General features: G+C 41.4%; 2 protein-coding genes across 4 annotated transcripts; both read left to right on the top strand.

Moving 5' to 3' along the window:
* The first annotated feature begins 18,656 nt into the window (after positions 1-18,656).
* Positions 18,657-23,353, top strand: lig4 (ligase IV, DNA, ATP-dependent). Of its 2 annotated transcripts, none has more exons than XM_061691166.1 (3): positions 18,657-18,709; positions 19,719-21,792; positions 21,861-23,353. In XM_061691166.1, exons 2-3 carry the CDS (start codon positions 19,724-19,726, stop codon positions 22,528-22,530), a joined length of 2,739 nt encoding a protein of 912 aa, XP_061547150.1. In that variant the 5' UTR covers positions 18,657-18,709; positions 19,719-19,723; the 3' UTR covers positions 22,531-23,353. The 2 variants fall into 2 exon arrangements, with proteins under 2 accessions (XP_061547150.1, XP_061547243.1); XM_061691259.1 differs by having other exon boundaries at positions 18,687-18,753.
* A 13,323-nt stretch (positions 23,354-36,676) lies between these two features.
* LOC133406038 (NALCN channel auxiliary factor 1-like) lies at positions 36,677-69,757 on the top strand. Of its 2 annotated transcripts, XR_009769015.1 has the most exons (4): positions 36,677-37,830; positions 60,958-61,129; positions 65,343-67,665; positions 68,696-69,757. XR_009769015.1 is itself a non-coding variant. In XM_061683256.1 (3 exons), exons 1-3 carry the CDS (start codon positions 37,141-37,143, stop codon positions 65,639-65,641), a joined length of 1,161 nt encoding a protein of 386 aa, XP_061539240.1. In that variant the 5' UTR covers positions 36,677-37,140; the 3' UTR covers positions 65,642-69,757. The 2 variants fall into 2 exon arrangements, 1 of the variants encoding a protein (XP_061539240.1); XM_061683256.1 differs by having other exon boundaries at positions 65,343-69,757.
* The last annotated feature ends 2,332 nt before the right edge of the window (positions 69,758-72,089 follow it).

Here is a 72,089-nt window from a genome sequence, read left to right as displayed (position 1 = left end):
AGTGTTGATATTTGAAAGGCTGTTGGCAATGATCGCTCTATTCATTGACTGTACTTCACTTTTTAGTCACAGGTAAAAGTGAAACTAAAAGTATAGTTGGGTATTATTGTAAGGGGTAATCAAAACAATCATGATAGATGAAGCCTTGTCTTGAGTTTTTGGGCATGTTAATATAAAGGACCTGTAAAGCAAAACAATTTATTTTTTTTATTGTGTGTTGTTCACAACCCTACCAAATTTGAATAATTCAAACAAAATCACCAAGTATATAAAATGGGGCTTCAAAATGGTAAAAAAAAACAAAAACAAGCCATTGTTTCTGCTCTCAAACGCTTTGGCCGTATCTGGTGAGGGTGTTGAAACCACGTCCCCCTCAACTATTAACTGTCAATCGAATACCAATACTGTAGATAGCAGTGAATGCACTATGAAAACAAACGTAGCTTACGTGATGTCAAATCAAGTTAGGAGGCTCACCTTCAAAATTGAATAGTTACTGTGGACTATAATAAAATAAGCACACAAGCCGAACTACACTCATTGGTTGGGACATAATGTGACTTCCAAAATTCAGTACTACATAGTTCTCAGACTGCAAATGTTTTCAGCAATTATCTTCAAACATGTATAATGCATTTAGAAGCAAATCTATTTCCCTTTACAGGGATGACTAAAACAATAATAATTGCTTTAAATTAAAGGAATTTTCATTCATCTATTTTTTGAGACATTTGGGGGACCCTGGAACTCTCGGGGCCTGCGTTTGCCTGATGGTAAGTCGGTCCCTGGATAGCTCAAGAGGGAGGCTATGCAACGTGTCTCATCTCTCCAGTTCTGTGGCAGTGCACAATTCCACGTGCTCAGCCAACATGCAGAACCACCCACTGCTCCCTTGTTGATGTTTTGCACACAGGGAGACGCAGAGTGAATGAGTGCAGGCTGCTTATCAGATAGCTCTCGCAGCTCGTAAACATGTTTTGCAAAAATGACAATGCACTTGTAAAGTCATGATGTGACATCACAAAAACTTTGTAACACACACACACACACACACAAACGTACAAATATACATGCAACTTCAAAACCATCACGTTTTAGGACCCCCCCCCCCCCCCCCCCAAAAAAAAAAAAAGAATTTTCAAGGAAAGCAAGCCTTTTTAAACACTGGGGATGCATTGGCCAGTTATCACGTAGTTAGATCAGTGCAAGCATCTGGGCGTGAGTTGTGGCCTACAGCAGTTCCTTGTGAGTGTTCTCAGTTTTTCAAAGTGTTTGACTAATTTTACTATTCAATAAACGTCCATTGTTAACTGTAGATCTCCTTGCCAAAGTCATCACATTGCAGTACATTAAAGGACCATTAGCATTTTTCACAAAAAAATCAATAAATCACCTTTTGTTATATTTGTTAACACTGTCAATTTGATTTGCAATAAAGCTCTGGCGCCAATGAAAAGCAACCAATCAGGCAGAATTCATGACTGATGAGGAGTAGGTGTCAATTATTTGCCGTGCACTCACGAGCACACTCATAGTGAAATTGAATCATGATTTAAATTTTAGCTTCTCACATTCATAAAAACATTATAATCGAAGAAAACCGATATTAATGTGCTGCGGCGCGGGTTGTGTATGCAAGTTCCTGCGTTGTAAACACACCCTGAACGCACCTTGTGTTGGTTGGTGCGAGCGTGTGTCGCATGTTCTTCTGCCCTCCCTTGGAGTTTACTGTAAAAGTAAACGCCCAGCGAAAAGAATTACACACATTGTATATTTAAACACAAAACATCGTCCAAAATCGTTTCAGACATCGCCAGCTTAATGCTAACATTCAATGGAAAACCCTATTGACGGCAAAGCCAACATTAGCATTAGATCATAGGAGGGTTTCACCTTTAAATAACGAATAACACCGTTGTAACACATGCAAACAGGTGATATAACAATACTAACAGGCATATATTCTTGCTAATCTGTGAAAATCGAGTTTAGTAAAGTTTTATTGCCACTTTAATCTTCTACTCTTTTTTTTTAAACTTACTGTAAATATGCAGCTCCATACATGCATCGCACCACACTGCCCCTAAGAGGCCAAGGTGCGCACAGCAGGAACAGCAGATACAGTCATGGTTTTGTATAGAAAGACAAACGCGTTTTTCCCCGACTGTCTGACATGAGACAGTTCACATTAAAATGTTCCTGTTTTAGGTCAATTAGGATTGAAAACATTATTTCTATTTGCTAAATGCCAGAATATTGAGAGAAGGATTTTTTTTTAGATGAATACATATAATAGACAATACCGTTACCCCAGGCGTGCCAATGTTTTTAGCCATTTACTTTTATTTCTCAATTTTAGTTTTTTAATATATTAATATTTTACTTGTTACCAGAGGTGGGAGCAAGTCAGATATGTGCAAGTCACAAGCATGTCTCCAGTCATAACCATTTCCATCCATCCATTTTCTGAGCCGCTTATCCTCACTCGGGTCGCGGGCATGCTGGAGCCTATCCCAGCTAACTCAGGGTGAGAGGCAGGGTACACCGTGAACTGGTTGCCGGCCAATCGCAGGGCACATACAAACAAACAACCATTTTCACTCACATTAACCTACCATGCATGTTTTTGGGATGTGGGAGGAAACCAGAGTGCCCAGAGAAAACCAGCTTCCAGCTCTTGTGTCACGCACGCAAACGTTTCTGCAACTTTTAATTTTTTTTAATTTTTATTGTATCTCCACAACAATAGCAACGCCACTTCTGCATTCAGCAGTAAGTATTATATTTTGGGGCCTACTTTCTGCTCTCCGTTGCATGAGAGAGAAAAAAATTACACTTTTGCCTGCCTATGAACCAACCGACACCAAAGGTTCCGACAATTATCATAAAGCGTTCCACCCCTAGTTACGTTACTCAGCTGTAACAAAATGTTCAAAAATTAAATAACTGTCTCAATTAAAATGCAGATTTTCAACTCTAAATGAGATGACTTGTCAAGTCATGCAGTTCAAGTCAAAGTCAAGTCTTTCTGAAGTATTTGGCAAGCAAGTCGCAAGTTATAAAACTGGCAGCCCGAGTCGCCTCGAGTTGTCACGTACGTGGTTAAGGCGAGGGCGAGTAACGCAAGGCAAGAACATGGTGGACCCAATTGCAGGGAAGCAGGGAGGCAAGGCAGGAGTGTGGGAGTCTCAAACTAATATTTAATCTTCAAAAAGGGAAAACTAAAAGTCCCACAACAGATACCAATCAAATCAAAGTAACAAAGAAACACTCGAATATCTAAAACTGGAAACAAACTATGACCTGTGAGTAAGACGTGGAATAGAAACGGAAAATGACACCTGACAATGACATACCACAATGATAAAGACAACTGACGACTATGACATGGCAGAGACATGTGACAACGACAATGAACCGACAAGAACTGAACGAAACCAGGGAACTAAACACAAACAGATAGACGAGACAACGAGGAACACCTGGACAAGACATGAGTGGCTGGAGAGAGCTGATTGGTCGACACAAAGCAGACGAGAACAGGTGGACACAACAACAAACATGGAACACAGGAAAACATGGAACAAAACTAAACAACCCAAACCAAAACACAGACCATGACACGAGTCAAGTTATTTGATTTGAGTGCCCCCATCTATGCTTGTTACTAATGCATCTTCTGGTTGTTCTTTTAAGTTATATTTAAACTTGACTTTTGGTAGTTAAATAAATACTCAGTTTTTAAATCAAAACCCCTGCAGCCTCACTCAAATCTGCTACCTGGGCTTCAGGAACTTTGCTCAAGCTATGGCAGAACATCCACCTCTGGAAATACAAAACACATCATGCAGCCGAGAGGATTCAGAAGCAGCGGGGAATTGGCAACAATTCTGCTCGACAAGTACGTTTATCACCTCTTTTTGATTTTGAATACATTGTACATTCCAAAAAAAATGAATTCTTAAACCAATAACATTTAATCCAGCCATCCATTTTCCGTACCGCTTGTCCGAAGTTCCCAGAGCAAACCCATGCAGGCACGGGGGAAACATCCGGATTTGAACCTCCTCAGAACTGTTGAGGTAGATGCATGAACCATTTGTCCACCGTGCTGCCATAACGTTTAATAATAATTTATAAAAATGTGGCAGCATAGAGAACTGCGCTTCTCCATGCTCAGGGCCAAGTCTAATTGACATCACCAGTCACCAATTATGAGGTGCGTAGGGATAAAAGGAGTGACTCCCTCCCTGCCTGCTCTCTTTGGGTCCCCGACCAATGATTCCCTTCTGTCAGGTAACATATTTGGTCTGCGCACCTGCTGCTTGGTTTAGCTTGCGACGGGGGGTTAAGAATTTAATATTGCACTGCAGAGTGGTTGAACCGGGTGTGAGCAGGTTTCACGGCTTGTGCCACCTTTTGGTGGGAAGCGTTTCCTCCTCTGTTTGTGTGGAAATATATGCAAATTGTTCTTAACATTACCACGCCCAATAGACGCGGTAGTGTGTGTGGTTCTTTCTCCCTTCCCTCCTGCATGAACCGTTGCTGTTTTATTCTTTGGGACGTATACAACCAGTTTGAGTGCCCATGAGAGTTTTTTTTAATTATTATTTTTTTAATTTTTATTTTTTTTTATTTTTTTAAGACTCAATCTTCTTGAGCCTGTTGGTAACTGCTGAGCACTTGTTTAGATGGTTTAATAGCAACTAACTTACATTTTGTGTTTGTCCAAGTAACGAGTGGAGTTAAATATTTTGCATTCATTGTGTGTCCTTTATTTGAAGTGCCTGTGTTCTTAATTTAGTTCCTTCGTTTTGTTTCTTTGGTTTATAGATTTGTTTGCTTCCAGTGTAAACCCACTAAGTCCCTTTTTGTTTTGTTTTTCAGTTGTTGGTGCCGGTGATTTGGTGGTGGGATTTTCCCCTCCCTCTTTGTGTTTTGTGCAGTTTGCTTGGGATTTGGGTACTTTCACTGTGAAAGTGTGATTGGCGCGTGAACCTGGGTGTTTTCCAGTTCTTTATGATTGACGATGCTCAAATCACCACTCGCCCTGCAACCCGGTAAGCCTCAGCCGTTGTTAGTTGTCACTCCCATTTTACCTGAATAAATGGTATTCTTGGCAGTCGTCGTGTACATATTGGTGTAATAAAGTCTGTCTCTTTGAACTGGAACTTTGTCGCTTGTCAAGGAGTAAACGCATCTGTGTGCCTTAAAGTAATTTTACATCCAACTAGTTCCCTGGGTTGAATTCCCAAGGTGGCGTTGTCAGGCAATTTCTTTGTCGATCCAAACTTAGTCCAGCGCACTGGTATGCCACAATATAACATTTAGTTAGTGACACACTCCATAAAAGTCATGTTACCAATTTAGCAGCCATGGCTAATCTCCGCTTGTTCATCCATCCATCCAGTTTCTACCGCTTATCCGGGTCGGGTCGCGGGGGCAGTAGCTTTAGCAGGGATGCCCAGATTTCCCTCTCCCCAGCCACTTCATCCAGCTCTTCCGGGGGGATCCCGAGGCGTTCCCAGGCCAGCCGAAGGACGTAGTCTCTCCAGCGTGTCCTGGGTCGTCCCCGGGGTCTCCTACCGGTGGGACGTGCCCGGAACACCACACCAGGGAGGCGTCCGGGATGCATCCGAATCAGATGCCCTAGCCACCTCATCTGGCTCCTCTCAATGCGGAGGAGCAGCGGCTCTACTCTGAGATCCTCCCGGATGACCGAGCTTCTCACCCTATCTCTAAGGGAGAGCCCCTGCAGAGGAAACTCATTTCGGCCGCTTGTATCCGGGATCTCGTTCTTTCGGTCACGACCCACAGCTCGTGACCATAGGTGAGGGTAGGAACGAAGATCGACCGGTAAATTGAGAGCTTCGCCTTTCGGCTTAGCTCCTTCTTTACCACAACGGACCGATAGAAAGTCCGCATCACTGCAGACGCTGCACCGATCCGCCTGTCGATCTCCCGTTCCATTCTTCCCTCACTCGTGAACAAGACCCCAAGATACTTGAACTCCTCCACTTGGGACAGGATCTCATCCCCGATCTGGAGAGGGCATGCCACCCTTTTCCGACTGAGGACCATGGTCTCAGATTTGGAGGTGCTGATTCTCATCCCAGCCGCTTCACACTCGGCTGCAAACTGCTCTAGTGAGAGTTGGAGCTCACGGCTTGATGAAGCCAACAGAACCACATCATCTGCAAAAAGCTGAGATGCAATACTGAGGTCACCAAACCGGACCCCCTCTACGCCTTGGCTGCGCCTTGAAATTCTGTCCATAAAAGTTATGAACAGAATCGGCGACAAAGGGCAGCCTTGGCGGAGTCCAACCCTCACCGGGAACGAGTCCGACTTACTGCCGGATATGCGGACCAAACTCTGACTCCGGTCGTACAGGGACCGAACAGCCCGTATCAGGGGGTTCGGTACCCCATAGTCCCGAAGCACCCTCCACAGGACTCCCAGAGGGACACGGTCCAACGCCTTCTCCAAGTCCACAAAACACATGTAGACTGGTTGGGCGAACTCCCATGCACCCTCGAGGACCCTGCCGAGGGTGTAGAGCTGGTCCACTGTTCCACGGCCAGGACGAAAACCACACTGCTCCTCCTGAATCTGAGATTCGACTTCCCGACGGACCCTCCTCTCCAGCACCCCTGAATAGACCTTACCAGGGAGGCTGAGCAGTGTGATCCCCCTGTAGTTGGAACACACCCTCCGGTCCCCCTTCTTAAAAAGGGGGACCAACACCCCAGTCTGCCAATCCAGAGGCACTGTCCCCGATGTCCATGCGATGTTGCAGAGGCGTGTCAAGCAGGACAGCCCCACAACATCCAGAGCCTTTAGGAACTCCGGGCGAATCTCATCCACGCCCGGGGCCCTGCCACCGAGGAGCTTTTTAACTACCTCGGTGACCTCAAACCCAGAGATAGGAGAGCCCGCCTCAGAGAAACCACACTCTGCTTCCTCATGGGAAGGCGTGTCGGTGGGATTGAGGAGGTCTTCGAAGTATTCTTCCCACCGACTCACAACGTCCCGAGTCGAGGTCAGCAGCGCCCCATCCCCACTATACACAGTGTTGGCGGTGCACTGCTTTCCTCTCCTGAGACGTCGGATGGTGGACCAGAATTTCCTCGAAGCCGTCCGGAAGTCTTTCATTTAAAAAAAAAAAAAAAAAGTGAGTTCATTTTCTTTCCATGGGCAATTTATAGTCTAGAGAATCTAACATGCAAGTTTTTGGAATGTGGGCGGAAATGCCTGGAGAAAACCACGTAAGCACGGGAAAACTGGTATTAGTTTCCTTCTCATTCATTTTTCTGGTTCTTGAAACGAAGTGAAACCCACATTTCTTATTTCACAATGTTTTTGATGACTGTTAGTCAGGTAGGTCACTCCAATTTGAAATCTATAATCGTCAGCAAAGTTTTGACCTGAGTTCTTGTTTACCTGCCGAGCGGAATGTGGAATTATGTAGGGCTTAATCTACCTTGGCAACGAAGCAATGCAGTCATACCCACAACCAGGTCAACACAAAAACTATACAGTTTGAATAATTGTGAGGGCGATCAGAAATCCTGCCTTTACAAAGATGATCATGCTTGTTTTTGTTGGATGCCTCAAAGAGTTTGTTCAATTACAGTTTGAGTATATTATTGTGGCTGTAGTTGTACGAAATTTGAGAGACTCTATGTCCTAGTGACTTCCTATGTAGCTGACTATCAGCAACCCACTTTTACCTCAACCCACACATCTCAGTGCTTTGAATACACTGTAAAGTGAATTCAGAGATTAGTTTTGAAATACATTTTACTTGAGGATACTTCATGTGCAAAGACTGCGAACTATCATACTCAATCGAGCAGATATCGCAAGAACTGTTTTTCACCATTTCAGTTTTCCTGCACCATCTGCGGCGCGTACCACTTCGACCATCTTTGAACGGCAACTACGGGAACCAAACCAGGTCAAAATGCACGATTTACTGTGTGCTGAATAGATCGACGGACGGACTCAAAGACTCATTTATCCCTGAACCATCAAATTGTACAATTCTGCACTCAAGTGAGAGGGGGAGAGGTGGCAGGGACGAGGCTACGGGGGAAGACCATCACCTAAAAGTTTTAATTTGTATTTTTTTTTCTTATAGTATCTTACTATTTTTATGACACTTCATTACCTTAATACAGTATATGTTACTATGCCACATTAGTCATCTGTTTCGGTTGACTTTGTTTTGATCAGATTTAGTTGGTCTCAAGATTTCCTGTTCCATCTTCAGGTCTTCTCAACTCATTTGGTTTGTCTCCACCCGCTCTTGTCAGCTCCCTACAGCTACTCGTCTTGTCCAGGTGTTCCTCGTTATCCCGTCCGTTTGTTTGTGTTTAGTTCCCTGGTTTTGTTCAGTCCTCATCAGATCGGCGTTTCATTCTGTGGCGAGTGTGTTTTTAAGTGTTACTTTGTACTTTTTATTTTTTTATTTTGAGACCTTTTTTAATTTAGTGTTTTGTTTTCTGTGGGCCTTGTTTGCCTCTTTTTTTCCCCTTGAAAATAAACAGAGCTATGTCTTGGCTGCTTTGCGGTCAAACGTCAGAAACCCTGACAATGTTACTATTTCAATATGTTACTACTTGAACTTTCTTTTTTTTTTTTTCATATATATAATCAACTTTTTAAAATAACCTCTTACTTGCCTACTTTGTACTCTTGGTGCTGTGATTCTGCTGCTGGAACCTGAGATTAATAAAGTTCTATATCAATTGTGTGCTGGCGCCTAACTCGGTTGACTCCGGGCGAGAGTCTGGGTGCACCCTGAATTGGTCGCCAGCCAATTGCAGCATTTATCTATCTATCTACTCTAGTGCACCACAGATTGTACATTTTGACCTTGTGAGTTTGCCATAGTGGGCAATCAAAGATGGCCGACGTGGTGCGCATGTGCACCACAGATCGTGCATGTGCACCACAGATCGTGCCTTGACACCCCCTTTCCCACTATGAAACAACTTGAGTCCCTTTGTTTGCATCAATGGCTATCCAGCGCAATTGCAAGTTACTTTATGCATGGTACATATGGTTTTAAAATGCATTAAATTACCTCAACCACATTTCAAAACTCATCCAAAACTACTTTTTTTCCAGTTGCAATGAGAGCATGAAGTGTTCTGGTTGGTCAGGTCTTCAGCCATAGTGGAATTACTGAAGCCAAATTGTGCTTGGTTTGCAGATAAGACTCTTTCATATATATATATATATTATCATATTTTGCAAATGCAAAGGAAATTACTTCCCGAGATATTCTGGTGACAGACAGATGATGTAGTCTTTCTGTCAGTTTTGTTTAACACTCAGATATCAAACGTAATGATTATTGAAGTTGAGCTATGAGGTGGTGTTGTATTGGAATACATTATCTTGAGGTATTATACTAGTGTACATGGCTCGGTAAATATGCCAATAATGTCATTATTTGACCTTATTGATCTTTCTTTATGAAGACCAGATACTGCAGGTAGGAAAGACTGCATTAAAAAGGTGACTTGGGACTAGACTGTAATTATTTTCATTTTCATTTTACCCTTATGTGGAAAGGCCAAATATTGCTTTCCCATAAGATGTCAGCAGAAGAAATTGGACCTAATCCATTTAGCAAGAGAGAATTACTGCCTACAGGAATCCTCAGTAGTACGTGTACACCAACAGAACCGAGGTCACACGGGGGCCATATTTGCGTGTGTGTGTGTGTGTGTCCGTCAAACATGCCAGCTCTAAGGCTAAGGCAAAAACAGACCACACGCTCATAAGGGCTTAACGGAGAGTGCGGGCACACTAAGATGTTGGCCTAAAAACATCAGGAAACTGGGCTGTATGTAAACAAAATAATAAAGAAAAAAGGATTGTAAACCAAGATAGTGTACTGACTTTTCATGTCTCATGCTTACACAACCAGCTGACACGCCTGCATGTTTTGCAGTCTGGGTCCAAAGTTCCATATATACTCCCAAAAAAAAAATGCCACTTGATTTTAATTCTATTTGTGTTTCATGAAAATTTTTTGATGGGATTAAAAACTAAAATAGTACAAACTGTAAATTGCACGACTTATTCCAAAACTTGAATGCTCCTTGAAGAGAGTTGGGCAAAATAGCCAAACATTTTACTCGGGTAAGAGTACTGTTACACTGTTACTTTAGAATAATATGATTTAAGTAAATGTAAAAAGTAGTCTTCCAAATAATTACTTGAGTAAGAGTGAGTATTTAGCGACAAAACTAGTACTAGAATAACTGGTGATTAACTGGTGGCTTATCCTTTTTTTTTTTTTTTTTTTTTTTTTTAATCAGAGCATGAATGTCAAATGCAAATTCAGATACAGCCCAACAACAATATCACTTTAATAAAAATGATCAAATTATCATTGTAATAATATACAACAAAGTAAATTCAGTCACAAGTAATGTTTATTTTATTTACAAGAGCACACGTTCGAAGTGGAGTTCTTGAAGGCTGAAATGGGGACATTGTTTGGAAGACACAAATGACAACGTGTCACATGGATGTTCTTTTTTGTAGTCTGTAAGGTAAACTGATTTCTGCCATGCTTCACATATTAGTTACTTTGCTTCTGTGTGGGCGGGGCTGTGACTGTGCGGTCATGTGACGGCCTGACTCCGTTTGATGGGCGAAATGGTGTCAGACATTACTAGTGGTAATGTTGGATTTTGAAGTGTCTCTGGCAAACCCAAACAAATTGATCGCACAAGCAATAAGACATGGAAAATAAAAGTAGTGAAAATGTAACTCAATGTAATGGAGTAAAAGTAGCGTTCCTTCTCAAACTAAATACTTGACCAAAAGTCAAAAGATATGTTGCATTAAAACTACCCCGAAAACTGCATTTTTTTTTTTGCAAAATGTTACCTAAGTAAATGTAAGGAAGTAAATATACAGTAGTGCGTTAGTACTACCCACCTCTGTCCCTTAAGGAAGGCATTGTTTCGTTGATGCGGATGTACTCTTCCTCAGGTCACTATCTTCGTGAATAGTGAGATTCACTTCCTATCTTCAGCTTTCAAGTGAACGTATGCAGATTTTCATTGTTGTTTGGAAATGCTCAGAAGCAAGCGAAGAATAAAAAGAAAAGCATCATGTTTACTGCGATTATGCCCAAATTGGCACTTATGCCCTATACATAACATTTGGAACTACAGCATTGCCAAAATGTTGACATTGGTCTCGTCAAAAGTGCCACCCCCCCACAGAGTGCCAGTTTAGGCATATCTGTGCCCATATCAGAAACCACCACTGACCGAACCTACCAAAAGTAAAACTACCACCTGACCTCCGAAACACAGAATCAATAATCAAGACACACCTATTCCGGACTGCCGATTCACTTTAACATTTCCTATATCATTAGCAGAGGTGAGTAGTAATGCGCTACATTTACTCCATTACATTTATGCAAGTAACCATCCATCCATCCATCCATCCATCCATCCGTTTTCTATATCGTTTAGTTAGTTTTTGGACACTTGAAAAGTGAAATGGTGGCAGGTGTGTATGGAATCAAATGTATTTTTTGTTTTTATTTAATTTGACGTTCATGCTCTGTTTTTTTTTTTTCCTTTTCTTTTATCAGGAGTTACTCACCAGTTCCTCTTTACTTGAGTAGTTTTTTCACTGAGTAATTTCTTAATATTACTCAAGTTAATATTTGGTTAACATCTGTTTACTTTTACTTGAGTCATATTCAAAGTAACAGTACACTTACTTGAGTACAATATTTGGCTACTCTACACACCTCTGATCATTTGCCATTTTAATTTTATGTTTTATGAATGTGAGTGCAAATGGTTGTTTGTCTATATCTTTTGCACAATTGTTTTTTGTCAATGTCTTTATGTCTCCAAAGTGTTCTGTAAATTGACTGTCTGTTGTACTAGAGCGGCTCCAACTACCGGAGACAAATTCCTTGTGTGTTTTGGACATACTTGGCAAATAAAGATGATTCTCATTCTGATATGTGCCCTGCGATTGGCTGGTGACCAGTTCAGGGTGTACCCCGCCTCTCACCTGAAGATAGCTGGGATAGGCTCCAGCACGCCCGCGACCCTAGTGCGGATAAGCGGTACAGAAAATAGATGGATGGATGGATGTTTAGTTATTTTTATTGTATTTGTATAGTAACCTTGAGTGAATGCAGCCCTATGTGGGGCACATGCCATTGCAAACTGTAGGCTGGTCCCAAGGCCGGGTAAATGCAGATGGTTGTGTTAGAAGGGCATCCAGCCAAACAAATATGAGTGTTCATCCAAAGAATCCCATACCAGATCGATCGTGGCCCGGGTTAACGTCAATTTCCACCGTTAACTTACAGGGCGCCGGTGGAAATTCAGCTATTTTGGGTCAAAGAAAAAACGTGGAAAGTGGGCTCTTATGAAGAAAGAGAAGAGGAAAGCACAGAGCCTATCACTGAATGTGGGGACTTTGAATGTGGAGACTAAGACTGGAAAATCTTGGGAGTTAGTTGACACTGTGATTAGGAGAAAGGTTGATATATTGTGTGTCCAGGAGACCAGGTGGAAAGGCAGTAAAGCTAGAAGTTTAGGGGCAAGGTTTAAAATATTTTACCATGGTGTAGGTGGGAATGGAGTAGGGATTATTTTAAAGGAAGAGTTAGCTAAAAAGGTCTTGGAGGTGAAAAGAGTATGAGCTCGAGTGATGAGGCTGAACCTTGAAATTGAGGGTGTTATGTATCATCATGATATGCCCCGCAGGTAGGATGTGACCTAGAGGTGAAAGAGAAATTCTGGAAGGAGCTAGATGATGTAGTTCTGAGCATCCCAGACAGAGAGAGAGAGTTGTAATTGGTGCAGATTGTAATGGACACGTTGGTGAAAGAAACGGGTGATGAAGAAGTGACGGGTAAGTTTGGCATCCAGGAAAGGAACTTGGTGGGACAGATGGTGGTAGACTTTGCAAATGAGGTTAGACTGGAACGCAGGTGAAATTGTGATCTGCACTGAAAGGAGGGAGCAGGTGGAAAAACCGAAAGCTACAGGCTTGCACTTGAAAGGAGCGGAATGAAGATTAGCTGAAGTAAAACAGAATATATGCGCATGAATGAGAGGGGTGGAGGGGGAAGAGTGAGGCTTCAGGGAGAAGAAAGAGCAAGGGTGGAGGACTTTAAATACTTGGGGTCAACAGTTCAGAGCGATGGTGAGTGTGGTAAGGAAGTGAAGAAACGTGTCCAAGCAGGTTGGGACGGGTGGAGGAAGGTGTCAGGTGTGTTATGTGACAGAAGAGTCTCTGCTAGGAAGAAGGGCAAAGTTTATAAAACAGTGGTGACCAGCCACGATGTACGGATTAGAGACAGTGACACTGAAGAGACAACAGGAAGCAGTTGGAGGTGACGGAAATGAAGATGTTGAGGTTCGCTCTAGGCGTGACCAGGTTGGTTAGGATTACAAATTAGCTCACTGTGGTGAAAAGATTCCTAAAGGGACAAGCCGAAAGGAAAAGAAGAAGACGGTGACCTTGAGTGGCTTGAAAGCTTTTTTGAAATGTATTATTATTATTATTATTATTAAAGAAATGGTAGACTCCTATTTCACAAGAAAGAAAGTTTGTTTTTACCGTTTTCTGTTCTTTAGTACTCAGCAGTAGAATATAAGTTGGTCTCACCAACAACACTGCTTTCTGATCCAAGAGTGGAGAAAACAAGCTTTTTGTGAAAGGTAAGACATCAAGCAGAACAGTTACTTTGACTCTAATGTGTTTTGCTTTTGTGACACCTCAAACTACTAAAGACCTTAAACAGGACTGAGAAAGGGCTTTTGATGGCAAATTAATATGAATTTATTCATGGTTTTTACAACTAAGAAAATGCACCATGACCACCGTCTACTGTGCATGACTTGAGTTGAACGTAAGTGGATTTTTAACATGGCGTTCCTCACCCACTCCATGAACTGCTTCATCTTTTCTCACGATTGCGACACACAGTTTCTACTACCTACTACAAGACATACTGTGTTTCCATCATACATATACATACTCTGTTCGAGTGTGAGGTGCCTAATCTTGTCCGACTTCCAACGTGTTGGCATTTCTCTCCCTCATAATCAATGTGACAAGTCGAGATCCACCCCCTAATCTTTGTCTTCTACTCAAAAGCTGCGTTGACCTCAAAACCAAAACGATGCAACACCAGTCTACAGGGATTTGCATGACAGTGAAACCTGAATTTCACAGACACTTTTCTTATCTTTCACAATACAATTTTACTGGGCGATTGGCGTATTTTTTGAAGTCGAAAAATAATAAGACATTAGACAATCATTAAATCATCAAACAGAAGTTGCTAACATATTCAATACACATTAATGATCATAACTGATTGTTGCGATGTAAGCAGTGGAGTGTATTTTGTCCAAATAATAGCAATAATAACTAGATAAAGAAAGTTCAACTGTATTGCTAGAGCACTGTTCAAAGTCCTATTAAGCACAGCACTCCTGCTTTGTCTCAATCACATTGTCCTCAGTTGGCATCAACTAACTGTGGAATGTAATTCATTTGAATGTTATGTAATGGCTTGAGTTTTTCTCAGAGAGGAGGAGCACACCTTAAAGGGGAGAGTGATAAGGTTGCATAAGAAGCAGTGTTGTTGTTTTCCAGGCAGAAGCTGATATGTGCTGAGCTCTGATGGGACGCTGATAGCTGCATTACTTGACTGAAGGTCACTTATTGCGCCCCAAAAAAACAAAAAAATAATAATACTGGTTTCTCAGTGCTTTGGTCTAAGTCAATGGGTTCAAGTCCAAGGGAAGTCACGAGTCACTGCTGTTCAAGTCCAAGTCCAGTTGCAAGTCTTGTAACATGTTGTCAAGTTGAGTCTAAAGTCATCAAATTCATGACTCGAGTAACTCGAGTCCAAGTCATGTGACTCGAGTCCACACCTCTGCTACGTACCGGTAAACGTGAGAAAAAACAAAAATTCCATATACCACTGTATAATACGCACTACCAACTTTGGCTGAATATTTTTTGGGGGAAAATGTATATTATACTCAAGAAATTACGGGACTGTGAGTCAATAAACTGCAATAATATTAGTATCTTTCACAGGGAATAAAGAAAATATGCCTGTTGGTATTGTTATATTGCCTGTCTACGTGTGTTAACGCGTCGTTGTTTTATTCAAATATACGTTGCTTAAACGGTTACAACACCACAACTCTCGATGCTATACGTTAGCCCGTCTAGGACATTTTTTATTGTGCGTTAGCATTAAGCTAGTGAAGGCAGTTGTTTGTTTTGAATACATGTGTAATTCTCTTTATTTTATGTTTAGTTTGACAGTAAACTTCAACTGGGAGTGGCATGAAGCAGATTGAAGCCTCTTTTTTGAAGAGTTGCTCACTATCTGCCAAATTGCCGTTTGATGTGAACTGAGTTGAATTGCGTCAACTGCCCATTCAGTGCACGTATCTCAAACCCTTGCTCGCAAGTCACTGCGAAAAATCGGCCGATCGACAGCTCGTATCTCGATAAACTATTGAGTCAGATCACTGGTATCTCTAAGCATCACTGTACTGGAATTCCCTTAATAGTTGCAGCATCCTGATCATCTGAATTAGTCCTCATGTATGTTTATGTGGTGAACAGTTCAGTTGTGCTGAGAGTCAAAATCAGCCTCAGCAATGGGGCATACTGTATCTTCATTTTCCCCCCACTGCTCTCCTGTTTATAAAACAGAACTGCTAAACACACAAGGAACACGTTGAGTGGGAACACACTGTACTCACAAACACACTCCAAACTGTAGTTGTGTTTATTTATTTGTCAACTTTTGCCCACAGTTTTCCATTGGCAGCTGGCACCTGAGTGTCATTATACATAAGGAGCTTTTCAATTTAATTGTCAAAGACAGCGACTAGAAATGCATCAACAGACCAAAACGACATGCAACAACAAAACTACGTACTATATACCAGTGTTTTCCAACTTAAATTGAGCCAAGGCACATATTTGACATGAGAACAATCAGACCAAACAAATATTACGAAAAGTATATGTGACCCTCCAGCTCGAAAGCGATCGGCGGTCGCACTGCCGTGTTTTGATCGATACACATTTTCTGAAAAGGCATTAAAAATGCTTTCCAATGATGTATAGATTGTGGTAATCGGGTACCATTTGGTGAAGATACGTCCATTTAGATCGGAAGCGGCGTTTCCGCGTTAGCCTAGCAACAAGGATGTTGGCCGCGGCCCTTGTGAGGATTAAGCGGTACAGAAAATGGATGGATGCATGGATAATGTTAATGCTGAAAAAAGGTGTTAAGTTATAACTTATTAAGGAATTAATAAACGTATACACGTTTGAAAAGAGAGAGAGTGCATATGAGAGGTAAGGTAACTTGTTTGCTTTGACAGAGTTCTAAGGAAATCAGAAAGTAGTCCAATTTGACTAAAACTTTGAGGATTTGAAATTGTTATTTATATTTAAAAAGTGGTTCAATTCCTTTTCACTTCCTTTCCATCATGTATCATCATTGGACAGTTAATAATCTGGCCAGTTATGATTTAACTTCATTGTATTTTAACTCAATAGAAGTTGTGCTATTGTCATTAATGCATGTTCCTTTTATGATAATGGTTTGATAAATTCAGTTGAGATCAGGAGTGTTATTACTGTATTGTTGAGATATTTACTGTCCTGCAGAAGGTGCTTAATTAATGTCTAACTTTCCACTGTAAAAAAAAAAAAAAAAAAAAAAAAAAAAATCTATATAATTACTAAGTAATTGAGGGCAGAGAAGCAATGCTATGCCGTGGCTGGGGAATGTGAGTTGGACCGACTTCTAAAATCAATTTCTCAATTGTGTTTCATTGAGAACAAAAACAGTTCTGGAAAATTAATCCACTAACATGCACAGAGCTCCAGGCATTACATGGGAATTTTATTTTGGCAACAATATAGTTGCGACATACACGCAAAATAGGTGTCATTTGTGCACAAAATATGAATTGGTGGGTTTGTTATGGTTCCGATTAACAACTGAGCAAATGGTGCGCACCTTTGCTAGAAACTGCAATTCCTGGTGTCCTTAAAGCAAGTGTCTTTTCCTCTATGGTTTGCATGAATGGCCTGCAATGCTATGCTAGGGCGTTTCAAACGTTTGTTGCATGTGCCCCCCTTTGAACTTTGAGCACCTGCCCCTCCAAAGGTCTCTGGGCGCCCCCGAGTGAGAGGAAACCGAAGTACTGTACAGAGAAAACTGACACAAGCACAGGGCAGAACATTGCAAACTCAACACAACAAGGCCAAGCCCGGATTTGAACCCCCGCCCCACACCCAACTTCAGAATGTGAGGCGGATGTGCTAACCACTAAGGGGCCATGCCACCTATCAAGAGTACAATGCATTGAATTCAAAATTAAACCCATGCATGTTGTCCTTTGATTATGTGATGTCAAACGAAGAAGTGAGTCAAGCATCAAAGTATGTTCACTTCGTTCCCTCTTCCGAGCGCCCATGATGAAGGATCATGCAGTGAAAATGCACTGTAAACATGCACCGGTCCTTTGCAGTGACGTCATCTGTTTACTATTTTGTGGCTGGTTGCAGCCTGACAGGATTTACGTAACTAAAACCCCGTGCGCTCTGCTGGCCAGCATGACAGGAGGAGGCACTTCGCCGCGCGGACTCCGAGATCACCCGATCCCGTGGATTATGTGCACGTGCACGCACACGGCAAGCGCAAATGGATGCACGACAGTGCTTTTCTTTTCCTCCCCGCTGCACCGTGATATGAGCATGTGACAGCACGGCTAGTGCACGCCATAGCTCCAAGTGACACGACCACGCACATTTCCCAGCATCCTCCGAGGCAGCAACAGCGAAGTAAACAACCCCTGGCTCCTCAGCGCCTCTCACGTTCCCTTGTACGGGCGGTGGTCGCCCCCTGTTGGTGGGTTCTTATATACACAGTACAGTCGTTCGCTGGAGCATGCGCTGCAGTGTTTCTCAAGGAATTAGATAATCATCATATAAGATATCATCGTGAAAAAAAACGAGTTTCTTTCAGTGCAATTCAAAAATTTCAACTAATGCTGTCGAGATTTACTAAACATTAAGAAAATGCTTCGCAGAAGGCGAGACCTACTTAATTTCTATGTTAAAACCATTTGACTGTATCTTTTGTCATTTTTCGTGATTCTCAGTTTTTGTGTTTTCGGTGACGATAACTTATGATCAAAATGGTAAAAGAATCAAAATACAAAATCATGTGATGTGACTCTATGTAATGTATCCGTTTCCCTTTTGAAATTAACTACTGATATAAATTAACTTTCTCTTTTGGAAATTGGATATACCGTTTTGAGACAGTTATTAAAAATTGAAAAACGACTGAGTTATGTAATTTACTCCTTTTTTTGGCTGCCCGCCGGTATTCCAAAGTATTGCATATAGGTAATTGGTGTTAAATTTAGTTATTTTTCATGACAATTTAATTTGATTTTATTGTACACTTACAGTATATATTTTTTAAAAGGTAGCAAGCATTCTCTTATTTGGATCTTACTTTTTTGTTTTCATAATACTGTACTGTTCAGTTGATACAACACATTTGGTTCCACGTTTGTTTCCAGGGGAACGTTTTTACCGAGGCTCCAGAAAAATCAACCAGGAAGTATACTAAAAGGTTTGTTGCTCCCTTTGATGATTACAAAAAAGCACAAATTACAGGTAAACGGATATAAAATTGTTTAGCAGGTATGCACAGTTACTATGAAAATACTGTTACTGACGCAAACTTGAGCTCGTGCACGTGTAACAGAAATATCAGTAAAACGTACGCGTAGATTGGCAAGGTAACTGGACTCGACTCACAAGGTAAACAAATACATTATCTGACACCAACAATAGTTTTAAGACTTGAGATTACTTGAATTTTACTTACTTGAATTTGTTCTTAATTCGTGAAGAAATTTGAACCTCCTTGGACCATGCATACACAAATAATGAAGGATCAGCTTTTGAAAATGTTAAACATATCTTTTACACAATATGCACAATGTATTGAATGTACATTAATTTATAGAAACTGTAACGATAATAATGCGAACCGGAAATATGCTATTTGCTTAAATGTCAGAAATAATGAAATGGAGACTTCTCCGCTTTTTGTATACCCACAATCTTGAATCTTCAATTCACAAAACACAAAATATGGGCATGTCATGAAATTAAATACACATCTTCACTCTTTCCTCACAAGATATTAAGAATTCCAAATGGGAATTCTTCTAATTTTTAGGGCCAGCTCTCGCAACTTCAAACCTCCCAGCCAGTTTCATTTTGATGAGTCAAGCAGAAGGAAATAGGGGCGTGGTTTATGCAAATTGCAAATGGCGGGCATGAACCCGTCAATTAAAATGAATTTTAATTCACTAACATATACGTACGTTGGTGAGAAGAAAATTGGCCGGTAAGCACATGTTATGAATCTGACGTTGATTTTGCGCGTACGCTGAACTTGTGTGTCCAGGGTAAGACCATTTCTATGCATCTATTAGTGAATGAGGCCCATTGCGCATTGCCGTTTCTGGCAAAGCTGCGCTCAATTTGCTAACTCAGATATCCAGGTTGTCCTTGGGAATGATGTCAAACCCATATGTAGACCAATTTTAAAATGTTGTCATTTATTTCAGATAAAATGGAGGGGACGTCAAAAAGTGATGCGGCTGATCAGCCGACTATTGTTGCTGCTCAAGTTCCCTTCCTTCACCTGTGCAATACTTTAGAAAAAATCCAGAAATTGAAACTTCGTCCAGAAAAGTCCAAGACTCTTGGGGATTTTATTGAGTCATGGAGAACATTTCATCATGCCCTGCATAAGGATGAGCCCAAAGCAACAGACTCTTTCTACCCAGCAATGCGTCTCATTGTTCCCTCATTCGAGCGAGAGCGACTGGCCTATGGCATAAAAGAAAGCATACTAGCTAAACTTTACATTGATGTATTATGCCTCCCAAAAAATGGTCCCGAAGCCAACAAGCTATTGAACTACCGCACGCCGACCACGTCTCCAGGCGAGTCTGGAGACTTTGCCGGCATGGCGTACTTTGTGCTGAAGAAACGCTGCACCAGCCAGGGAAAGCTCAGCATTAAAGAAGTCAATGACTTTCTTGATTCAGTCGCCATCAACAATGCAAGCAAGAAGAAAGACCTTGTGAAAACGAGCCTGCTGCACCTCATCACGCAGAGCTCTGCTCTTGAGCAAAAATGGCTCATTAGAATGATTCTGAAGGACATGAAGCTTGGCATCAGCAAGGAAACTGTTCTTCAAGTCTTTCACCCGGATGCTGCTGAGCTCTACAATGTGACCACAGACCTGGACAAAGTGTGCCAGCAGCTCCACAGTCCCTCTGTGTCTTTGAGTGAAATTTCCATCAGACTTTTCTCTGCCTTCAAGCCCATGTTGGCCGCTGTCGCTAACATCCGCAATGTGGAGAAGCAAATGGGAAACAGCCCTTTTTACATTGAAACCAAGCTGGATGGTGAGCGAATACAACTACATAAAGATGGCGACGTGTACAAGTACTTCAGTCGAAATGCCTTTGCCTACACACAGCAGTTTGGTGGCTCTCCTTTGGAGGGTTCTTTGACACCATACATCCACAACGTATTTCAAAACCACATCGTCAATTGCATTCTCGATGGGGAGATGATGGCTTACAACCCAACTGCAAACACTTTTATGCAGAAAGGGAGCAAATTTGACATCAAGAGACTAATGGAAGATTCAGAGTTACAGACTTGCTTCTGCGTCTTTGATGTGCTGTTAATCAATTCCCGGAAGCTTGGCAAGGAAACGCTAAACAAGCGCTATGAGATCCTGCAGACAGTTTTCACTCCGGTTAAGGGCAGGATTCACTTGGTGCTGAAAACAGAGGCTCGAACCATGCAGGATGTGGTGAATTCCCTCAATGATGCCATTGACAAACGAGAAGAGGGCATCATGGTAAAGGATCCTCTATCCATCTACAAACCGGACAAGCGAGGTGAAGGCTGGCTGAAAATAAAGCCAGAATACGTGGACGGCCTGATGGATGAGCTCGATGTTTTGATTGTTGGCGGTTACTGGGGCAAAGGGAGGCGGGGCGGTATGATGTCCCATTTCCTATGTGCTGTTGCAGAAGCTCCGAAGCCTGGCGAGAAACCCTCAGTTTTCCATACGCTCTGCCGCATCGGTTCCGGCTACACCATGAAGGAGCTGTATGACCTTGGCTTGAAGCTTTCCAAGCACTGGAAAGTTTACCGGAAACACGACCCGCCAGCCAACATTCTGTGCACAATTGAGAAGCCTGAGGTCTACATCGAGCCTTGCAACTCAGTCATCCTACAGGTGAAGGCGGCCGAGATAGTCGGGAGCGACATGTATAAAACCAACTGCACCCTGCGCTTTCCGAGGATTGAGAAGATCCGTGATGACAAGGAGTGGCACCAGTGCATTACCCTTGCTGAGCTGGAGCAGTTCCGCAGCAAGGCGTCAGGGAAACTCGCTTCGCGGCACCTTCATATTGACGCTGCCAACGAGCCACAAAAAAAAAGACAAAAGCTGCCTGCCAAATCCAAGAAGGTTGTCAGAATCATTGAGCACTCCAAGCCCCAGGATCTCTCTGGGGTTACCAAGGAGACAGACATGTTTGAGGATGTGGAGTTCTGCATCCTGAATGGGACGGAGGATCACCCCAAAGCTGAGTTGGAGAAAGGCGTGGCCAAGTAAGTTGAACAATCATTTACAACATTGTAGGCCAAAGAATGAAAGTTCTGTGTTTTACTTATTTCAGGTCTGGCGGTATTGTCGTTCAGAACCCAGGGCGAGATACTGACTGTGTGATAGCCGGATTGGAGAACATGCGTGTGAAGAACCTGATTTTGTCCAACCAGCACGATGTTGTGTGGGCCTCCTGGCTGCTGGAGTGTCTGGAGCAGAAGCAAGTGGTTGCGTGTCAACCACGCCACATGATCCACATGTCGCCCTCCACCAAGGAAGACTTCGCCAAGGAGTATGATAGCTATGGCGACAGCTACTTCCTGGACACGGACGAAAAGCAGCTGCAGGATGTGTTCAGGCGCATGGGACCGGTAAACGGCTCAACAGCCGTCAATATCAGCCAAGTAGAAGAGCAATACGGCTGGGATGACCTTCCCACCAGTATGTTCAGACCTTTCACAGTTTATATGGATGATTACACTGACATCAGTGACCCTAAAACCCCAATTTCTGCAAGTTGTTTGGATATCAGGGCCCTGGAGTTTCGTTACCATGGAGGGAAAGTGGTGCAGAAGTTGGAGGAAGGCGTGTCGCACGTTGTTATCGCGGCAGAAACAAGACTTGTGAATTTAAGGAGATTGAGGCGCAGCTTTCAAAAGAAGTTCAAAATCGTCAGAGACTCATGGGTGACCGATTCAGCCGAAGCAGGGCATCTGATGAATGATGACAACTATTTGGTTTGAAAAGCCTTCCCGCAAAACACTGCATTTTAATTCTTTCCTCAGAGCTAGAAGTGGCATTGTGAATGCTTAGAGATGCATAGTGTTATCTAGCAAAAAGAAGTGAATTAAGGATTATAATGTGGGGTTGCACGATTGGACTCAGGCTAGTAAATTTCTGGAGATGTCATGAAATATCCACATTATCACTTTTCTGCCCATGATTTTAGCTTTTGTCTCATAATAATAATAATAATAATAATTCAGAACCAATAGGTTCTATGGAGAGTAAAATAATTTAAACGTTTTTTTGCACTTATCCTTGATTTGAAGTTTGAAACTTTTAAGAGACGGCGCTGTTTGTGTGAATGTAACATTTTGATTACTTTTTAAGGGTTAAGTGCTTAGCTTTGAGAGTAGTTTTTTTGTTTTGTTTGGCTACAGCTGCATTTTACCAGGTATAAATAAATTATTATTGAATCCGGAAAGCAACGATTGCACACAGCTGCAAAGGTTCTGTACCCTCTGCTATTTCCCATAATACAACTTGCATAGCTGATCTTGCATAGCTCTTTTAGGACCAGTTATAGTTATTTCCCTCCAGAGTCATGTAGTTCATGTATTTGTATTATGGGACAAACTGGATTTTATGTGTGAAATTGTTTGTTTTCCAATGCACAGTAGGGCTGTATTTTTGATTGAATGTTTTTAACAAAAATAAACATGGCAAATAACAATTTAAAATGTTTTTCCCTTTTCCTTACTAGGCTTTACACAGTCAGGATTTTTGGGGCCGATCACCGATCAGCGAGTTTAAAAAAACGATAACCGATCACCGATCCGATTACAAGATGGAGCAATGTGTCTATTTAAATGACTTGTTCATTTACTATATATACTTGTGTACTTAATTGTTCAAAAAAATATATTTACAATAAATAATGTATCTTTGTTCATCTATTTATGCCAGTGAGGCATAGTGACAGACAGAACAAACGAATGGCCTTATATTAGTTGTCCGGAAGTACATACAGTAATTAATGCATCCACTTTTTGTGACATTTTTGTTTGTTGGTGTGCCGTGAGATTTTTAATTGTAAAATATGTGCCTTTGCTCCAAAGGTTGGAAAGCACTGTCTTTCAGGACCTGAAGTGGGCGACCAACATCAACTCCGTCCTCAAAAAGGCCCAGCAGAGGATGTACTTCCTGCGGCTTCTGAGAAAGCACGGCCTGCCACCGGAGCTGCTGAGACAGTTCTACACAGCGGTCATCGAATCAGTCCTGTGTTCTTCCATCACAGTCTGGTTCGGTGCTGCTACAAAAAAGGACAAACTCCGACTGCAACAGGACAATCAAAACTGCTGAAAGGATTGTCGGTACCCCCCTACCCACCCTTGAGGACTTGCACGCTGCCAGAACTAAGACAAGGGCGTGCAAAATCCTCTCGGACCCTCCGCACCCCGGTCACCAGCTCTTCCAGCTCCTTCCCTCAGGTAGGTGCTACCGATCAATGCAAACTAGAACTAGCAGACATTCCAACAGCTTCTTCCCTCCTGCGATCAACTTCTTCAACACCTAACCTACATTTCCATTACAACATGCTCGCAATTTTTTAACTTGAGTTTGTTGTCACATTTCTGTGGGGCCAATTATACATTACCCGTGCACTCACTGTAGTTGTCTCGCCACGCTGCACTATTTGCATATCTGTCGTTGACCAATACTGGCCACTCATGCCAGAGTAGCATCTGCTCCATTTGCACATTGATTGAGGAGTATCTCCAACATTTGCACGACCAGCATTGTCCCAGATTGTCGCACTACTCGTCACTTTAAACCGCATACACTCCTTGAAGTCTCAGCGCTCTTTTCACAATGGTCATTGCACCGGACTATTGCAATATTAGTCATTCGAACTGCTCTAAGTGCTAGAGGACTCTGCATCGTTTTGCACAATTGTCCAAAAAAAAAATAATGTACCGGCATGACCAGATAACTAGCAACCCTTTACTGCTCAGTGACTGTTTTTTTGTTGTTGTTTTTTTTGTTTTTTTTTGTCAATGTCTTTATGTCTAAAAATTGTTCTCTGTCAATTGACTGGCTCCAACTACCGGAGACAAATTCCTTGTGTGTTTTTTGGACATACTTGGCAAATAAAGATGATTCTGTTCTGATCGTGTATTCTAATCAGCCAGGTCAAACCAAAACATTACAACATGACAGAAATAATGGGTGCTAACTTACTGTAATTAAATTCCTTTATTGTAATTAAATTACTGCACACAAAACTTTAAAGCCTGATTCGACAGAATGCCTGAATGTTTGCTTACAACCGTTAGTGCTAGCACTAGCTTGCTAGGCTACATAACATTTTGGTGCCTGCTTGGGGGCGGTATTGTATTAAAAGTACGTGAACATACCTCAAGCAAGCCTTAAACGAACGCCCTCTCTCTCGAGCACCGGTGACCACCAACACACGTTTTCCCCCATTTTGTTCTTATAAACGCACGGCGCAATCCATTATTGTTGTCGTCGCCATGGTAACGAGTGTATCCGGTCACGTTTGAGTTGACAAGGCGAGGCCCAGTGATTGTAAAAAAACGGGATGCAGTGGTATCGGAATACAAGATCAATAAAATCTTGTATTCCGATACCACTGCATTCCGTCAGTAGTCTGACATAGTGCAATCGTGAAAGACCAAATTTGTCTTGTAGTCTGATCCATGCATTACATGGTGTCTGTCCCAAAGCGCCGCCAGTTTTTAAAAAAATTTTTTTTTTTTTTTAAATAACTTTTTGGGTGGTCAGATATTTACAGTACTACGTAAAAAGACACGCGACAAGGCTAAAAATAAACTAGCTTGTGGATTCGAATATACTGTACACGATGGCGATGCGCCGTATATACCTTTTGCGGAGCCGATCAATGACGTCATTAATCGTATGGGCGAATTATGACATTAAAGTCAATCAGCATAAATTGCTATTTATCGGCCGATACCGTTCAGGCCGATCAGATCGGTAAGGTCTATTCCTTACCTCTTCAACATATGCTCATATGTCAAAATAGTGTCCTAGATACCACAGGGAGAGTGTTAAAACTGGCAAAGCTCCCTGCAACAAAGACATGCTTGTGTTTTCTGTCATACAAAATGTCACCATCGTGTCTTGGGACTAGTTCAGGGGTGGGCTGAGGGGCCACATTGACTTTTAAAATTTGACAGGTGGGCCAATCCAGGACCAGATGCTTACGTATATATATATATATATATATATATATATATATATATATATATATATATATATATATATATATATATATATATATATATATATATATATATATATATATATATATATATATATATATATATATATATATATATATATATATATATATATATATATAAAAAAGGCATCGTAGTGTTAATACTTCGATTTACTTTTAATGGGAACAGTGTTGTTTTGTTGATCACCTTTTTTTTTTTGCCAGTGCATCAAAGTCTAGCGTTAGTTTTGTCGTGGCACATCTGAGGCAGTGACGTGCGGTCAGGGTAGGCAAGTGAGGCAGAGCCTCACTGCCCCCTGGTGGTCTTTCTTTTCCACTGCATGTGAATAGTAAAAAAAAACCTTATGATTACATTAAATTGTTCCATTTTAGTTCTATGGTCCGTGCTTTACATTGATTTTCTTTTTCAATCCTATAATTACAATGATTTCATCATTAAAATAGCTGAATTTCCATATTTCCTGTTCAAATGCATAGGAAGCCCATCTCCAAGTCACGTTGAGTCATCGCTCCCATGATGCTTGATTAGTCCGTGGCTTCATACGAGACATTGGTGTTTCCTCATTACATCGCCAATAATATACATTTTATCACACATGTACTCCACTTACTGATGTTTAACAGACTGTCTTAATATATTTAATGAAAGTGTGTGACATTTAGTCTTTCTTATCGACCAGAAAAGCCACTAAAGGTCCACAGTGGAGTCTGGTATGTACGGTGCCACAACCAGCATGTGGCAGTGTTGAGTTGAGCTTCATCGTGCTCCAGAAGTCACGTGACGTAGTCTAGTCAGTGCCTCACCAATCATGAACCTCACGGCAGGTTTTGTTGGTGTGCATCACGCTAAAAAGTCTGTTCACACACATATGTAGAGCCAAACACCACCAGCATCTTCTGTGCCATCTTTCGGATTTTTGGAAATTTGTCTGCGCTACATGAAGCATAAAACTCATTCAGTTTGACAATTGAATTTCTCAAGACAGTATCACATTGGAGCTCAATCCGTTCCATCTGCAGCTCCCATGGCGCTGTTTCAGGGTCTTGTGTGAGGGGACATGACACCAGCTGGAGTGACTTGTCAATTTCCGATAGCAGAATTTTCCATGCAGGTCGTCTCGTGATTTCCTGTATTTTTTCACGTCGAGGAACGTCTTTCAGTGTAGCCAGTGTGGGGAAATGAACAAATGACTTGTTCGACATTTGTTTTGAGAATCAAGCTTGCTTGGTTTTGAAGGCTCTGATGTTTGTATACATTTCATGCACAAACTGCTCTTTCCCTTGTAGCTTCTCATTCATATGTGTCAATATGTCCACAGCAGAAGCTAAATAACAAAGCCAATATGTGTCGCTCAGCTCAGGAAAATCGTCAGTTTTCTCCAGTAACGCCGAAAAAGAGATCCTGTTTGAGCTCGCACACTTTCCCTGAACTTAACCAGCGGACATTTGAGTGGTAAAGCAAGTCCTGGTGATCAGCATCAATTTCTCAGATAAACTTCATAAACTGACAATGCCGAAATGCCCTCGTACGAATAAAGTTAAGGACTTTTATAACTGGCTTTACTACATGGTCAAGCTGCAGTACAAATATACACAGTGCTTCCTGGTTGATTATGCAGTGTAGGAATATTACCTCCTGCTCATGGTTGTCCTCTTTTTAGCAGCCCAATGTTTTTTCCAGTCAGATTTGGCAATCCATCTGTCCATCCATTCTCAACACCGCTTATCCAGTTCAGGGTCGCGGGGCGCTGGAGCCTATCCCAGCTGACTTCGGACGAAAGGCAAACTACAGTCTGAACTGGTCGCCAGTCAGTCGCAGGGCACATATAGACACGGACAACCATTCGCACTCACATTACAACAGTCACTGTTAGGCGAGTGCAGCACTACACCATCAGTGACTGATTTGGCGATCCATCTGTGGTAATGTTGGCAAGCGTACTCCAAGGTACAGGTACCTTGTGCCCCTTGATGACAGCCGACACGCTGTCATAAAAATCCTCTCTTTGTGTTTTTCCCTTCAGGAATTCCATGGCCAAAAACGCCTCCGTTATCTCTAAATTGTCATTAATCGCTCTGATAAAAAATAAAAGGCGAGCGGTATTCTTTGTCGTTACTTTCGTCCAGTACCAAGGAATCAAATGTAAATAACTGCTTTTTTTTGTTTAGCTTGTTAGCTAAGTCTTCATTAATTAGCTCAACACGGCGAGTCACTCTCCTGTGTGATAAGCTGATGTTTTCAAATTTGTTCTTGCTCTCAGGACACAAGATACTTGCTGTCTCTACCATGCATTCTTTCAGAAACTCTCCTTGGGAAAGAGGCTTGCAGGTCTTTGCTAGTTTGAATGCCAGCAAAAAACTAGCCTCGGTGACTGAATCTTGGATGCCAAGAAAGCTCACCAGCGTCTCTACTAAGAGCCAGAGCCCCAACCCCCATCATGTGCTCGTTCTACGGAGGGACCATAGAGAGCATCCTGACCAACTACATCACTGTGTGGTACGGGGCCTGCACCGCATCCTGCCGCAAGACTCTCCATCGCATAGTGAGGGCAGCTGAGAAGATCATCGTAAGCCCCCTTCCCTTCCTGCAAGACATTTACAGCACCCGCCTCACCCGCAAAGCCCTCCGCCTAGCAGGAGTGCCCAACCACCCGTCACACAGCCTCTTCAGTCTGGTGCCATCAGGCAGGAGACAGCGGAGTCTGCGGGCCAGGACTAGCTGACTTTTATTCAACAGGCTGTCAGGAATCTGAACTATCTGAACTCTCTGCCCGCTCTGCCCCCTCTACCTCTTCTGTCCGCCGCCCACCTGAACTCTAACCTCTGACGCCCTGCAAACATGTAGATGCACACACACTCACGCACATACAATACACGCGCACACACGCACACATTCACACCAGACTCCGTGTCTGGTGTGAATGTGTGCGTGTGATAGCAGCATTGGGGTTTTGTCTTCTAATTTATAAATGTCTTATTTTCCTTGGTTCTCTGACATTGACTATGTTGCACACGTCACCGGACCTTTGATATTTGCACATTAAATTAATTATTTTTTATTTATTTTTTAAATATAATATAAAAGCTAAATAAACTATACCATAGTTTATTTAGCTTTTATATTGAGGTTATTCTTTTGTATCGCCGCGGGCCCTTGAGTACCGTAATTTCAATCCTCTGTATGTGTTACGCATATTGAAGAATTTACAATAAAAAGTACCTTGTACCTTGTCAGATAAATGTTTTTTGCTGAGCCTGCAAGCTTGATTTTAACCGCTGAGCCGTAGCCATCAGCCATCGTAGCCTGCGTTGATTAGTTGTTAGCACAATCAGCATGGTTCATCGAAAAGTGATGGCTGATGTTATCCATCCATCCATCTATCCATTTTCTGAGCCGCTTCTCCTCACTAGGGTCGCGGGCGTGCTGGAGCCTATCCCAGCTATCATCGGGCAGGAGGCGGGGTACACCCTGAACTGGTTGCCAGCCAATCGCAGGGCACATACAAACAAACAACCATTCGCACTCACAGTCACACCTACGGGCAATTTAGAGTCACCAATTAATGCATGTTTTGGGATGTGGGAGGAAACCGGAGTTCCCGGAGAAAACCCACGCAGGCACGGGGAGAACATGCAAACTCCACACAGGCGGGGCCGGGGTTTGAACCCGGGTCCTCAGAACTGTGAGGCTGACGCTCTAACCAGTCGGCCACCGTGCCGCCTGGCTGACGTTATTTTCCTCTAAAACCGCAATGGTTTCTTTACAAATTAGACATAGAGCCTTTGACCGCATTTCATTGAAAAGTATTTACTAGTCCAGTCGATATTAAACGCTCGGCTCTCACTCTCGACTTTTCTCTTATTTGGCCCACTCATGGTTGAAGAAGGGTTCAGAGCGGTAGCAGAGTAAAAACAGAACAGTCAAAGTCATTTTATCACTGTACCTACTGCGCTACCTGGTGAAACCACTGGCTATTACAGGACAAGGTCAAATGAATGTCATAATTTTTATATTATTTGGGCGATTCTGTACCGATCTTTGGCGGGCCGGATTGAAATGATCAACGGGCCGGATGTGGCCTGCGGGTCGTAGTTTTTCCACCCCTGGACTAGTTGATATAACCTTCATTTCCTCAGCCTCGGGGTGCTACCTGTGGTGTCCTGGAGATTGTTGGGTGTAAAATTCATTTATTTGGGAGTGAAAAGGTTTCCACAGAGCCTTTAAGGCAGGGGTGTCCAATGTCCAGTCTATGGGCCATCCGTGTACCGCCGTCCATTTTTGTGTGGGCCGCGGCATGTACTAAAAATCATATTTGAGACGGCTCGCATCCCTAATATTCCCGTACTTAATATATTGCCATATGCAAGCGTGGCTCTTTGTTTTCCTCGTCTCTCACCTCCAAGCAGACTGAATGAGAGGCTCACTCTGCACATGGGTCTCACCACCTGGGCGCGTTTGTTTAAAGGAGAATGAACGGATTAACCCTCTTGTCAGTCATCCAGTCTCTTTGTCTCTGTATGCAAGAGTCAGACAGCGCAGCAAGTGAGCCTCATAAGGACCAACACAAGGTAATGTACAGTGCTGTGAAAAAGTATTTGCTCCCTTCTCAAATTCTTAGATTTTTGCATAGTTTCCCCACTTTAATGTTTAAGATCATCAAGCCAATGTCAGACAAATATAACCCAAGTGAACTTAAAATGCTGTTTTTAAATGGTGATTTCATTTGTTAAGGGGGGAGAAAATGTTCAAGGTTACCTGGCCCTGTGGGGAAAAGTAATGGCCTGCTAAACCTAATAATTGGTTGGGCCATCCTCGGCAGCAACAACTGAAATCAAGCGTTTTATATAACTGGCAATGAGTCTTATCTCTGTGGAGATATTTTGGCCCATTCTTCCTTGCAGAATTGTTTAAATTCAGCAAAAATGGAAGGTTTTCAAGCTTGAACGGCGTTTTTAGGGTCATGCCACTGCATTTCAATCAGATTCAAGTCGGACTTTGACTTGGCCACCCCAAAACCTTCATTTAGTTTTTTTCTTTAAGCCATTGAGAAGTTGACTTGCTTGTGTGTTTTGGATTGTTATCCTGCTGCAGAACCCAAATGTGCTTCAGCTTGAGGTCCCAAATTGACGGCTGAACATTCTCCTTCAGGATTTTCTGTTAAAGAACAGAATTAATTGGTCCATCAATCACAGCAAGTTGTCCAGGTCCCGAAGGAGAAAAGCAGCCCAAGACCAGCACCACTATGTTTGACTGTTGGTGTAATGGTCTTTTTCTGAAATGGTGTGCTACACTTATGCCAGATGTAACGAGACACACGCCTTCCACAAAGCTCAACTTTTATCTCGTCAGTCCGTATATTCTCCGAAAAGTCTTGGGAATCATTCAGATTTATTTTTTATTTTTTGCAAAAGTAAGACGGGTCTTTATGTTCTTTTTGATCAGCAGTGGTTTTTGCCTTGGAACTCTGCCATAGATGCCATTTTTGCCCAGTCTCTTCCTTATTGTTGTGTCATGAACACTGACCTAAACTGAGGCAAGAGAGTCCTGCGGTTCTTTAGATGTCCTGAGTTCCTTTTTGGCATCCTGGATGAGTCATTCCTGTTCTCTTGGGGTAATCTTTGTAGACCGGCCATTCCTGGGAAGGGTCAGCACTGTTCCATGTTTTCTGCATGTGAGGATAATGGCTCTCCCTGTGGTTCGCTGGAATCCTAAGCTTTAGAAATGGCTTTTGTAACCCTTTCCAGACTGATAGATGTCAGTTACTTTATTTCTTGACTGTTCTGGAATTTGTTTGGATGGTGTCATTTTGTTGCAGGTTTAACCAAAAATTGGGATTAGCTACAATTAATTCATGATTAAACAAGGGGGGTAATTACTTTTTCACACAGGGCCAGGTAACTGAATATTTGTTTCCCTTAATAAATGAAATCAGCATTTAAAACACCATGGGTTGTATTTATATTTGTCTGATATTTACGTTTCTTTGAGTTTCTCAAACAAAGTGGGGAAACTATAAAAAAAATATATAAGAATTTGAGAAGCGGGCAAATACTTTTTTCATGGCATTGTATCTATGCAAGATCATCCTTTGTCGTGAAATGTCACAAGGGTGGAAAACCAGATAAGCACTTGACTTGTATGATAGTTGTGCAAATATTGTTTATAAAATTAGTATTACTGTGGCGGCACGTTGGACGACTGGTTAGAGCGTCTGCCTCACAGTTCTGAGGAACTGGGTTCAATCCCCGGCCCCGCCTGTGTGGAGTTTGCATGTTCTCCCCATGCCTGCGTGGGTTTTCTCTAGGCACTCCGGTTTTCTCCCACATCCCAAAAACATGCATGGTAGGTTAATTGAAGACTCTAAATTGCCCGTAGGTGTGAATGTGAGTGCGAATGGTTGTTTGTTTGTGTGTGCCCTGCGATTGGCTGGCAACCAGTTCAGGGTGTACCCCGCCTCCTGCCTGATGATAGCTGGGATAGGCTCCAGCACGCCCGCGACCCTAGTGAGGAGAAGCGGCTCAGAAAATGGATGGATGGATGGATGGATGGATAGTATTACTGTCTATTAAAGACCCTATAAAGTGAAATCATATATTTTTTTGTCTAAATACATTATACATTTGAACACGATTGATGAAAACGTACAGACTGAGCATTTTTCACATAACACAGGCAATAGTGAAAGGTTGCCTGCCCTCCTTAGACAGCACCATCTTTGTTGTTTCAAACATCTGCGACACACTTGCCCGTGACTTTCTTTGAGTCAAACAGGGACAACACACTTTCCTTATCTGGCAGTTTCTGCTGTACAAATACCATGGGTGACAAGAAGCAATCAACCAATGTACATATTTGAGCTTTTGAAAGGCTTTATGAGCCATTGTTTTAATGGCAGGCCGCATGCGATTCTTTTCAGGGTGGAAGTGGGAACCCATCCTTGTCCTCCATAACTCCTTGCAATATACTGTTTACTGATTTTCAAACAGCCAGAAGAGTTTTCAGAAAAATATCATTAAAGATACAGTATCCAAACCTGGAAGTACATTGTCACGAATGAAGGTCTTGCATTCCCCTCAAAAAAAGAACGTAAAACTTTCATTCAGAAAGCAAAGGTTTTGTGGGATCTTGCATTTTTTCCCCCCCATGACCGTTCCACTTTAGTGGCTCTGCAGGTTTCTATAAATGTGCTCTAAAATCTTGTTTGATTACATAATGCAATCCACTTCCACCCTAAACATTTCAGCATAGCAAGAGATTCTTATAGAAATTTAATCATTGGGAGAAGAATTGAGTCCTCCGTACTGGTTACACATACATTGTGCTTTAGAATGCACAACTCAGAAATGCTTCTCCCACACTGGACTATTTCCAGGTATTGCAGAATTTAGTATGACTGTCAGGCCTTAATTAGAGGTACTGAACTGGTATTTACTCCTGCAGGGCGTTTGTGTGTGTGTGCATGGTGTCAATGTAGCAGAACCGTTCAGCCTAAAGTCCAAGTTCTGTTCTTTTAAAAACCCAAATCACAGGAAGAATTAGCTGAATGATGGCAAGTCCTAATGGGAGAAATGGCATGATGTGGTTAGCAATGAGAGTGATCCCACTAAAGTAATCTGGACATGAGCAGGGGATCACCAAAGCAGCTAAAAGCAACAAATATACAGTACACAAGTCACATAATGACAGACCTTATCTGTCAGTGTGAATGCCAGCGGATAGTTGTCTGTCTCAATGTGCGCTGTGATTGATTGACGACCAATCCAGGGTGTTGTCTGCCCTCAGTGCAGTAGTTAAGTCCAGCTTTTATTTTGTCCAGAATGCGGCAGCTTGTATTTTAACTTGGTCATCGAGGTATGACCACATTGACCCTTGGCCTCTCTTCACTGGCTCCCTGTTCAGGTTAGAGCAGATTTTAAGGTGCTGTTGCTAACCTATAAAATTGTAAACAGTTTATATTTGACTGAACTAGTGGATATTTATGTTCCTACATGGCCTCTGCGCTTGAAGGGGAGCAGCCGTCTAATTGTCCCTAAGGTCAGAAGAAGCCGTTCAGTGAATGAGCCAATTGTCTTCCCCTTGACATCAGGCATGCCTGCTCGATCGAGAATTTTAAGGCAAAATGAAAGACTCACTTGTTCACTGTTGGTGGTTTCCTATTTGAAGTGAGTGTTGTGTTTTTATCAGTCTTTTTTTGTGTTTTTATTGATGAAACAGTTTGTACTTTGCTTTATTTATCAATCTGTTTCTACTTTGTTGTTACTTTCACTCATCTCTATTTGAATGTGCAATTGTTTTTACTCATCTGTACAATGATTGGAAGTGCTCAATAAATGTATTATTATTACCAATATTATGCAATTTTGTGATCAAATCTCGAAATAGTCTAACTCATCTTACTCCTCTGAGCTGCTAAAATTTGGTTGAGTTGAGAGAGTGCATTAATGGATAGCTCCTCAAGGTCCAAAGCTCCAAAACCTTTGTGTTCCAGCAGATCTTTGGTAAGTTGCTCCTTCTTACGGTTTTATATTGGTTAGGATCTGTATTATGGTGGCTTCTGCTCATTCTGTTTATCATCACTGTCACTCTATCAAGAATCCTTCAACAGCACTACACTGTTGAGCCCATTTGATTTCTTGGTCTATCATCAGTTTTTGGTGTTCAACCATCCATCCATCCATTGTCAACACTGCTTCTCCTGGTTAGGGTCGCGGGGCGCTGGAGCCTATCCCAGCTGACTTTGGGCGAAAAGCGGACTACACCCTGAACTGGTCGCCAGTCAGTCACAGGGTACTTATAGACACGGACAACCATTCGCGCTCAGATTCACACAGTCACTGAGTGGGAACTGAACCCACGCTGCCCACACCAAAGTCAGGCGAGTGTACCACGACACCATCAGTGACTTTGGTGTTCGACCATTGTTTCTGAAAATAACATGTGAAAAATCCTTTAACAACAAATAAATTGAAGACACCGGGACTATTTTCGTCAACGAGTAGCCTTCAGTATATGCATTGTGTAAGTGCTGCTATTACTCTTCTATTTTTCACTGGGCACACTCAATACAGGAAGTCCTCGATTTACGAACGAGTTCCATTCCTACGCTGGCGACGTAATATATGACGTGTATATGACTTTAAGACTGAATGTATATTTGTAACTTTAAATCGCAATCTTCACATTTCTGTGGAAATTCTGTCTAACTCTCTTGGACTTGACTCACCTCAAGTGGAGGAGAGGGATGCGGCGACTGCGCTGCAGTGCAAGCATAACGTCAGAGCTGGAGATATTTTATCAGTTGTGCAAGAGTGAGGAGCGTAGCGACCGGATGCGAGGGAGAGTGGCTTTTCAATGTAAATGGCTCTGTAACTAAGGGGAATGCTAATGGACTCCCTACACGTAGCACTTCCGCTTTACCCATTGAAATGAATGGAAATGCCCTTGATCCTTTCCAGGCCCCCATAACACAGCAGCAACAACAACAACAAAACATGTTTTTTGTTAATCAGAAAAAAAAACTATAATCCATCCATTCTCAGTTCCGCTTATCCTCACTTGGGTCGCGGGTGTGCTGGAGCCTATCCCAGCTGACTTTGGGCGAGAGGTGGGGTAGGCCTACACCCTAAACTGGTTGACAGCCAATCGCAGGGCACATATAGACAAACAATAATTCACACCTATGGACAATTTAGAGTCTTCAATCAACCTACCATGAATGTTTCTGTAATGTGGGAGGGAACAGGCATACCCTGAGAAAACACATGCAGCCATGAGAAAAACTTCACACAAGAAGGGCAGAGCCTGCATCTGCACTCACAACCTCTGGATTGTGAGGCGGATGTACGAACCACCATAATATACTGTATAAAAACATATACTGTTGTAATGACATCATTAATTAAAAACAGTTTTTGTCACACATTCTCTTTCAATTCAATGCACATTTTACTGCTCATTCTGGTGTGTGTGTGTGTGTGCGTGTCTTGGCCACCTTGGGGCAGTATTAATATATATATATATATATATATATATATATATATATATATATATATATATATATATATATATATATATATATATATATATATATATATATATATATATATATATATATATATATATATATATATATATATATATATATATATATATATATATATATATATATATATATATATATATATATATATATATATATATATATATATATATATATATATATATATATATATATATATATATATATATATATATATATATATATATATATATAAGGAAAATCCACACAGACATGGGAGAACATGAAAAGTCCACACAGAAAAGCCGGAGCCCGGATTTGAACCTAGGACCTCTGAACTTTGAGGCAGATGTGCTAACCAATTGTGAACCACCCATCCATCCATTTTCAACACCGCTTGTCCTGGTTAGGGTCGCGGGGCGCTGGAGCCTATCCCAGCAGACTACACCCTGAACTGGTCGCCAGTCATTCGCAGGGCACATATAGACACGGACAACCATTCGCACTCACATTCACACCGTCACTGAGTGGGAACTGAACCCACGCTGCCTGCACCAAAGTCAGGCGAGTGTACCGCTACACCATCAGTGACTTCAATTGTGCACCATTCTGTTTCAATAAAATAAAAAATATTGAAATTGGATGACTTGGACTTATGCTGTTTTGCCAATACTGTAAAGTCGACAAAGACAAAGTATTTGAATGCATCACAGGCCTTGATAACGAACCAAAAGTCACCGTTAAATGACCTCGACCAACGGGGAGCCTTTATTTTGTAGAAAACTAACCGGAAATGGTGACCCTTTCTACGGCTGCCTGACAGCTTCCTGCGAACACGCACAGTTCCTTGGCCAATATGGCGGCGACTTGACGAAGGCAGCAGGATGAAGAGGGTGAGGGCTTGAAAAAGCAAAGAGGTCCGTCACAGGCTGCGGGCCCATCCGCCGACACCAAGCCAAGACCATGTTGGAAGAGGACAGCCGCCGCAGCGTAGCGCGACCGTGGTGTCGGTGAACGTGTGGATAGGATAAGAGGCGTTCGCGAGGCCACGCAAGAGGAGAGGAGGCGCGGAGGAGCGGAGCAGCGCAGCGGGCTAGGACAGCGGCTTCCACCGGTCAGCCATGGAAGATGCGGCCCGGGCTTGCCAGCGTCTAATTTGCCACCCGGCCCAGGCTCACACGGATGGGAATTAGCGGCGAAGGCCCAGGCAAGCCGGGACGAGCCACCAGCCGACACCTGAAGGCGGAGGAACGCGAAGCGGACCCCACGTCAATGACTGTTGCGGTAGAGGAACCGCCACGGTGGAGTCGGCCGGTTCCCAAAATATGACCAGGGGTGCTGGGACGTGTTGGCAGCAAGATGACGACGACGGCTTTCAAATCTGGCTAGAACCCCCCCGCGAGAACCAAAAGCCATTCACCGACTCCGAGAGGGCGCAGAGATGGCGACTGTCCTTGGCATCCCTCTTGTTTCTCACCATCCTCCTCTCTGATCACCTGTGGTTCTGCGCCGAGGCCAAAGTGGCCAAGACCCGGGACAAGTTCGGATCGTCTCGTGTCCTCTCCCCCCAGACTCATTCAGCACACAGCAGCCTCAGAGAAACCCCCCACGCTATTTTTGTAGGAAACTCGAGCAAACAGTTGTTGCGGCTGGAAACTTGCCACGCGGACAGTTTGTCCAACACCTGCTTGACTTTGGCCGACGCCGACCATTTGTGCAGGGGCCTCTCGGCTAAAGAGGGCACGCCGACGGCTGTAAATATGAGCGATTTGTACCTCTCCTTTTGTAACTCCTACTCGCTGCTGGATTTGTTCGACGGCTCGACGAGTCCGGACAATTTGAACTGCAGCTTGGACGTGCTCGGCGACGGCGACACGACCCGATGCACCCTGTGCGTGCAGGCGTACCAGCGCTACGACCAGCACGCCCAGGAGAAATACGACGACTTTGAGCTTCTCACTCAGAAATACGAGCCGGGCACGTATTCGGTACGGACGTGCATGGAGCAGTGCAAGGTAGGCGAGGGGATCTCGGGCGGGGGGGGGGGGGGGGGTGTCTTTGGAGGTGGCTTTGTACTTTTTGGCTGATGGCAAGGGTGATGCGGTGGCCATCTGTTGATTTGGACGCCAGCTTTGTGGTCCTCCTCATCCTCCTGTCGCCATGGAGACGGGTGACAGATTCAAGGAGATGGACCAGCCTCATGTTCATTCATGTAGCTGCCTGGCAGCCCCATGCTAATGTGCACATGGAAGCCCTACTACAGGATGCCTCTCATCCTTGCATATTCGTTCTTTCTATTTTGGCAACTGAAAAATTATCCAATCCATCCATTTTCTATACTGCTTATACTCACGCGGGTCATGGGTGAGCTGGAGCCTATCCCAGCTGACTTTGGGTAATAGGAGGGGTTCACCCGACTGGTCGCCAGCCAATTGAAGGACACAGTGGTGCCTTGAGATAATGGTGAGCTGACTTCGGAGTTTATGAGATTCAGGCCGTCATTTGCTTTGACTTGCAAGCGCAAACTTGTGATATGAGCGTTTTATGGTGGGGGCAAACTCAACTCACTTCACAATCAGCGTCAGTTTGGCAGATAGTGAACAATTATTAAAAAGAAAAAGATGCTTTGTTTTTAATACCACTCCCAGTTGAAGGTAACGGTTAAACCAAGCAAATCAAAAAGCATTACACATTTTGTATTCAAAATAATATATATATATATATATATATATATATATATATATATATATATATTAAACCATGTAAGCAACATATATTTGAATACAACTGTTGGAGCAACACATGCAGAAAGACTATCAAAACACTTGCGGGCATATATTGCTGGCATCAGCTGGAAACCTCAACAATACCAAAACTTTACAGGGAACAAAAAAAACGGCATGTTTGCTGAGCCATTAACAATGTATCAATAAAGAAGTCATTTTTATTTTCATTTTTTTTTTTTTTTTTTTTTTTTTTGTATATTGGTCAATAATTTAAAAAATAACATACTCAGATGGGGAGTGAGTACTATCAATTTGTAAAAAAAAAAAAAAAAATGACATTGACCAAATATGGACATAGGAGGTTTTGGCACAATGCCAGCAGTATCTTTTTATTCTCTGCGAAAAACACCTTATGTGGTTGCACCTTACTGAAGCACTCAGAGTGGTGGTGACTCTTCTTTCTTTATGTCTATATTACTGTATTATACCGGGTGGCCAAGTCAGACACACCAAAAGGAGCCACACAGTGAATTGAAATGAAGCATTAAAGGTCCTGTATTTTGGCTATTTCGACCTCCTTTGAGTGACTCTCTAAAATTGACTTAGTATAAAAGTGTCAATTTCATAAAAATAAACCAAACAAAAAAAAACACCTTAGTCTTGTCATACAAGTGTCCAGAAAAGGCCCCTCTGACAGCTACTTCTGTTTGACCTAGCTTTGTATCCGCTTTGTCCGTATTTGTCGAAGACCGCCCCCTTTCCTCCGATTGGTTGCCTGCATGTAGAAAAGCCACTTGTGAGAGCACATGTGTTTATGTTGACAGTGCTGGCTCAGGAGCGGAAAGGGGAGGCGGAGATTTTCACAAGTGACGTAGATAAGCTTGAGAATTTTGAATGACCTGATTCCAGGCCTCTTGGTAGAAAAACATCTGGAGCTCGAGAATGCGTGGATGAGTTTAATTAATATTTCACATGTTTACTGAGGCACCATAGAGACAATATTAGATCCCAAATACTAGAATAAGTTTGTTTGGCTTAAAATCATGATGCACAAACTGTTTATTACTTTACATTCTGTTTAATGATGCTAGTACTGTATGTTTTTTATACAATACAATTTCATAGGGTGTTATTTTCACTCTTAAAAACACATTACAAAATTTATTTGGGGCAGGGGTGGAGACAGGAAAAGATTAATGGCATCTCCTATCATTTCAATGGGGAACGATGATTTGCGATATGAGTGTTTTGAGTTACGAGCATGGTCATGGAATTAATCAAACCCGTATCTCAAGGAACCACTCTACTGTATAGTAAAACAATCATTCACATACACATTCACACAGAAGAGTTTGACAATTTAGAGCATTGATTCTCAAATATTGTCGCCCTGGCACCCACATTTTCCTGTTGTTGGCAAGTCGTGACCCACTTTCATAGAAGTTAAGAAAAACTGACTTTTTATGTTTAAAAACAGCCTCTGAAAACCTGATATTTTGAAAAACAGAAACATCACAAAAGCAAATGAGTTTGCTGTACCACCAAAGGCATATTGCTTGCCATGACATCCAAAGGCTGAGCCGCACTGTGTTTGTTTACAGAGTACATTAGTGGCTAGAGTGCAAGGATGTAACATTTCTTGTCACTTTCCTACTGTGTTCCTCCCTTGTGGACTGTACTTGAAAAATGTACTGTACTGGATGAAAAAGTTTAAACAGGTAATGGTGAGTCACTTTTTACTTTTTGGGATTTTCCATTGAAAATTGTAAGAACAATGATACACAGCTGACCTCTTTCCCTTTTTTTTAACAATGACTTCGACCCTGAAGTTGCTTTGTTAAAATGATCAATGGCGTTGTCTGTCGCCAGGTGTCCACCGCGCTGTGTGCCACTCCACATGGAGAATGAGTCGTTGAAGTCAAGTGGTGGTTTGGCTGCCTAATGTGGCGGAAGGCACTTGTTTGCTCATCGTGGCCAGACACACTAAAAAGACGCTTGGCCGGCTTGATTTGAGCACAAGGCATGGTTTCGAGTATGCAGGAGGTGGTCCAACTTAAAACTACTGCGCACTCACGGTGTCCAGAATAGGGGTACAGTCTGTACTGAACTGTACCCCTTACGTGACTGCTTACTTTTTTACTCCCTATCTACCCCAGATAGTGGAAATGTTGATCCTTATAGGTATGTTCCCAAACTGTAAATAACAGTATGTTTTCAGATACCACCGGTGAAAAAAAAAAAAACATGGTACCCCAGTCATGTTTTTTTTTTTACGGAGCGAGTGAAGAGCTCAACTGAGAGGAACTGTCCGTGTTACTGAATGGCGCTGCCAGACTCCATTCACAGAAGCCCCAGCCAATCCCAGATGGCCTCCATTCACCCAAACAAGCAAACACTTTCAGGGAGGCTGCACATACATGTCAAAAATCCCACAAAGCCATCTGCTTGCCTCTAAAAACGAATTTGGATGCCAACAGAACATGCTTTGTGAACTGTCACTTAGAATAATGAGGCTGTATCCCATCATTCTGTCAGTGTTTGCATACTCTTTCTTGAGACATCTGCTGATAGGCCATGTCATCATCTCATCTTGTATTCATGTTGATTATTTGTTCAACCCCTTTCGCTATACAAGAAGACAATGCATGTTTTCCTTTAATGCTTGCTGATTTTAACAATATCCCAAATCATTTAGTGTACCAAAGGTTTGTTTGTCCTGAGCTCCTCCTAGAAGTCTTTCTTCAAGGCCACAAAAATGAGTGCAGATGTTTAAGTAGAGATGTAATGATATGAAAATTTCATACACGTTTGTGGTGGCCAAAACAATCATTAGAGATTTCCCCTTTAAGTTATTTATAATTTTCTATAGTAATAGTGATGGCACGGTGAGGACTGGTTAGCATATCTGCCTCACAGTTCTGAAGACCCGGGTTCAAATCCGGCCTCGCCTGTGTGGAGTTTGCATGTTCTCCCCGTGCCTGTGTGGGTTTTCTTTGGTTACTCTGGTTTCCTCCCACAGCCCAAAAACATGTGTGGTAAGTTGATTGAAGACTCTAAATTTCCCCGAGGTGTAAATGTGAGTGCGAATGGTTGTTTGTTTGTGTGTGCCCTGCGATTGGCTGGCGACCAGTTCAGGGTGTGCCCCGCCTCTCTCCCAAAGATAGCTGTGATGGGCTCCAGCACGCCTGCGACCCTCGTGAGGATAAGTGGTACAGAAAATGGATGGATGGATATACAGTATAATAGTTTAAACCAGGGCTCACCAACATGGTTTTCACTGGCGGCAGGTAGCCCCCAAGGACCATGAGTACCCTGTGAGCCTGCTGTACAGCATACTAGTGAAATACATAAATTTTTGTTGTTGCTATTGTAACATAAATAGCGGCACTTACCAGTAAGTTGCATCTTACTATTTTTTGCTATTTTAAGTCACACTTGCATTGTTGCAAATTTGATATTAACAATATAAGAAAAAGTATAGCTCAAAGCAGAAGTGGGACCAAGTCATTGCTTTGCAAGTCAAGTCTCAAGTCTTTACCCTTAAGTCCTGAGTAAGGTCCCAAATTGAGACAAGCAAGTCCCGAGTCAAGTCAAGTCCTACACTTTGAATTTCAAGTCCTTTCTCGTCATTTCAACAACAAAGTAATAATATCATGTAGAGTAGTGAAGGCTAGACTAGTCCAAAAAACACACAAGGAATTTGTCTCCGGTAGTTGGAGCCTCTCTAGTACGACAACAGACAGTCAATTGACAGAGAACACTTTTGAGACATAAGGACATTGACAAAAAAAAAAAAAAACAGTCACTCAGCAGTAAAGGGTTGCTAGTTATCTGGTAATGCCGGTACATTATTTTTTTTTTTGACAATTGTGCAAAAAGATGCAGAGTCATCTAGCACTAATGCGTGTGATGTGCAGAGCTGTGGCAACTATAGAGGAATAAAGTGGATGAGCCACACAATTAAGTTATGGGAAAGAGTAGTGGAGGCTAGACTCAGGACAGAAATGACTATTTGCGAGCAACAATATGGTTTCATGTCTAGAAAGAGTGCCAGAGATGCATTATTTGCCTTGAGGATGTTGATGGAAAAGTACAGAGAAGGACAGAAGGAGCTACATTGTGTCCTTGTAGATCTAGAGAAAGCCTATGACAGAGTACCCAGAGAGGAACTGTGATACTGCATGTGGAAGTCTGGAGTGGCAGAGAAGTATGTTAGAATAATACAAGACATGTGCGAGGGCAGCAGAACAGCGGTGAGGTGTGCTGTAGGTGTGACATAGGAATTTAAGGTGGAGGTGGGACTGCATCAGGGATCAGCCCTGAGCCCCTTCCTGTTTGCAGTGGTGATGAATAGGCTGCCAGATGAGGTTAGACTGGAATCCCCGTGGACCATGATGTTTGCAGATGACATTGTGATCTGCAGTGAAAGCAGGGACCAGGTGGAGGAACAGTGAGAAAGATGGAGGCATGCACTGGAAAGCAGAGGAATGAAGATTAGCCGAAGTAAAACAGAATATATGTGCATGAATGAGAGTAGTGGTGGGGGAAGAGTGAGGCTACAGGAAGAAGCGATAGCAAGGGTGGAGGACTTTAAATACTTGGGGTCAACCGTCCAGAGCAATGGTGAGTGTGGTCAGGAAGTGAAGAAACGGGTCCAAGCAGGTTGGAACGGGTGGAGGAAGGTGTCAAGTGTGTTATGTGACAGAAGAGTCTCTGCTAGGATGAAGGGCAAAGTTTATAAAACAGTAGTGAGGCCAGCCATGATGTATGGATTAGAGACAGTGGCACTGAAGAGACAACAGGAAGCAGAGCTGGAGGCGGCGGAAATGAAGATGTTGAGGTTCGCTCTCGGAGTGACCAGTTAGGATAAAATTAGAAATGAGCTCATCAGAGGGTCAGCCAAGGTTCGATTTTTTGGAGACAAAGTTAGAGAGAGCAGACTTCAATGGTTTGGACACGTCCAGAGAAGAATTAGTTAGTATATTGATAGAAGGATGATGAGGATGGAGCTGCCAGGCAAGAGAGCTCGAGGAAGACCAAAGAGAAGGTGGATGGATGTCGTGAGGGAAGACATGAGGGCAGTTGGTGTTCGAGAGGAGGATGCAGGACATGGGCTTACATGGAAAAGGATGGCGCGCTGTGGCGACCCCTAATGGGACAAGCCGAAAAGAAAAGAAGAAGTATCAAACTGGTAGCCCTTCGTATTAATCATTACCGAAGAAGCTCTCAGTTTCAAAAAGTTCAGTGACCCCTGTCATAAACCATAAACTATGATCTCAAGTCACTTTTCATAGTTTTTCGAACACTTAACAAACATCTTCAAACATTGGTGTACCCTTAAAAATACAGTGCAGTAAATAGTTTACAGCTGGGCAATCGATTGCAACTGCGACTAACGTTACGGTTCTCCTGGAATCATTCAAATTAAAAAGTTTCGGTTCCCAGTTTCGATGCCTAGTCCGCTGGCTCCGAAGAAGAAGTGGCAAAAACCAACGAAGAAGCGGCAAAAAACAACGAAGAAGAACACGCACGAAGGTCTGCTTGTGCCCAACGGCGGTGGCGGCAAACAAAAGTGTGTCTGAACTTTGTTAAAATGAATGACCATTCGCCTCAGTGCAATACTTGGAATAAGATCGTATTGTGCAAAGGAGGCTTTCATGATGTATAGCATCCGACGCGCTCCAAGCCTCAGCCTACACCGAGTGGAGCTTCAGTGAAGTCGATTCTCAGTCAATTGGGTGAGTGAAACAATAAAATACATCTATGCTAACATTGAGACAACTAACAAGGTAAACGGTTGGTTGCACTTTTGCACTGATGCTTTTTAGCGTTTATTTTAGTCTTCAAAACAACGTAAGAGCCGATGACAGAAATAAAAGCTTAACATTGAGCTAAAACTTCACCGTAGCAATTTTACATCACAATGAATTGGGACAAAATTCACATAAACGTCTCACATTATCACATACACCAACCTTGTGCCTCAACGGTGGGTAAGGAAAGGAATCAACATTTTATTGCATTTGGTTCCGTCAATTAAAAAAAACAAATAAATTATCACCGGTGCCATGTGAAGTTACTTTTCGTGCCAAAATGCTGAGTTCTGGTGCGTACCCTTCAAAATAAAAGGCGACAATCTTAAAACAGGAAGTCAAGTTAAAACCTGCACATATAAACCAATTGATGTGATAAAACAGTCCCAAATAACGACTTTAACAATGCTGTATTTAACGTTTAGATGAAACATTAATTAATAAATATTAAGTCAATTGTACAATGGCCGGGAAGTGCAAAACAATATAACAAATTGTGAAACACATTTCAGAAAACAAATGAACAAAAGCCAAAACACTTTTACATTTCAGAAAACAAATTAACAAAAGTCAAAACACTTACATTTCAGAAAACAAATGAACAAAAACCGAAACACTTTTACAGTTCAGAAAACACTAACAAAAGCAGAAACACTTTTACAAAAGATGAAACAAATTACAATTGAGACAACCTTGAAGGGAACATCCAACATCATTAGGAATCCAGCGCATTTTCCTCGAAGGACACACGCTGCTCCAATATTACTGGCTCCAGGAAATGTGCCGCTACACTATGATTGGCTGCTGTATCCCGGTAGAATACGCTCTACTGCTTCCAGACGGTAAAATAAATATGTGACTTATTAAGTGTGGTATCGTTAATATAAATGCCATTAACCCTAAAGCCTCTCGAACACTGCAACGTGGTCGAACCCTACTGGACCGAATCATCGCATAAAAATAAGAGTTGGCAATGCACCCCCGCACATTGAGCTATTGATTACATGGATGCCCTGAACAGCGAGGCTGTATAGGCGTTTGATGTATATACAATATGTTGTACTTGATCACATTTCTTTAACCATAAAAAGATAGATTAAGAGTTAAGAAAGAAGCAGGTTGTTAAAGAGAGAGGATGCTGGCGACAATTAAAGGCAAAGTGTGGATATTTGAAAGAAAGCTGCCGGCTCCATTAATTTTTGAACGTACTGAGCAAGGTAGATCCCTTGCATACATTCTGGTCACAAGATATGCTTTTTCATCGACAGGCACATTATACATTATGAATATAGATTAGTATTGATGTAAAACAGCATTTTATGATTTACATACTATTCATATGGTTTGAGCCGAGGCAACGCGGCGACATGGCTCGCAAACGCGGAAATGTATTTTCACCGTAGGGGAAAGCTTCTGTGCATTTTGATTGAACGTAAACTGGGACGTTAAAACGGCGTGCAACGGAGATTATAATTTTGAATCGCGTCAAAACCAGTGGCCAATCGATCGGCCGCTCAAGGCAACAGTTGCCAAACCACGCACACTGCGACATAGTTCAGTCGGATTCGACGGCGGTGCTCGGTGTGCGCCAGCCTTAACTACCATAATCCTAACTTTAGCTCATCCTAAACTGCTTTAACCCCAACCCTAGTCCTAATCCTAACCATTATAAAATTATTTGTTTTTTTTAATTATATTTGGGATGGACATCTCATTGCATCTACATAGCCTGCCCTTCCCGCGATGCGGGAGCCAGTCACGTTGAAGCGGGGCGGTCTTGCCGAGATTTCTAAGAATGTATGTAAAATGGGACGTTCCCTTTCCCTTTCCTAATTTGTTTCGTCTTTTGTAAAAGTGTTTCTTTTTTCAGCTTGTGCGATTAAGTTTCATCTTGTCGCACTTGCGCTAGTCCATGTTGTAATGGTTAAAAGTCACATTTTTCCCACCGCAATCTACTACTCCTGCACGCTCAGAGAGAGAGAGAGAGAGAGAGAGAGAGAGACGGAGAGAGACAGAGAAAGAGAGAGAGAGACAGAGAGAGAGCGCAAACACCATTTCTTATCATTGTTTTGAAATAAATTTGAGTTAAAAGCGACCCGCTGTAATATGATTGGCTGCCTTCTGCAACATAATTGACTGCTTCTTTCTGTTAGGGACAAGCGCTATTTTTAATTGTTGTTTGTTCCGTGTGCCCTGCGATTGGCTGTCGACCAGTTCAGGGTGTACCCCGCCTCTCGCCCGAAGATAGCTGGGATAGGCTCCAGCACACCCGCGACCCTAGTGAGGATAAGCGGTAAAGGAAATGCATGGATGGATGGATGGAAAGATTAAAATGATAATTGCTGCTACATTTGTCACGGGAATAAACCCAATAGCTATTTCCCTGAGTGACGCCACTTGTGATCATCTCAAAATTACGAGGACATGTACCGCTAACTCCAAAGATTCGTCTCTCGATTTCATTTCACTTGTTATTACAAACACAGTCATGTGCAAAGGTTTTAATAACTTTATGAAGCTAGCAAATCTCTGTCTGTCTATCTATCTATCTATCTATCTATCTATCTATCTATCTATCTATCTATCTATCTATCTATCTATCTATCTATCTATCTATCTATCTATCTATCTATCTATCTATCTATCAATCAATCAATCAATCATGTAACCCTAGTCACAACCCTAGCACAGACATACAAAGTTAAAAAGCCCAGGCTAATTTAAAGAGGATTGCATCGGAAAACAAACTTATTAAAGTGCAATAATTTCAGTAGTAATGGTTTATCCACGTTATGTTTGAGACTATGATTTTAAGTAGGTATATTGGTTTGTTTTGCTCGTAAATACATTGGAAAATAGTGCGAATAATGATAAACGATACTTTTACATGGTGGTGGTACTGAAATAATTTTTAAATGTATGTCAATCATATGGTCATGGTAATGCTCAAAATTAAGTGGTTTTCTTAGGGGAAGAGGGTTAGGAGCCCTCACAATAAGAGCTGGCTGCTGGCCCCTCTAGTCGAACAAATGATCAAATATAAGTAAAGCCTTTGTTTGTTTTTTCCAAACTAATTGACGGGTTTTGTCTGCCACTGCTTGTTGCAAACTTCTTGTTCACAGTAAAATATTTTGCAAATCATATCTCGAGCCACTGTCAATCTTCATTCAAAACTATGGTATGCCATGGTCATGCTGTACCTCCTCAAAAAATGGTCCGACCAAATCATGTGCTGGTGCATCGGTTGCACCAGTGCTATTTCTGCAAAAGTTAGTGTTGAGCCCTGATGCACACAATGTCCAGAACCTGTATGTACAGTGGGAGGAAAAAGTATGTTAACCCTTAAGAATTTCTTAAATTTCTGCATAAATTGGTCATAAAATGTAGTCAGATCTTCATCCAAAGCACACAAGAATAAACAACCAGTCTTCTTGAACTATTACCACACAAACAAAAATGCATTTTGAATATTTGAAAACTATCTATAGCCCCCCAGTTAAGTCCTGGTCACAGTTTTTTTTTTAGTCGCAAAACACTGTAAAAGACACACAGCGCAATTTGGCTGGCATGTTTATTTTTTGCCCTCCAAAATTCTTCTTTTTAGTTTAAAATGGCTTATTTTAACGAGGATGGTCTGTTTTGCGCTGTTGTGAATCTATGCTGGCTGGCAACAGCCAGCTAGTTTTTTGTTTTGTGTTTTTCCCCCCAGAGCTCTCAGTGCTATGGGGCACATAAGGCCGCAATTGTGGTTTCTTTAATCCGTAGTTTTTTATGGAGGCAGAGGATTGGCCTAATGCCCAAGCCCAGCACCTGGTATTCCTAAGTGGTCTCCCATCCAAATACATATATATATATATAATATATATATATATATATATATATATATATATATATATATATATATATATATATATATATATATATATATATTATTTTATATATATATATATATATATATATATATATATATATATATATATAAAATGTGTCTATAGTTTTTTAAATGAAATTGACGCTTTTATACTATTTCCATGTTAGAGATTCACTATATGAGGTCTAAATAGCCAAAATATGGGACCTTTAAATCATGTCAAAGACTAGTTTTGACCTACGTAATGCATAAAACAGTCGAAAAAAAATATTCTGATGTAAGGAGACCTAAAGAAATACTAATAAATATTTTTCAGTTCAAATAAATTTTGGTTGATGAACAGACATACATGTGAACATAAGTCCATCCATCCATCCATTTTCTGAGCCGCTTCTCCTCACTGGGGTCGCAGGCGTGCTGGAGCCTATCCCAGCTGTCATCGGGCAGGAGGCGGGGTACACCCTGAACTGGTTGCCAGCCAATCGCAGGGCACATACAAACAAACAAACAACCATTCGCACTCACAGTCACACCTACGGGCAATTTTAGAGTCTCCAATTAATACATGTTTTTGGGATGTGGGAGGAAACCGGAGTGCCCGGAGAAAACCCACACAGGCACGGGGAGAACATGCAAACTCCACACAGGCGGGACCGGGGATTGAACCCGGGTCCTCAGAACTGTGAGGCTGACGCTCTAACCAGTCGGCTACCGTACAGCCTGAAAATAAGTCAATAAAATTCAATCGAAGAGGTTTATCTTCCATTAGATTAATACATACACAAACAGACTATACAGTTGAGGAAATCATTATTTGATCCCTCACTGACAAAGACACGAACGGTCTATAATTTTAATTTTCGGTGTATTTTAACAGGGAGAGACAATATCAAGATGAAAATCTAAAAAAGAAATCGCATATAGCAAAATATTCAAATTATTTTGCAATTCACAGAGATCGCACTACTCGTCACTTTAAACCGCATTCACTCCTTGAAGTCTCAGCGCCCTTTGCACAATGGTCATTGCACCGGACTATTGCAATATTAGTCGTTCGAACTGCTCTAAGTGCTAGAGGACTCTGCATCTTTTTGCACAATTGTTTTTTGTCAATGTCTTTATGTCCCCAAAGTGTTCTGTAAATTGACTGTTTGTTGTACTAGAGCGGCTCCAACTACCGGAGACAAATTCCTTGTGTGTTTTGGACATACTTGGCAAATAAAGATGATTCTGATTCTGATTCTGATTCTGATAAATAAGTATTTAACCCCCTATCAAAACATTACTTGGTACTTGGTGGAGAACCCCTTGTTGGCCAGTACAGAGGTCAGACGTTTCTTGTAGTTGAGCGCTCGGTTTACACACATTTTAGGAGGAATTTCGCGCCACTCCTCTTTGCAAATCCTGTCCAAATCCTTGAGGTTTCGAGGCATTCGGTTGGGCATCGTCTGAATTTGAGCGAGTCCGATCCCGATTCCGGTTCCACATTTCGATGCCGTTTCTTTAAGGGGGCTGTGTCAAAAACGTTTGCATGGTAGGAGCTGGGAACCAAATTTATTTTAATTTGAACGATTCCCGGAGAACCTGAATGTTAGTCCCAGTCCCAATTGGTTCTCGATGTCCAACCCTAGTCATCGTTATGCTGGAAGCCCAATCCACGACGCATTTTAAGTTTTCTGTCTGCAAGAAGGAGGATGTCACCCAGGATTTCGCGGTACAAGGCTCCATCCATAATTCCCTCGATGCTGTGAAATTGAGCTGTCCCCTTTGCAGAGAAACACCCCCAAAGCATAATGCTTTCACCTCCATGCTTGACGGTGGGGATGGTGTTCTTGGGGTCATAGTCTGAATTCCTCTTCCTCCAAACACGGCGACTCAGATTGATTCCAAACTGCTCGATATTTGTCTCAACTGACCACATCACCTTCTCCCAATCATTCTCTGAATATTTCAAGTGTTCATTGGCAAACTTCGGATCGGCCTGTATATGTGCCTTCTTGAGCAGGGGGACCTTACAGGCACTGCAGGATTTTAATCCATTACAGCGTAGTAATGGATTAAATGTTTTTCTTGGTGACTGTGGTCCCAGTTGCCTTGAGATCATTAACAAGCTCCTCCCATGTACTGTAGTTCTTGGCTGATGCCTGATCTTGATCAGTGATACCCCACGAGGTGAAATCTTGCAAGGAGCCCCAGACCGAGGGACATTGACAGTCATTTTGTTTATTCCATTTTCTAATTATTGTGCCGACTGTTGTCTCCTTATCACCCAGCCTCTTGCCAATAGTCTTATAGCCCATTTCAGCCTTGTGCAGGTCTACAATCTTGTCCCAGATGTCGTAAGAAAGTTATTTGGTCTTGCCCATGATAGAGAGTTTGGTGGCTGATTGATTGATAACAAGGTAACAAGTTGAGATAGGTGTCTTTCATAGAGCTAAAGAGTTTAGATTAGGAGTACTTTCTGAATGTGAGAGGACTAGCTTGTGGGAGCCAGAATTCTTTGTCATTGGTAGGGATCAAATGCTTATGTCACTCAATGAAATGCAAATACATTTTTTATCTTTTTAAATGTGATTTTCTGGATTTTCTTTTAGATATTCTGTATCTCACTGTTAACACAAACCTACCATTGACACTCTAGACTGCTCATGTCTTCGTCAGTGGGTGAACTTAAAAAATCAGTGAGAGATCAAATCATTATTTCCTCCACTGTAGTAGTGCCATTTATAACAAGTGCAACTATGCAAATTAAGGCTGCACGATATTGGAAAAAAAATGACATTGAGATTTAAAAAAAAAAAAACAACCTGCGATATGTATTGCGATGTGAAATAATACAGGATCAATGTGGGGAAAGTTCATTTTCTATGCAAACTACTTCAAACTGCAGTTCATCTTTCCAAAAATGAACTAGTTCAGTTCATAGTTAAAAATTTTGAACCAAGTTCACCGGTCCAAAAACGAAGTAGTTCATAGTTCTTATTTTGTTTGTTTCGGTATGTTGCTGACAGGCTATGACCCTGAAAATACTTGCATTTCATTTCCCCATTGTTGCCACCCATTCAGTCCACACTAGTAGCCAGCTGCAGCTTTCGCCCTACAATCTCAAAAAGCATGAGGAAAAACTGAATTGTGTTTTTTAAAATGAGGAATCAAAAGAAAAACAGGACTTTTGTCTTTAATGTGCAAGCAAAACTACGCAACACAGTATGACAGTAATAATGGCGAAAGGGCATTGATAACTTTTCATTCCTCATTCCTTATCTACCGTATATAACAAAACAAACTAAATTCCATATTATCACAGTGTGATCGTACAGTGTTTTAACTAAAGCGTTCTGATACAAATAATAATTTTCCTAGTAATCAATTTTTACAATTATTTACTGTATTACAAAAGAAACATTTACGCAGTGTCCCTGAACGCACCCTGAGCGAAATAGGAATTGCAGCTGGTGTACAATCTTTTTTTAATCTTTTGAGCATGTCCGTACAGGCCCCTCAGCTGGTCAAGTTTTAATATTACATTTGATTCACTGTATATTACAGTACACCAACATCGTAGCAGGCCTTGCGATGTGACTATTGTGCACACGTACATTGCGATGGACGATGCTCAAACGAAATATCGTGCAGCCCTAATGTGAGCATAAATAAGTTGCCAGACAAAGTAACGTCCATTTTTCAGAGGGCCTTGTTTTCACACATTCAGCAAACACGCCCACACTGACTGGATGCTGGATTAACCAGAGACCATTTTGAAACTTCAATTTTATTTATTTGGTGATATATATATATATTTTTAATGATTCAAATTTGGCTGGGTTGACTCTCGACTCTTCACTATGGCGTCAAATTTAGAAGACTTTTTTTCACTTTACAGGGACTTAATAATTCAATACATCTTGTACTGAAATAAATGTGAAAACCAACAGTTCTTAAAGGAAAAAAAATTATTGAACTTAAAAGTTAAATGCAACTGAACCTTAGGTAGTGATTCCTTCTCATACCACTGGAAGGAGCCCACAAACCACTATTGGTACTTTGAGCATCACGGCTCTATTCCATCAAATGTCGCCTCTCGCATAACACTTCACGTAGATAGACACCTCTGCAGAATCATTTGTAACAACGAGAATAACATAGTGTATCTGGTGATGACTTCACGACTTCCAAGTTAAATGAACATGGCAGGCTTAAAACGTGTGGAACTGAACCGGCAAACTGCTGGACACGTGGTAAATTTGTTTCTACTTACAACTTGCATTACCCTAGGATCACTGATGTTTTTTACATGTTCAACCTTTTAATTATTAATCATCCTTCGTCACATTTTTGTATGTGATGCTGTTCTGCAGAAAACATTTGAAAACATGGCATTTTCCTTGTATGAGGTAGTATTTATGGTCACTGATGGTGTCGTGGTCATTCACGCGCCGTGATGTTTGGAATGTTTACAAACATTAGGCCATAACACTCATCAATAATTGTCCGTATTCGAACTCCTGAGAGAGTACTGTACATTTCTTTAAATAGAAAGAGTGAGTCAGTTTTTTGTTTTTGTTTTTTAAAGGGACATCAGACTTGAACATTATGAGCTCCTGCACTGCGCAACTGAAGCCTGATGTCACTTTGGTGTACTCTATCTGCAGTAAGACGAACATATTTACTGTTTAAATTAAATAATCTCCTTCGTAATGTGGTGTGCGACGCCCCATCATAATTTTTATGGTGATAATCTTGTGTGCGTGTGTTTGTGTGCAGACGTGCACATTGACGCCCCTGCACCTAAATTTGTAGAGACACCCACACAGAGATTGAGTTGTAACTAAAACCTCAATGACCATGACAGGACTCCAGGTGAAACTGATAACGGTAGAACGAGACATGTGCGACATAGTGACACAGGAAAAAAACAAGTCCAACAAAATAAATATAGCGTGAGAAAAATACGAACAAGTGATCAGCTAGATCGGTATCAGCCGATAATTAGCATTTTATGCTGATCGGCTGATCAGCTTTGTCATAATTCGCCGATCCGATCAATGACGTCATTGATCGGCTCCGCAAAATACATTTACTCCGCATCGCCATTGAGTACAGTATATTTGAATCCAAAAGCTAGTTTATTTTTAGCCTTGTCACGTGGGCAGGAGACAGGAGAGGATGTACGTTTAAGGCTTGCTTGAGGTATGTTCCCGTACTTTTAATACGATACGGCTCGCAACCAGGCAACGGAACGTTATGTAGCCTACCAAGCTAGTGCTAGCAAGCTAGTGCTAGCACTAACGGTTGTACGTAAACATGCCGCTTTGTTGTCGAATCATGCTCTAAAGTTTTGGTGTGGGTGAAATAATTTAATTACAGTAATTTCTGTCATGTTGTAATGTTGGTTTGACCTGACTGATTACAAAACACGTTCTGACGAGAGCAGTGATTTCCAACCTTTATGGAGTCAAGGAACATATTTTACAATTGAAAAATCTCACAGCACACCAACAAACAAAAATGTCACAAAACATTTAATTAATTACTGTATGTACTTCCTGACATCTAATAGAAGACCATTCATTTGTTCTGTCTGTCACTAAGCCTCACTGGCCTAAATAGATGAACAAAGATACATTATTTATTGTAAATATAATTTTTGGAGCAATTAAGTACACAAGTATCCATCCATTTTCTGAGCCGCTTCTCCTCATTAGGGTCGCGGGCATGCTGCAGCCTATCCCAGCTATCATCGGCAGGAGGCGGGGTACACCGTGAACTGGTTGCCGGCCAATCGCAGGGCACATACAAACAAACAACCATTTTCACTCACATTAACCTACCATGCATGTTTTTGGGATGTGGGAGGAAACCGGAGTGCCCAGAGAAAACCAGCTTCCAGCTCTTGTGTCATGCACGCAAACGTCTCTGCAACTTTTTTATTTTTTCATTTCTATTTTATCTCCACAACAATAGCAACGCCACTTCTGCATTCAGCAGTTGGTATTATATTTTGGGGCCTACTTTCTGCTCTCCGTTGCATGAGAGAGAAAAAAATGACACTTTTGCCTGCTTATGAACCAACCGACACCAAAGGTTCCGACAATTATCATAAAGCGTCCCACCCCTAGTTACGTTACTTAGCTGTAATAAAATGTTCAAAATCACAGCATTTGTATTTTTAATCGTACTAAACCAGTGTATGAAACTTTGTCTTTGTGAGTTTTGTTGTGATGGATGAAGTTCGACGTTGTTGTGTCTTTAATGCAAAACGTTTCTTTCTTTTAAAAAAAATAAAACATAAACAAACAACCATTTGCACTCACATTCACACCTAGGGGCAATTTAGAGACTTCAGTTAACCTACCATGCATGTTTTTGGGATGTGGAAGGAAACCGGAGTGCCTGGTGAAAACCCACACAGGCACAGGGAAAACATGCAAGCTCCACACAGGCGGAGCCGGGGATTGAACCCCGGTCCTCAGAACTGTGAGGCAGATGCTCTAACCAGTCGTCCACCGTGCCACATATACAGTAAATGAACAGGTCATTTAAATAGACACATTGCTCCATGTTGTGATCGGATCGGTTATCGTTTTTTTAAACTCGCTGATCGGTGATTGGCCCCAAAAATCCTGATCGTGTAAAGCCTAGTTAAGAATTGTCAGCTAAGATTTATATACAAGCAAGATGTAGTCCTCAAAAGAGCCACATGTGGCTCACGAGCCCAAGGTTCCCCACCCCTGTTTAATGTAGCACCTCAAAATCTGTTCTGGACAGTATATTTATACTAATACGATACTGCAAACCCGTGCATGTTCACAGTTCAGTTTTTTTCCTACCTATCCTCCATTATTCGTTGAAAATCTTGTCTATTTGCTGTTTTTGTGCTCAGGTGAAAGCAATAAAATTATGACTTTGGTGCCATCTGGTGGAATATTGTTTTTGTTGTTTACACTAGTGTGCTAGCTATTTCTAATACTACTGATGAACCTCAAGTGAAGGTGTTTCATTTGTGTTGAATAATTGAACTACGGTACTAAATACAGTTGTTTATGTAACATGGGTTCATGAATGTGTACATGCTAGATGCATGAAGTTGATGCTTTATGATACTCAGTTTTAAGTGCTTTAAGCACCATCTTTTGGCATCTGTATGGGATTACAAACAATTTACACGGGCATCAGTTCTTCTCAGATTTTTGCTATTCGTGGTAGGGCTCAGTCTCTATCTCCCATGTACAGCGGAGATTTAGTGAAAAGGTGTTGATGATTACATTTTCTGAGAGCAACTCAATTGAATAGACCAGGGAAAACATGCAATTATCACGTACATAAATATTTAAGATTGGCAAGCACTAAATTGACACTTTAAATTATGCCACACAGACGTCTCAGTCACACCTTATTAATGGCACGCCATTAATGCTCCACAGGGCAGTTCCAGTAAACAGCTTTAAGGTTTCAGGAAATCCCGGAAAGCTTGTCAATATAATTGAAGGGCAACTAATAAGGCCACTGTTTGTTGTTTTCATCTGTAAACATGTTTCCTCCTTTGTTTCTGTGGAATAGCCGCATTTGTGTGTTTTGAGGGGATTATGAACAAACCGCTATCCAACAACATGGGCATGTGTTTCACATAAAACAGGATCATCAATAACTTTTTATTTGTCTTGCTTGACTATTTAAGTTCAGGCCATATCCACATGAACACAGATATTTTAAAAAGATGTACTGCATATTTGCCTCTGCCAACTACTAATTGGTGGAGGTGAGCGGTTATTATCATTTAGATTTGCATTTTCTTTCTTTTTTTTTTGGATTGGTGGGTTAGTTAGTTGATTTGTTAAGAGATTTTAAAAAGGGGGAAAACATACAGTAGGTTGTGGGGTGGTTGTGTATGAGAAGGGTACATCGAGGGACCCATAAAATTTGGGAACTTTGAGGCTCCTTGAACCTCCTTTCACAGATCTGGAATCTGTCCCATATTTTCACTTTTTATCATCGGAGCCTACCTACTGTACATTGTGACGAAGTGTGACTGTGTAAGATTACTCCTCTAGATTCGGTAGATGGAGCTGCAGTGGAAAAAGCTTATTGTGAATGCTTTCGCATTCACACATTGTTATTCTACACCAAAATGCTTAATATTACGCTGTTTTTTTTGTTCATTAACTACTTCCACATTTTTCATTTGATTCGCGCCATTCCAACGTCAACATATTCCAAAAATTCACACGAGGGGTGCTTGTATTTTTCTCATTCAAATATTACCCACATTTCCCACGATTCCACATTTTACCCCCAAAAAATTCCCATTCATTCCCATTGCCAGCCGGACAGCAGTTAGAGAAAACGTTTGAGGATGGGCACAACAGCGTTACGGCTTTCAGCATCCCAGCTGCCGGCCGCAAGTCGTGGGGTGAGGAGGAGGGAAGAAAAATCATCCGGGGGGACCGCTGCGCGTCATGCACCACAGAAGCACGTTGTCCCACTGAATGTCAAAGGACGGAGAATTGTCCTGGCGGTGCAGATTATGGTTATGATACCGGCTCAGAGGCTGCTGCTCTGCAGCCTGTGAGAGCCAGTGCAATGTGGGTCGCTGGGAATTCTCCTCTCCCCCCTTAGGAGATGTGTGAGAGAGAGAAGGCATGCCTTTGATTGACAGTTGAAAGTTCTGGGAAGGTGGGATGTTGAGAGCATTCAGCAATACATTAACAATGTCTGGAAGCTGAAAGAATGTCTCAATTCTCTATTTATTTTTTATTCGTTCATTCAATCATTGTCTGACTTGGTAACAAGACTCTTCTGTGATGTTAACATTTTTTGGGTCTGTTGTGTTCTACTTAAATGCACTGCTTGCTGCTCCTAGGCATGTATTGTATTGTTGGTCCTGAGGGGTGAAAGATGCCGGCACCTACTTGATCCTCCTGTTTTACAGACCTGGAATCTGTCCGTAGCTCTGGAGAAGCCTCATCTTTACCTGCCTCTGAATCTTTTGCAGGAAGATCCCTCAAGTGTCTGTCAATGAAGACAGCATTTCTCCTGGCTATGTGTCAGCAATGTGAGAGAGAGACAGGCCTCTGATATATGAAAAATATGATCAGTCTAAATAAACCTGTGACCATAACTAAATTAGATTTTCCCCAAATCAGTGTTCAAAGGGCTTGAAAAGGCCATTTTCATGTTGTTGTTCAACAATGTCAAATCAGCTGACAAAAACGAATAAATCAGTCTTCAATTTTTAAGTGAATGTAGATTGTAGGTGGATTTAAGACTTTTAAGAAATGCACCATCCAATCTCTGTAAAAATGCTTCATAGAGACAAACCTTGTAACAGTCTTAAAAAGTTTTAAAATTTTCTTCCTTAAATTGTGGACTGTAACAATTGCGGGGTCTAAAATTGAGCCTTTTGGGGCACATTTGATCTCCCTGATGCATATTTAAAAATGTCTGTTAAATCCGATTTAACATCGATTTAACGTCCAATTTAATCCAGCATCCAGTCAGACTTAACAGTCAGTCAAAAATAATGTTTTGGTCCACAGTATCACAGGCTGCACTGTCCATCCAATATGTACCTGGAGTCATTTGTAATATTGATTTTAGGTGTTTCAATGCTATGCCGTGACTGAAAAGCCAGACATTGTCAACTTTCAACGCGCTTCGTCATCAAATGCTTTGTCAGTCGGCGTTTCTTCAGCGTGGGTTTCTTAGCATCCAAGCGGGCTTTTGCGGTAGATGGGGCACTGGTCTGGAAGGAAGTTTGCACCTTTTTTGTCTTCTTCTCCCATTTGGGGTCCTGATGCTCGGAGAGGCCTGTCTATAAGAAAACATGCCTCGGCCATCATTTTTCGACTCAAACATTTTGGACAGAACAGGTTTCTCTTCTTCTTGCTCTTCATTACACTGGCACGGCATGGAAGTGTGGGAATAGACCTCAGTGCTGCCTGGCATGGGTTGCAGCAAAACATCGTACTACACCGATGGCGCAAAATCGTATTGCAAATACATTTCTATTTTCTAACTAACACAGAAGTGTTCATATGTACAAAATGTTCTTAAGTCAAATGTTCATAATGTCGTGTCTGTGTTTCAATACTGTCTGTAGCAGTGTGATGTCTTGTGTTATATGGCTGGGTACCAGGTCCCCATTCACAATGATCACACATTAAACTGATCAAATCAGACTGCAGGTCTGCTTCCTGACTAACTCAATTTGCTGTCATACGCTTCCCTTCTTACGCTGCGCGCAGAGAAGCACAACCATTCGCGCACACACACACACTTGGACTGTTGCACTTGTGCAGATGAGCAGAAAACCAACAGTGAGTGGGGCAGCACCTATTGAGCTCTCATGAAAAGGAGAGACAGATGTTTCCTTGGCAACTGCTGGCATACATTTTCAGGAGGACCCAGATTTTCTGTCTGACTGATATTTTTTTTGTTCTATTTTGATAGCATGGCATCCCTGGACTTATGTCACCACTCACTGTTAGTAATTGTGTCTCAACTGTATCTTCAGAGGCATGCTTAGTAGTAGCCCAAACTCTCAAAATATTAATACAGCCATTGATTTGTTGGCTTGTTTGTTTGTTTGTTTTTGTTTTTTGATGAGCTGATCATGATCAATTTTCTCTCCTTTGCAGTTTATTACTACTATTAAAGCCGAGCAGCCTCATAGGAGCTAGATTCTGCAAAGCAGGTTCGGGGTTAAATTCCCTACAGTATAGATTTATATTTGAGTTTGATTTTGATTTTCCACACTCCTCTCATCATTCTGATTGTTTGTCAACATAATCACATTATTGTGATAATTGTTTCACAGTGCTTATTATCTTTGGATGTTAGTCCAAACAGGTAACAAATTAACAAATTAGATTGTTTTACAGTATTTCCAGATGCCCAACACAAGGAGGATGGTGGAGAATTCTCAATACCAGGCTAAATAAAATAAATCATGGTAATTCTGAATTGGTTAGAACACCTTTTTTTATTTTTTTTTTATAACTACAGTACATTAATTGTTCCCAAAAAAACAATTTCACAAAAGTGAATGAACGATGATAGCAAACATCATGGCAACTCCAAATGGTGAGGACATATGTTTTTGATAAAAACAATTGTTTTGATAACAATTAATTGTCCCAAAATCTAATCCAAGAAAAAGGAAGATTCACGCAAGTTACTATCTTAACTAAAGTGGAACCTCGATTTAACGGACTAATAGGGGAAGGGGTAGTCAAAGCTGTTTGTCTGTTAATTTGAAGAACTATTCTTCATGGCCTAAAAGCACCCAGTACAGTACAAAAGTGTAAATAAATGGTCTAATACTGCCATGAAAGTGCCATAATCGATGGGGCTTGGGAGGGTTGATAATGGCGTATTGGTGGGGGAAAGTTGGTGTGCATTGTGGCAATTCAGCATCGGTTTCATGAGCCGCGAGGATAGCGCTCCTCTTTTCTCACCTCCGTTACAATTGGATGGCATAGTGAAGGGCTTGACAAAAAAATAACTGTATACTGTACCAAGATCACGATAACATGTTCAAGAGACGTCTACACGATGTCACAACGAGCTCCTCTACTAAACAATTGCGTCTATTATGTATATTATAAGCAAAAATAAAAGTGTTGTGTTTATATTTTTGTTCAGTATATATCAACGAAAAATGGTGTCTGACGTCTCGGAGCTCAACACACACTGCATCCCGGTTGGAGTCACCGTTTTTGAACTGTAAGCCATTCTACTTGCTCTGCGAATTCGCCTCTTTCATCCTCACGGGTGTCTACATTCCTCCCCAAGCTTAGATGAACGCCGCACTGCTAACGCTCTCTGAAAAAGTAAACGGACTTAAAAAAAAAAAAGCAAATTCAAACCCTCATTATTCTTGGGAACTTTAACAAAGCTAAACTCAAACACAAACTTCCTAAATACAAGCAGCACATTGACTGTCCGTGCCGCCCAATAATAAATCAAAACTCAAATAAAAAAAATAATCTGTCAATAATTTTGTCACTCAAAACTATTCAATGAAAGGAAGTATAACAACAATATAAAGGAAATATTTGTGCTGTTCTGAGTTTTTCAGGTGGCGTGTGTTTGTTTTGGCTAAGATGCAAATGTTCCTAAAAATCTAAATGTTCCTAACAAAACATCCAGAATGTTCCTGACGTGACGATAAGGGTTGGCATTTCTGCATTGTCCTTACGTAGGTGAATGTGAACATGAATGATTGTTTGTCGAGATGTACCCTACAATTGACTCTGGCAACCAGTCCAGGGTGTGCCCTGGCTCTCATTCCAAGTCAGCTGGGATAGGCTGTAGCTTACTCACAACCCAAATAAGGACAAGTGGTATGGTAGCGAATGGGTGGATGGGTCACTTAAATACATGTGTAAACCCTCATGTGATTATTTATGCATAATTCTGTTTTGAATACGTTTGCTGTGGAACAACTTGACCCCCTGACTTCAATCCCAGCAAATACCTTTGGGAAGAATAGCAATCATGAGCCAGGCCCTTTCTTAGATCGAGATTTATTTAGGCTCTTCTGGATGAATGGGCGCAACATACTCCCAAATTCTTGCAGAAAGTCTCCCAAGAAGACTGGAAGCGGTTAGAACTCCAAGGGGGGAATATCTTTCCATTGTATTTTCTGTAGGCGTAACAGTCAGCGATTGTATCATAAACCAGCATGTATTTTTTTTCCTCTAATTATCAATTCTTCTGTGTCCTTTATAGACAGCTTACAAGCCCTGGCTGTGTGCTCAGTATTTCCCCACCACCCAGCAGTCGTGTCAAAGAAAGGTATCGTGCCACCAGTACTGCCTGCAGGTCCAACAGAGTTGTCCGTTCATCCAGCCGGACAACGATGACTTGATCCATGGCGGTAGCCCCAGCTTCATCTGTACCGGTTATTATCCACTCTGTCTGTCTAATGCAGTGTTTCCCAACCTTTATTGAGCCAAGGCACCCATTTTACATTACAAACAATCTCACTGCACACCACCAAACCAAAAAATGCCACAAAAAGTATTCATACTGAAATAATGATCAACTTGTCTCAATTTACTTACTTTGTGTGAAATCTGGGCCTGTTTAGTTGAACATAAAGCCTAGACTTTTTCATATTGTTTGTAAACAATACGCACCAGGGTACTCCCGGGTGGAAGAAAGTGATTGACCACTGCTTACCTGAAGTTAAATTGATGACAAAAACTATCCCAAAAGATTTAGGTATTTTTCAATTTCCTTCCACATTAATCCAGCTGAACCTCTGGGGTCAAGTTGATGTCACACAGTATATAGTTGTTCAGAGAAGATCCCAAGACTGCCTGGTGGCGTAGTAGCCACTTCTAAAGGGACAAGATTGAGAACCAAACCTCCATTATTGGTATGTGGGAAATCAATTTCTTACAGGTATGAATAAAATGTTCGGTTGGGTCGTCCGAGTAATTTAGAAAACTATCATGGCTAACATGCTAGTAGGGTTGGGCATCGGTTGAATTTGAGCAATTCCGGTCTCGATTCCAATTCCCCATTTCGATTCCCGCTCCAAACGATTCTCGATTTCGGTTCTTTTAGAGGGCTGGGTCAAAACAAAGTTTTTATGGTTTAAATAAAGGGTGTCCAAATTACGAACATCCATTTTCTTAGCAGCCGGCAGCATAAACTAAAATGAATATTTGACTTGGGGTTCTTTATAACCAGTATCAATATCAAACCTATGAAATAAAAGGCAACGTGTGTGGAACTAACCCAATTGACTTAACTATTGTTTCAGATAAAAGTGAAATATAGAATTGTTAAAATAGTTATTTGCGACTGTTTTATCACGTCAAATGGTTTATATGTGCAAGTTTTAACTTGACTTCCTGTTTTAACTAGAATTTACACCGATTTTATCGGGCTGATCGGTATCAGCCGATATTTAGCAATTTATGCTGATCGGCTTTAATGTCATAATTCGGCGTCATTGATCGGCTCCGGGCGGCACGGTAGACAACTGGTTAGATCGTCTGCCTCACAGTTCTGAGGACCGATTGGTTGTTTGTTTATATGTGCCCTGCGATTGGCTGGGAGCCAGGTCAGTGTGTACCCCGCCTCCTGCCCAATGATAGCTGGGATAGGCTGCAGCACGTCCGCGACCCTAGTGAGGAGAAGCGGCTCAGAAAATGGATGGATGGATGATCGGCTCCGCAAAAGACATTTACTCCGCGTCGGCATCGTGCACAGTATATTTGAATCCAAAACCTTTATTTTTAGCCTTGTCGCGCGTCGTTTGACGTAGTATTGGAAATATCTGACGGCCAATAAAGTTATTTAAAAAAAAAACAAAAAAAAAACATGTCGCCGGTGTGGAACAGACAACACGTCAGAGAGAGACAACAATAATGTAATGCTCGGATCAGACTACAAGACAAATTTGCTCTTTCACGATTGCATAATGTCAGATATTCCGATACCACCGAATCTCGTTTTTTACGATCATTGGGCTTTATCTTGTCAACTCAAATGTGACCGGATACTCTCGTTACCGTGGCGACGACAACAAGAGTGGAGTGCGCCGACTTTGTATTATAAGAACAAAATGGGGAAAAAGGTGTGTTGATGGTCACCGGTGCTCAGGACAGGAGAGGACGTTCGTTTAAGGCTTGCTTGTGGTATGTTTATGTACTTTGAATACAATACAGCTAGCAAGCAGGCAACAAAACGTTATGTAGCATAGCAAGATAGTGCTAGCACTAACGGTTGTACGTAAACATGCCGCCGTTCTGTCGAATCATGCTCTAAAGTTTCGGTGTGGGTGAAGTAATTTAATTACAGTAAGTTAGCACCCATTATTTCTGTCATGTAATGTTGGTTTGACCTGACTGATTAGAATACACGATCTGACTAGAGCAGTGATTTCCAACCTTTATGGAGCCAAGGAATATGTTTTACAATCAAAAAATCTCACGGAACACCAACAAACAAAAATGTCACAAAAAGTGGATACATTGATTACTGTATGTACTTCCTGCCATCTAATAGAAGGCCATTTATCATTTGTTCTGTCTGTCACTATGCCTCACTGGCATAAATAGATAAACAAAGATTGATTGTAAATATCATTTTTTTTAGCAATTAAGTACACAGATATATACAGTAAATGAACAGGTCATTTAAATAGACATATTGCTCCATCTTGTGATCGGATCGGTGATTGTTTTTTTAAACTTGCTGATCGGTGATCAGCCCCAAAAATCCCGATCGTGTAAAGCCTAATAAACAAACAACCATTCGCACTCAGATTTACACGTGCGGACAATTTAGAGTCTTCAGTTAACCTACCAAGCATATCTTTGGGATGTGGGAGGAAACCGGGGTATCTGGAGAAAACCCACGCAGGCATGCGGTCAAAATGCATACTCCACACAGGTGAGGCCGGGTTTGAACCTGGGCCCTCAGAACTGTGAGGCAGATGCGCTAACCAATTGTTCACCGTGTCGGCCGTAAAATAATCTAATTGCGGTTTATTTATTATTATTTTTTTAATTTATTTTTCAATATAGCGATTTAGCATGCCACAATTTAAAGCACCTCTGATTTACCCCAAATAAATATCAGATATTCTAGTAGGCTTTTCCAGACATGTTTTTGCTTTCTAGCAGAAGCCTGAAGGTTTTGTGCAAACAGTGACAACTATCTCAAACTGTTCATAATTCCTTCCACCTTGTCTAAGGCCCTGGTTCGAGCTGAAGAAAGATAGCCCAAAAGCATGATTCTTCCAAATGTATACACAATTATTTAGTTCGAACATTCAAAAAATACTTAACGTTTGCATTGAATTCTTAAACGTTAAAATCCGCGCTATTTTTATGTTGATACAAAGATACGTTATTTATTGTAAATATAATTTTTTGAGCAATTAAGTACACAGGATATATACAGTAAATGAACAGGTCATTTAAATAGACACATTCTTCCATCTTGTGATCGGATCGGTGATCGGTTATTGTTTTTTTTAAACTCGGTGATCGTTGATCGGCCCCCAAAATCCTGATCGTGTAAAGCCTAGTTTTAACCATGTAGCCTTTTATTTTGAAGGGTACGCACTAGAACTCAGCATTTTGGCGCGAAAATTAACTTCACACGACACCGGTAAAAACGGAAGTAAAATAAAAAAGGGTAATGAATGGAACCAAATGCTCTGTAAAACATTGATTCCTTTACCTACCCACCGATGAGACACAAGGTTAGTGTTTGCAATACCGTGAGACGTTTTTGTGAATTTTGTCCCAATTCATTGTGATGTCAAGTTGCGAATTTGACCTTTGGTGAAGTTTTACCTCCATGTTAAGCTTGTAATGCGACTGTTTCTACTTTCTTTCCAGTATGGTAAAGTCATTTATATTAAATTTTCTGTGTCTGCCTTCACCTCTTACGTTGGTTTGAAGACTAAAATAAACGCTAAAAACCATCAGTGCAAGAGTGCAACCCACCGTTCAACTTTTTAGCTGCCTCAATGTCGGCATAGACGTATTTTATTGTTTCACTCACCCAATTGACTCGACTGAAGTTCCGCGTGGTGGAGGCTGAGGCTCACAGCGGGAGGGAGCATGTCACAGTGATACACATCGTGAAAGCCTCCTTTGCACAATATAATCTTCATCCAAGTGTTCCACTGAAGTGACTGGTCATTTATTTTAACGTAGTTAAGACACACTTTTGTTCGCCGATGCCGTTGGCACAAGCACGTCTTTGTGCGCGTTCTTCTTCGTTGGTTTTCGCCACTTTCTTCTTCGGGGTCGGTGGACTGTAGGCATCGAAACTGGGAACCGAATGTTTTTAATTTGAACGATTCTGGGAGAACCGGAATGTTAGTCCCTGTTCCGATCGGTTCTTGATTCTCGGTGCCCAAACCTATGTGCTAGGGACCGCATATGAAAGCGTGCCATTTATTGAACTGTTGCAAGGAGCATTACTGTGCCATTAATCCAAGCAACAGAAAGTCAACTAATTATCCGGTCCGTAATGATCATGGTTCAACCTCTACTCTGCAGTGAAGTATGATAATCCACTGTCAGGTTTTTAAACGTTTATGGAAAAGATGTGTTTTTCTCGGCTGTGCCACCCCATTTCAGGACGCTTGAGAGAGCATCCATCAGAGAGCAAAGCGGAGTGCTGTGACGTCCGATGGGACTCAAACGTGGACGGCCCCTCAGGCGAGACGCTAAAAAGGACTGCCTCTTCCTGCCGTCCTAAAGGGGCCTCGGTCACTTCCACCGCCACCCCGAGACTGTGCAGCGGGCGGCTGAAGATCTGCCTGCTGGCACTCGTCCTCCTGCATACTGTCATCATCATATCGGCCTCCCATAATTCCACGTTGGTGGGCGTGGTCGTCACCTTCTCACCGGAGAAGAGTGCATCCAACGAGGATTGAACATTGGGATTGGCCGAGGCTTACGGGGTTTATTGCTTTTGCAAATGTCTCAGCCAGGGATGCATCTGGCGTTGGCACACTGGGCTCACCTCTTCTATCTGCTGTCAAAAAACAAACACCCAGCACAGGAAGTGGGAGGGCTTTATTGAATCTTTGGGTGGACTGGACCACCCTTTTAAAGAAGTGACCTCTTGCCACTTAAAACCTGCTCATTGTTTCTATTCTAGCTATGTTTTGGAGCATCTCGTGCCTCCACCACTACTTTCCTTCAGTTTCCCCCCCCCGTGTTTCTGTGTCTGGATTGCACGTTGAAATGGACAGCGATGAAGTGTGCACCCCTGCTTGTCGTTACATTTGAATTTTTTTATGCCTTCTTTTGACAAATTCACGCTATCCCCCTTACTCTTCTTTACTACCTTGAAGTAACTCATTCATCACTCATGTGGGTCTTCTTTCAGCACACAGTGCAAGGGCAATGTTCAGCTGGTAGATCTTTTCTTAACTCTTCCCCGTCCTCCCGCTGATGCTACATGCCTCAACAGTTTGGGCCTGAAGTGCACCGAGACTAAAGCAGTGTTCACCTGGTAGTTTAAAATGTACCTCATGATGACAGTGGTGGCGCTGAACTGACGGCTGGTTCACGGACTTGTTGTCTGTGAGACTGTAGAAACAGAAAAAAGGGGGGAATAGTTGAACACAAGATAGTTATTGAAGCCAAAACCCCAGGGGCCTCAGTTATCAACTATGTGTGCGCAGAGTATTCATTGACCCATTTCTATCACACACACAATCAAATCTTATTATTTCCATGTTTGGGTTTATACTTTTCATTCGCATTTTACACAGTACTATACACTGTTTTCATTTTTATTACAGCAGCAGCCAAGGTTGTATGGGAACTTTTCCCAATTTTTGCCAAACGTCACAAAGAGTCAAACACTGTGTTACGGCTGAGAATTTTTCCCACAACATGAGTGCAATATGAAAGCATATTTGGCCACAAAACCACATTTTATAGTAATCTCCAAGTGGTTAGGTTCTAACCTTTTCGTATCTTTAAAAAAAATCTTCACGTTTTAATTGGTTTTCTACCAAACAAAATCGAACGATACAGTGGTGCCTTGCGAATGACCTGACTTGAGCTTTTCGAGATTTGAGTTGCAAGCAAAACTTTGAGATTCCATCCCTGGATGATGGCCTTGAAATTAACTTGGCTGACTTCACAACAAGCAGCAGTTCGGCATTGTGAACAAATCTGTTTAAAAAAGAGGTTCCAAGTTGTTAAATGTCACTCCCAGTTGAAGTTTACTTGTCAACTAAACAAAAAGAATTACATGTTGTGTATTTTAAACAACCACGTAACTTTGCCTTTAAGTCTTCTAGCTTAATTCAAACACATAATGGAAAACTCCATAGACGGGTGAGCAAATAACATCCACGTAACACTATAAGGAATTGATATTTGAACACAAATAGTGCAGTAACACATAGACAGATGTAATACAGGCATACATTTTGTATTTTCTGCAAAAAAGAGACTAATATTACTTATTGAGTCGAACATGGTCACGGAATGAATTAAACTCGTATCTCAAGGCACCACTGTATTGAATTTAGGTGGGAAGAGGCTCTGAAGTCGAAAATCCGACCATGTTATTATGGAACATTCAGGAGACGGGGAAAGGTGGTCACTTCTTTATGGTTTTGAAGATAAGACAATGCCACAATTGTTTTTATTTAATCCGGACCTGCTACGTTTTAGATTGCATTACGTTCCATTCAAACACTTTCCGTTCATCTACCCTCAGGTTGATCATTGAGACCCCACATCTTGAGTGCCTCTATGCTGCACACTCCTAGTCAGCCCAGAACTGGCAATGGAGCAATATTATATAGGTATACAGTATTTCAAAATGAATCTCAACATTCACGCTACCCTTAGACAAACTGATGACCCAGACAAGCAAAGGGCTGCATCTGCATCGGAATGTGAGGAGATTTCAAGGGCTGACCCATCCCAATGTGTGAGTGTGTTTTATTTTATTTTATTTTATTTTTTTAAGCGTCCTCTTAAGTGAGAAGTGCTGTACGATTAGGCGTGCAACAGACTGATTCAACCACTATTTGCTAATACCAAAAATGTGCGAATAAAGCAGTAGTAGGGCCACACTGAGAAGAAATCTCTAGTAAAGTTAGAGAATCGAGAATCATTTCAAGAGAAAAACAAAAATCCTAAACAGGTCTGTGACTTGCCTGGTTAAAATAAATAAATAAATAAAGGCACAGACTGTGTCCTACTCCAGTCCTGTCGGCAGAGCTCTATCTGCTGGATCTGGTTGGTCATTGCACCACTTGGCCCAAGTGAAAATTTGCTTTTAAGTATAAAAAGTCAATTATTACATCTGCACCGTTCATTTTGATACACACCAAAACTAAATGAGTTCCTGCCCCCCCCCCTCCCCCCCTCCATAAAGTTTGATAATAATCGATTATGTACTTTTGTTGGAATCTTGCTGACCAACAAATAGCAATTATGGAAAAAAAAAGAAAGAGACGTATCGTCTTACTAGAAAATCATCGTTGTACTTCAAGAAGGACCCGTCGTAGTGCCTCAGAAGAACGAAGGCAGAGGTTTTATTTCTAAAAGGTAATTGAATACTATTGTAAAGCCACTGTAGCATTACGCACAGTTTGAGTAATCACACTGCACTTACATTTTGGAAACTCAAGAACGCTACATAAATGTTTGAATTCAAATATGTTGCACATGAAAGTAAAAAGAGTACCAAAATAAACGTTTGAAAACAAGCAGTTCTAAAAGATTAAATGCAAATGTACTTAAAAGTGAAATACAACTCAACTGAATTTAACAAACTGGACTTTACTAAAGTTTTAGCCACTGTAACATTATGTGCAGTTTGAACACTAAATTCACTTTTCAGTGTGACCCTGTTACTTTATCATGGAAATTGAAATCCAAACAGGATGCAGAATCCTTTTTATTACCGTTTCGTTTCCCTGAATGAAGCCTTGTTTTCATCTCTTGGTTTTTAGATGCAACCGCCCGACTCCCCCATAACTTCCTTCCTCATTAAATCTCATCTTCTACATGTGATCGAAGTCATGTCCATATCTGCCTGTTGATTTCAAAGTCCTTCATCGACTTTGAACTCCTGACCTTTGCATCCCCACCCCCGCCTGACCCCCTTTGCCCGAATCCCCAGCCGTCAATAAGAACATTCCCTGGATGACAGCAGTGGATGTATTCATTCTCTGATCTCTACCTGTTCATGTTCTGTGCATCTAATGCAGAAGATGCTTTTCTGTTGTAAATATGCCCCTTAAAAAAGGCCTCCCATTCCCCTCTTCAGACTCACATCCTGACTCTCTCCCTCCCACTGTTTGAATCTCACTGTGATTTCTGTTAGCCTCTCAGTTTTTGTCTGCTTTTGGAGGATATTATTGCGACATTTTTCACTTGTCTACTGCAGTGGTGTGACTTGTTGAGGAGGACTAAGTTGGATGTTTAAAAAAGATGCGATGAAGAGGTCGAGGGGGGGGGGAAAAGTACGAAAAACACTTGAATTATGAAAAGGGGTTCAAAAACAGACAAAAAATGATAACGTTATAATATTGTCATACTAGAGATGCTTTAGTTTGCTATTTTCCTTTCTTTTCTACAAAAGACCTGATGAAATGAAATTATTTATAAAATGCGTCCCACAAGTCATGATCTTTTTTGGACGTACAAAATGTATTTATTAACATTTTGTTCGAAATAAAAAATAAATATAAATTATGTTACACATGATTTATTTTTGGTCTTTTTGTGGGTGGCTTATGTGACAACAGGAAGCAGGGGTGATTCTAGGATCAAAGGTTTAGGGGTACTGAGCTCCCGACCAGTCAAGATAAAGGTCATTGATTTGTACATTTTAATGCAATTTCTATGAAAGAGAAGCATAACACCTGTATGCATTTTTGTTGTTGGAATATTATCTTTTTCGAGTTTGTTTGAAAAGGCACGTAGGTCTACAGTAAAAAAATAAAAAAAAGAGTGTGAGATGATATATATATTTATAAAGAGATGTATTTTTTTTAATATCTCAACTTCTAGTGGGGCTGAGACTCAATTTAGGGGTGTTGGAGCGCCCCCCCCCCCCCCCCCCCAGAAAAAAACCCGGCGTATGACAGGAAAATTTCTATGTTGGCCTCTAGATGGTGGCAAAGCATCACAATTTATTAAGCCATCTCCTGTTACTGGTAAATTAATTCAAATGCAATTCAATCCAAATTAACTGTTAGAGAATGTAAACTTGTTGGAGATGAATTCCATATACATTTACAGTATTAGTATATACGATATATACCTATGTATATATTAGCATATACTGTACATGTATATATTTTAGTACAACAATAAAGCTCGGTGAAAAAAAACCAAAACGACCTTTTTTTGTATTTTCGCTTTTTTTTGGTCTACAAAACTGCTTTGAAGGACAATAATTCTGTTTGAAATTTGGGAGTTCTATTGTCATTAGTTTATTGAATAAAATATATATTTTCCCCCCTAACTTAACTGTTATTACAAATATCTTCAAAAATATACATAACCTTATTTTTTATGTTAGCACTGTATCACACCTTGATTAACTAATGAAAAACAATAGTACAGTAAATATTTAGTTTGGAAAAACACTTCATCGTGAATATAAAACAAACAAATGAACAACAGTCATTCACGGCGGTAACCGAGTGTGCCTTCTTTAGTGTGCGCGATAACGTTTTGTTCCGCCACTGGGCAAAGAACTGACAAACTGGCACAAAAGTGAGACAACTGAATAAGAAAACACGAAAAGTGACTGGACAACAAATAGCACCTTTGTCGTTTATTGTTTGCATTACCCACTTTTACGCATAAGATTGCGCCCCTGGAAAGGTTTACATTCAATAGGCAGCGTTTCACAATTTTTATGGAGCCGAGGCGCCCATTTTACATTCATAAAAAAAATAAAAAATCTCACGGCACAGCACAAAAATGTCACAAAACGTATGAATAGTGAAATGCTGATAATCTTGTTTCAAATTAATCATCATTTAGTTATTAAGTGTGGGATCTGGGCCTGTTTAGTTTTACGCCAAACTATTATTCTGTTGCATGAATGGCAACAGGCGGATACACAGGCTAATTGTACCTTCTGCCACCTAGTGGAAGAGGATTCAATTGTTTCCCTGTCAAAGGCATAGATAGATGACTATATAAATTTATTTTTTAATTGATAAATTGTTATTTTTCGACAAAGTGAAATTGGATCATTTGACACTTCACACATTCAGACTGCAGTGTTAGAGGAGGCATTCAAACCGTTTACCGTGTCTTCTCAATCCCTCTGTTGTGGTCAAATGAGGTGAGGGTTTGTTTGTTTGTTTGTTTGTTTGTTTGTTTGTTTGTGGTGCTACCAGATTTTTTCCCCACGGGAATTATGTGTTAAGTGTTATTTGCTTGTATGATGCAGTGCAATTTGATAACATTGACAACACAAGACCAGACAATGAATAGAGTTGTTTGCAATATGTTAAAAATTACCCACAATGTTAAACATATTGTTCAATGACTATCTCTCTAACAGACAACCCAATGAGAATTATTATCTTTATAAAGGTATAAATGGGTCGTTCCAGAATTGCAGGACAATTTAGGCCCCAGCAGTTTAGAATTTTTATTTTTTATTTTTTTTTTTTACTATTTATATACATAACATCTATTTTGTTTTGTTTTCAAGAAAAATGGGTGATAAACCATCATATAGTTCAGTATTCACAAATTTGCATATTTCAGGAGGGGGGGGGGGTGGCTATCCTCTGTCATTCGCTGCAAGTTTTGTGTGTTCACTGTTTTTTTGTGTGCTCATGGAAAAGCAATAAAAGTGTTACTTTAGCATGCTAGCGTGGTATTTTAGGCTAGTATGCTAGCTAATACTAGTACAATACTGATGAACCTTATGGAAAGGGGGTTTGTTTATCTGCTGAACACAGTTGTTTATGCAACATGGGTTCATGATTGCGTACATGCGACAGGCAGGATGCATGAAATTGATGTTTTATGATCCTTTTCCATCGGTGTAAAGTGCTAGTGCCCATATTTGTTTGCCCTTGTGTGATGTCACATCAGTGTGTGCTAGCATGCAATTTAGGCTAGTATTCTAGCTCATACTATTCATGAGCCTCAAGTGAAGGTGGTTTGTCGGTGTTGAACGATTTAACCGTTACCACAGCCGTGCACTGGTGCCTGGAAAGCGTTCCCCCCATGTTTGTATGCTCACAGTAGGCTACTTAAATTGCGCTTGCTCTGACTATGGTCCTACAGTATCCCGATGGTCTAAATGAGATGCTAACACCCCACCCACGCGTTTTCCTTCTCACGCTCCTCTCCGGCGAGTGTACATCA

This window comes from Phycodurus eques, chromosome 1, assembly GCF_024500275.1.
Source record: "Phycodurus eques isolate BA_2022a chromosome 1, UOR_Pequ_1.1, whole genome shotgun sequence".
NCBI classification, from domain to species: Eukaryota; Metazoa; Chordata; class Actinopteri; order Syngnathiformes; family Syngnathidae; genus Phycodurus; species Phycodurus eques.
The sequence above is the reverse complement of the archived record's forward strand: the minus strand, read 5'-3'. Positions and strand labels throughout refer to the sequence as shown.

What these genes read in the sequence shown, in the direction of transcription:
- lig4 (XM_061691166.1), top strand. Translation starts at nt 19,724, where the DNA reads ATGGAGGGGACGTCAAAAAGTGATGCGGCTGATCAGCCGACTATTGTT. An exon ending in TTGGAGAAAGGCGTGGCCAA is followed by an intron (nt 21,793 to 21,860) that starts GTAAGTTGAACA and finishes TACTTATTTCAG; the next exon opens with GTCTGGCGGTATTGTCGTTC.
- LOC133406038 (XM_061683256.1), top strand. Translation starts at nt 37,141, where the DNA reads ATGACCAGGGGTGCTGGGACGTGTTGGCAGCAAGATGACGACGACGGC. An exon ending in CGTGCATGGAGCAGTGCAAG is followed by an intron (nt 37,831 to 60,957) that starts GTAGGCGAGGGG and finishes TGTCCTTTATAG; the next exon opens with ACAGCTTACAAGCCCTGGCT. An exon ending in CCCCAGCTTCATCTGTACCG is followed by an intron (nt 61,130 to 65,342) that starts GTTATTATCCAC and finishes ACCCCATTTCAG; the next exon opens with GACGCTTGAGAGAGCATCCA.